Below are 60,948 nucleotides of genomic sequence, written 5' to 3' on the forward strand. Positions count from 1 at the left end.
TTTCTCCTGTCCTTGTTTATCTCCTGTCTGGCAGGTTACTTGATTGGATTGCCTGGGGAGCCTGGTCAGTCTTTTGTAATGATAAATACTTAGTTCATGGGCCAGGTCACAGGCTCACACCCTATTCAAACACAGACATATACCCTTAAGACAGGATTTGTGAAGGAAAAGACAATGGGGAGGCTTTTCCATTTTCCTTTGACCTTGCAGAGAAAACATTTGGTCAGTTTGGGACAGTTTGGGAATCAAAATGGTTCCAGGTCGGTCTTCCTGTGCTGATCTATGTATGTGCTTGGTTGGTACACTTACGAACATTTAACATTTATCTAAGACCTCAAAATTCCTATCACAGGACACACTGGCTGGGGCTGATGGGAGTTCCCGTCCAACAGTGTCTGGAGTTCCACAGGTTCCTCATACCTGCTGAATTCATATTCATGGAATTGTAGAGTTGGAAGGAACCCTGAGATCATCTTTCTACAGTTAAACCATGCTACATGATTGGGGTGGCGTGCCCTGGCGTGCTCTGGTCCATGGGGTCACGAAGAGTTGGACACGACTGAACGACTAAACAACAAACAACAACAACAAGCACATTGTGTGATGTCTACATGTGGCCTTTGTATATGTTAAGCCCAGTGTGCTTGAATCACTGAAGAAAATGTGTGCAGGGACGCTGTCCTTTAAGAAATCCCAAGAACATGGAAATGTAGCCTACCAGCCTCTTACCAGGCTAGTAACTTCTGAGTGTTATTTGCAAGGCTGTATAAGGCCAGTCCTTATTCCTTTCTATGCTAAAACTCATAGGCTAGAGATCATGGGGTTTGGGTGCCAGTGAAAACAAACGACGGCACTGTCTGCCACATAATACAGTTTTAAACAAGGACTTCTGAGAGATTAAAATCTATCACTGTGCTCCGAAAGAGATACCGTTTCCATGTGACTGCCAATATTTCCTGTTCCTAGCAGAAGAGCATTTCCTGTTTCTAATATCAGCCCAATGCAGAAGGCCCAGCGATACACAAAAAATAAGCCTGGCATTTTGGAAAGAAAGACAAGGTTGGAATGTGTGTTGTTCCCTGTAGTACAGGAAAAAGATGGTCAGTGTATTATTTTAATAGAACTGTTTCCATTATTCCAGAGGAGCTAATTCTAGCCATTAAACTGAGCTCTTGATGAGATTTATGAACCCTGGAATTATGCACGTAAACATCAACATTTCAGGCTTCCTTGAAAGCAAACAAATGTGTCATCATTGCGCAAGCAAAGATGTGTAATTACGGAATCTGTGCTTCAGGAATTCTTGAGGAATTCATTCTTTGCAAATTCCTAGACGGACCAGCCTGATCTGCAGCTCCAGGACTATTGAGTGCACTACATTCCTCCAGATATCCTCGTGACAGATATCTGCTCAAAAACTGTCCCCTTTTTTATTTTAAAAATCTGCATTTTGGCTAGAAATGCATAACGTGAGAGAAAATATATATTTGCAAATGCATATTTTTGCGAGAAAACGTGTATTTAAATATCATTTCTGTGCTTTTTTATTTTAAAAAATCACAAAGTAATGCAGAAACAGAATGACACAGACTTATGAATGAGCACGTGCGAAGCTGTTACAATCTGGAATTAGCTTTATCCATCCATTGCTATGAATAATTAGAGTACAATATGTGCGTTGAAAATTGCCTTCTGTCAGATCAGACTATTGCTGTCTACTCTGCCAATTGCTGTCTATTCTGAAAGGCAGGTGGGGGCCTTTCACAGCCCTTTTATCTGATATCCTTTTAATAGCAAATGCCAGGGAATGAATCTGGGACTTTGCACATTTAGCATAGTTACTCTGCCTCTGAGCTGCAAGTCTGTCTTCCTTCCTTCCTTCCTTCCTTCCTTCCTTCCTTCCTTCCTTCCTTCCTTCCTTTTTCTTGTACCACTGCTGGCAAGATCTGGCAGGAGGAGCTGTACAGCAAAAGTGTCAATACTGATACAGTCATACCTCGGGTTACAGACACTTCAGGTTGCGTGTTTTCGGGTTTCGCACCGCGCCAAACCCAGAAGTACCAGAACAGGTTACTTCCAGGTTTCTGCGCATGCGCAGAAGTGCCGAATCATGACTCGCATGTGAGCAGACGCGGAGCTGCTGGTTGCAAACGCTGCAGGTTGCCAACGTGCCTCCCGCATGGATCACGTTCGCAACCCAAGCGGCCACTGTAATGTAGTAGGGAACGAACGGCACTTTAACTGTGTGGGAGCGGTGTAGAGCAGTGGTCTTTAACCAGTGTGCTGTAGCACCCTGGGGTGCCTTGAATGATGGTCAGGGGTGCCACTGTCCCTCTTTCCTTCCCTCCCTCCTCTGATGCCCTCTCACATCTCTGCCTCCCAAAGGCTTGCACAGCTGTTTACTGCAGCAGCCCTGGCTACAAGCTCCCCAGGCGAATGGAGCCTCTGGGGCGGGCTAAGGGGTGCTGGCTACCAGGAGCTGAGGGGGGCCTCAGAGTAAGCAAGCAAGCAGACGAAGGAGCCCAGCCAGCCAGTCCACCAGCCCTTGCTGTCAGGAACAGACAGACAAGTCCCAGGCCCCTGTGGGGCAGTGTGAGAAGGCACAGTTCTTTGGGGCTGGGAGGCGGGGAGGGAAGCTCAGAGACCAGGACTCTGACGGAGAGGAGAGGGGAGAGGAGGCTGTGAGGGTGAAACTATGGCTCCCAGGATTCTTTGGGGGAATCGATGTGCCTTTAACGTGACTTAAGTGTATGGTGTGTGTGTTCAGCCTTTATTTGTTTCTAAAGAAAGAACTTCCTTCAGCTGCTAATTTGAAGGCTGGCAGCCGTCCTCTTCAGGGATTACTGGCCACACATAAGGGGATGTTTTGTGTTCCTGAGAGAGGCTTTGCCCTCCCATTGTTCCTTTCAGCCTCCTCACCTTGAGAATTCTGCTGAGCCTGATTCAGCAGAATCGCCCACTAATTCACATACCAGTCTGTCAGGTTCCACGGGAGAGGTCTCCTTCTCTACTGCTAGAAGCAAAGATCACAATAATGCAGGTGTGCCCAGTGACTGAGAGTTCAAATGTGAGGAATGGTGAGGAAATGTTGTGATTCGGGGAGTATCTGGCTCTGAAGCTGCTGCCCCAATTCATACATTCAGTATTCACCATGCAAATGAGACTCATCACCATAGTCCAGGGGTGAGGAACCTTTTGTGGCCAGCAAGCCAAATCCTTATCTCTTTTGCAAGCCCTTTTGCAAGCAGCCTCTCGTGCTGTCCATACAGGCGTCCGTACGGGCTGCCACTCGCATGGCGGCCGTACGGGATGCTGTGCATGTGCACACCGTATGGGATGCTGCACATGTGCAGTCTGTAGGGACATCGCACGTGCGTCACCGGGCCATTCGCCCTGCTCCTTGGCACCCTGCCCAGGTGCCGGAGAGGGTTCCTCTGCCACTGCCTGAGAGGTGCCAGAACTGAGTTCCGGCTGACAAAACAAGCCCTGATAAAACACTTAGAAACATTTAGGGCTGCCTTCAGATGTTTTCCAAAGGTTGTATAGTTGCTTATCTCCTTGGCTTGGGGATCACATAACTCCATAGCCTCCAACATTTCTCCGATGAAAATAGGGACGTCCTAAAAAAAAGTGGGACATTCCAGGATCAAATCAGATACAGTGGTACCTCTGGTTATGTACTTAATTCATTCCGGAGGTCTATTCTTAACCTGAAACTGTTCTTAACCTGAAGCACCACTTTAGCTAATGGGCCTCCCGCTGCTGCCTTGCGATTTCTGTTCTCATCCTGAAACAAAGTTCTTAACCTGAGGTACTATTTCTGGGTTAGCGGAGTCTGTAACCTGAAGCGTATGTAACCCGAGGTACCACTGTACTGGGGTGGCTTCTGTAAATCTGGGACTGTCCCTGGAAAATAGAGACACTTGGAGTGTCTGCAGAGCCAGAGGCAAATGTGAGCAGAGCAGTCAATGTGAAGGTACCATAGACATATCAATCCAAAGTACTTAAGATAAAACTCCTTCCTCTGGAAAGAACCTACATTCCCCAAGCCTAGGAAAGAACAAGGAAGTCTACAAGAGCCAGGTGTTGCAGGCCTTGCCACAGAGCAGGGAAAGCAGGGAGAAAGTGTTAGCAAACGGTTGGCAGATGACAAAATGCACACAGCAAAGAATCTTCTCCCCGGCTTGTGTTTTGATTTCTTTCGCTCTCGTCTCCTCCAAGAACTCAAGAGTAATTTCCAGTCATTGCAACTCCCTCCTGGCTGGGGTGGAGCTCTGGCTGTGCTCAACCAAGACGTCTCAGAGTGTAAATCATTCTCCTCTCCAAGCCTCTTTGCAGTGGCAAACTTCAGCTTCTGGAAGTAAGATGCCTTGCAGCCAGGAAGAGGCAAATGGCAGGCACAAAAATAGTAAGATGTCATGAAATAAAGACACCTTTATTTACGTTACCTAATCTGCTTGAATTGCAGTGTTGAGCTTGTTGCAGAATTGAAAGCCAGCTTTGGGTGACGATAGCTGAGAGACATGAAAATGCATGTACAGTATTGTATATTCCCAGTTACAGGTAGGTAGCCGTGTTGGTCTGCCGTAGTCAAAACAGAATAAAAAAAATATCCAGTAGCACTTTAGAGGCCAACTAAATTAGTATCTGAAGAAGTGTGCATGCACACGAAAGCTCATATTGATAACAAACTTAGCTGGTCTCTAAGGTGCTACTGCAAGGAATTTTTAAATTTTGTATATGCCCCCAAATATGCTCATTGGGGGCTTCTGCCAGCTTAGGCATTGCCAAACTTCTCAAACTTTATGAGTGTATTAAAGGCAGGGAATGCAAACCAGGTCTCAGGTTAAACTTCTGAAATCTCCAGGTAGGGTTGGGAATGTTCCCGGTCTAAAATCCTGGAGAGCAGTTGCCAGTCAGTGCAGACAGTCAGAAGAAGCTTGTCATGTTCATCTTAGGGGAGTCAATGTTTTTTCTGCTCCAAAGTGAAGTCGGAGACCACTAGCCCTGGGCGAGAACAAGCCCCAAAGCCACATTTATGCCAACAGGGCTTCTGCTAGAAGCCCAGAAGATACTATGAGCCACCTGCTGCGAAGCTGAAATTACATCAAGCCACCTTCACAGCCTGTCAGTAAGGAGGTAATAAAACACCCACTGTCTGCATTTCCTTGTTCTTTTGACAACAGAACAGCTTCTGTGAAATATTATTCACCTCCGGCTGAAAAAGCTCCCAGCAGTGGAATTCCAACAGGCCCACAAAGCTTGCTCTTCTGGCATTTCTTGATTTTTTTCATTTCTAAAAGCAGGTTGTACAAGTTTTTTAAAAGAACACTTTCACTGCGAAAAAACAGGAAAGCATCAGGGAAACAGCCCTGTCCTGTTATTTATGGACTCGCCTTTCCCCCGGACTGTGCTTTAGCCCAACACCTGTTTGAGCGGCATTCATGAGATGGGAACAACTAGGAGTGTTGTCAGCGTAGAGTTAAGCTGCATGGAGTTCAATTTGTCCCAGGGCATAGGCTCCAAAGAATCTGTTCTCAGCACTAGGACTTCGCCCTGGGGTGTGTGAAGTGCTGAAAAAGACGAGCACCTCTGAGAGTAAAATGAATTGATAGTAATCGACCACAAGCAAAATCAATCTCCCTGAGATGCTAGTTTGCCGCTATGCGTTATTCTATTTTCCACAGAGGGAATCATTTATATTTGGAAAGAGTTGCAGCCTGACAGCAACATGCTGAATGCACAAAAAGTCTCAGGCTCAATCCCTGGTGAAGACTCTGAATCTCAGCGTTGTGGGTTCGAGTCCTGCCTTGGGCCAAAGATTCCTGCCTGGCAGGGCGTTGGACTAGATGATCCGTGAGGTCCCTTCCAACTCAACCATTGTAGGGGCTGGCGTCGCCCCGGGCACAATCAAGGAACACACTCCCCCGCTGCCTTTAAATGCTTCTCCCTATTTTTTCTTTGGCTTCTCTATACTATGAATCCTTCGTGCTTTTCTAAAGAAAAGAGAGGGGGGAAGGCTTTTTAAAATGCCATTATCCAAGCTGACCTCAAAGCCAGGAGACCTCCAAGGTCAAAATGCTGACAAAACACAGTCCTGATAAAAGCCCTGTCCTCAGGAGCATTGTACATGCTGCAAACCTTTGGGAGGGGACAGAGGTTAATTTGTGAATAGAGGTTAGTGAGAAAACTGGGGACCAAGCAGCTAATGTCAACAAGGAGCTGTTGGTTTTTCCTGTGGATGAGACAATGCCTTTGGAAAGTTTTCTTTCAAAAACCGAAACTACAGTTAAAAACTGATCTCATGTTGCAGAATGTGTATCTAACGGGGAATGATTCCAGATGTAGAAATTGCTTAATCATGGTTTCTTAGATTTCACCGAATTAGGTCCTCGATCAGACATAGCCAGATGCTTTTTCTTTCTTTCTCGGAACTAGCAAACTTTTATTGTTTTCCTTGGATGTAGGATTGTTTAAAAGTAATATTTTCTGCATGCTGTAAAATGGTTTTAAGAACGTAAGAATTCCGTGGCAGAATGACAACAAAGTCCATATAGTCCAATATTGGCTGATGTGAATTATAGGCCAAAACATTGCATTATAGAATTGTAGAAGAAGAAGAAGAGGAGTTTGGATTTGATATCCCGCCTTTCACTCCCTTTAAGGAGTCTCAAAGCAGCTAACATTCTCCTTTCCCTTCCTCCCTCACAACAAACACTCTGTGAGGTGAGTGGGGCTGAGAGACTTCACAGAAGTGTGACTGGCCCAAGGTCACCCAGCAGCTGCATGTGGAGGAGCGGAGACGCGAACCCGGTTCCCCAGATTACAAGACTACCGCTCTTAACCACTACACCACACTGGCTCTCCAGTGAGTTGGAAGGGACCCTAAGGGTCATCTAGTCCAACCCCTTGCAATGCAGAAATCTCAGCTGAAGCATCCATGACAGATGGCCATCCTTCTAGAAGGGAAGGTTGCAATAAGGCAGTAAATTGGCTTCCTTTGAATACTCTACATCAGAGGTAGCAACGAGCTGCCCTTCAGATGCTACAGGACCAAATGTCACACCAACCTTGACGGCTGGTCAATCCAGCAGAGGCTGATGGGAGTTCGAGTCCCACAGCACTTGGTTATCTCATGATATTGTAGAGTGGGAAAAGGTTCAGAAAAAGGCAAGCCAACACGACCAAGCGGGTGGAGCAACTTCTCTACGAGGAAAGGTTGCAGTTTTGGGAACTTTCTGGTTTCGAGAAAAGGCAAGCAAGAAGGGGGCATGATAGACTTTGTAAAATCATTCATGACATGGACAAAGCGGATCGAGGAAGGATTTTCTCCCTCTCTCATAACACTTGAAGATTCAAATGTTAGAAGATTTGAGACAGATGAAAGAACTTCTTCACGCAGTGTGGAACTGAACTGTGGAACTCACTTCCGCAAGAGGCAGTCATGGTGGTCATCAACGCAAATGGCCCTGAAAGAGGACTGGACTGATTCATGGAGAATAATACTGTCAATGGCTATTAGCCGTGATGACTATGCTGTGCCTCCAGGATTGGAGTCAACAAAGCTTCTTCTTTTTTATAATAATATTGATTTTCCACATTTTTAACATCCTCACAATATTCATTTTTCGTCTCTGCTTTTTAGGTTCTTTTGAACCTTTGAACTTCCCTCCAACCCCTTCATGGGTTCTTTCTTTATCCCATAATTAACGGCATCTTTTACGTTTTCTAAATCATTATGACAACCATAAGTAGAATATAGTAGAATTTCACATTGCAAGTATCTTCACATTCCTGCCAGTGTCTTTAAATTTTTACAGTGATCTTTTAAATATAAGTACAAATCTGTTCCAGTCCTTTTCAAATTCTTGGTCTTCCTGGTTTCGGACCTTTCCCATCAGTTTCGCCATTTCCACCTGGTCCATCAGTTTTGCTTGCCACTCCTCTTTCGTTGGCACTTCATCTTGCTTCCATTTCTGGGCTAGTAATACTCAGGAGGCAGCAAAGCTTCTGAAATCACAAGAGGAAAGAGCGCTCTTGTGCTCAGATTCTGCTTCAGGAAAGCTCTAGCAGGCTTCCAGAGAACGTTGAGATTCCTGGGCACAGAGTTTGACAGCCACGTTTCTCCTAGGTTCTCGAATTATTATAAATAAACCCCTCTTTACCTCTTTTTAAAAATCTTAATTTAGTGGGCTGTCCCTTTCTTTACGTGGGTGGTGCTGTGGTCTAAACCACAGAGCCTAGGACTTGCCAATCAAAAGGTCGGCGGTTCGAATCCCCGCGACGGGGTGAGCTCCTGTTGCTCAGTCCCAGCTCCTGCCAACCTATCAGTTTGAGAGCACGTCAAAGTGCAAGTAGATAATTAGGTACCACTCCGGCGGGAAGGTAAACGGCGTTTCTGTGAGTTGCTCTGGTCCGCCAGAAGCTGCTTAGTCATGCTGGCCACATGACCCTCATTTCCCCTGATGAGCTGTACGCCGGCTCCCTCGGCCAATAAAGCGAGATGAGCACCGCAACCCCAGAGTCGTCCGTGACTGGACCTAATGGTCAGGGGTCCCTTTACCTTTACCCTTTCTTTTGGTCATTAAAAATAATAATAAATGTTCTCCTCTGTTTCTGCATTCTTCTCCTTTCGTTTTTAATGCTCATAAAGATTTGGTGCCCCAAAGGGTGTTTCCTTTCGCAGGCCTCCTTATATTGTTTCCTCGGTTCCCATTTTTCAGCCCTCGGAGACACAACGTTGCTCATAAACATGCTTTCGGCTGGTGGATTCATGTGTGGTTCTCTATAGCAACAAACAAAACCGTGAGTCAGAAACTGGCATAGAGCTATAAACACGTTGCCCGTCCCCACCCCCCTCCCCAGACATTGCCCAGCGTTTTCTTAATTTCTGTGGCATGCTGCTGAGTCCTGCTGTAGAAAATGAAGTTGCCCCTGATATCTACTCTGAGTTCCTAACAGAAGTACACCCCTTTTTATCGGCCCTCCATCCCCAAGGGGAGGGGGAAGCTGAGCCTGCCGAATTTCATGCTGTCATGCAATTGTTAAAGTTCTCCAGAGCCCCCCATCAGAAAATTTGCAGACACCATGTCAGCAACCTTTTAATTTTGTGTTGCACTTGAATGACTGAAAAACAGGTTCAGTTCTTCTTCCTCACCCCATCCCACCTCCTGCCCCCAACTCCTGGAAATTAGGAACAGAGGAGCCAGATGCAAAAGGGAACAGGATTCCTGCACCTTTAATAATTTACTTGCATGGCATCCAGCCAACCTAGGTAGGAAATTCACATAGGTACCTCCGGCTAGCCACTGGCCTGGTCCAGATGCAAAGTTCTAGATCCAACAGCTCACATGTCAGAGCACATCCTCCAACTGTCCCTATTTTCCAGGGACATCCCTGATTTAAAGAAGCCACCCCACTTTCTGATGTGATCCCAAAACGTCCCACTTTTCCTTAGGATGTCCCTATTTTCACTGGAGAAACGTTGGAGGTTATGGAGTTATCCGACCCCCAAGCCATCTGAAGGCAATCCTGTATAGGAAAGGGTTTTGGTTTTTTTAAAAATATATATATATATTTTAAATGATTTTATATATCGTATTTTTTGCTCTATAGGACGCACCGGACCATAGGAGGGGGAGAACATGGGAAAAAAATTCTCCCCCTCTCTGCTCAGCGCCCCTTCAGCGAAGCGGCAGGAGAAACAGAGCCCCTTCCATTTCTCCTCCCGCTTTGCTGAAGGAGCGCTGCGCAGAGAGGGAAAACTGTGCAGTGCCTCTCCAGCAAAGCGAAGCCTGGAGAGCAAGAGGGAGCGGTGTGCACCGAGCCCTCTCGCTCTCCAGGCTTCAGGCGGCTATCAGCAAGCCTTCGGAGTGCAATGAGAACTCCTGCTGCACTCCGAAGGCTTGCGGATAGCTGCCTGAAGCCCCCGGGGCGCAGCGGGAGTTCCCGCTGCGCTCTGGGGGCTTCAGGCGGCTTCAGCGAAAGTAATGCGAAGCCTCCGGAGCGCAGGGGGAGCTCTCCCTCTGCGCTTCAGAGGCTTCGCGTTGCTATCGCTGAAGCCAAGGAGCCTGCATTCGCCCCATTAGACGCACACACATTTCCCCTTAATTTTTGAAGGGGAAACAGTGCCTCTTATAGAGCGAAAAATACGGTATGTCAGAAGCAACCCAGTAAGATATGTGGGGTACAAATAGTAAAATTATCATTATGGAATGGGACGTCCCTATTTTCACTGGAGAAATGTTGGAGGATATGTTAGAGAAGGAACAAAATCAGGCTTCAAGAGCTCTATCTTTCCCCCTTTCCTGTGCCTGCAGCAAAATCACAGTTTTGTGGTTTGGATGTTGCGAGGAAAGCATGATTTAATAGGTAGCAACTCAATGTTTGGCAGATAGAGATCTCTGTAGTAGCAATTTATCTCTGGAACTCTCTGCCACAAGGAAGTGCATGTGGTCATCATACTTCCTTCACTGGCAAAGAACCCCATGCAAAATGACTGCTGCCTGTAAATAGTTTTAATTGGATTTTGGATAAATGTGCAATTAATTGTGGCTGTTTTGAATTCTATTGTGTAATTATCTTCCTTAGTGTGTCAGGCAAACCACTATTCTGAGTCATGCTTTTTTAAAGAGCAGGGTAGGGGGCATTGGGGGTGAATATATGCAACCAAGGGGGCAGCGGCTCCAAAAAGTTCAGAAAACACTGGTCTTGGGCAAATGTTAAATGTGTTTTCATCACTGATGAGATTATATCTCACAATCCCTAAATGTTCTTCTTGGTCACTTGAATATGATTAGTTCACTCTGGGCAACATGACTGACTTGTTGTTGAACATTTCTGGAACATAAATAATGTTGTTGTTTTTTGTTTGTTTTCCTGCATCACATGCTTAAGCAAAAGCACTTCTGGCCCAGCTTGCTTAGGAACATGCCTCGGAAAATGTCAAAACTCGCTTTCAGACATTCTGCCAATGTTTTGTGTAAATACAGTAGCCAAAACTCAGAATTCAATTGCAGACTATGAATGAGATTCATAAACTAAAATAAGAGCATGTGAAGAGCTCTGCTGGATCAGGCCATGGTCCCATCTAATCCAGCAGCATCTTCTTCATCATTGTTTATATTTCATTTATGATTTTAAGTTTTATACATTTCAATAATTTTATAATCATTTTAACATTTCAAAACTCGACTTCCTTCCCCCTCTTTCTGCAGTTCCTTAAATTTATTTTTAATTTTTTCTGCATATCCAAATGAGCTTAATTTGCTCATTTATTCATCTTCTTTAAATATATACTCTTATAAAACTGCAGGTTATTACAATAATCCTGCCAATGTTCTTATCTGTTTACAGTTTGTTTGTAAATAGTCTATAAACCATCTCCATTCTTTTATAAAAAGTTTGTTATCTTGATTTCTTATTTTTGGGGTAAGTTTCGCCATTTCTGCATATCCCATAAGTTTTTGTAACCATTCTTCTTTTGCTGGGACTTCTTGTTTCCCTTTTGGGGCAAGTAACATTCTTGCTGCTGTAGTTGCATATATGAATAAATTTCTATACTGTTTGGGTAGTTCTGTCCCTATAATTCCCAAAAGGAAAGCTTCTGGGTTGTTGTTGTTGTTTTACAAACTTTATTTTTAAACATCTTTTTCAATTCATTATATACCATTTCCCAGTAAGCTTTAACCTTAGTACAAGACCACCACATGTGATAAAAAGAACCTTCTTTCTTTTTACATTTCCAACACTTGTTTGGTTTTATACATTTTTGCCAATTCATTCAGTGTTAGGTACCATCGATATATCATTTTCATATAATTTTCTCTTAGACCGTAACATGCTGTAATTTTTATATCCATATTCCACAATCGTTCCCATGCCTCCATATCTATATTATGGCCAATATCTATTGCCCAGTGTATCATTGAGGATTTTACTTGCTCATCCTTTGTCTCCCATTCCAATAATATCTTATACATTTGAGACGACACTTTTACATTACATTCCAACAGGTCTCTCCCCAGTTGTGATATTTGTTCCCCCAACATCTTCTTCTTACAGTGCCCAGCCAGATGCCTGCGGGAAGCCCGCATTTAGAGCCTGAGGGCAACAGCACTCTGCCCACCTGCAATTCCCAATGGTTACAAGTTTTAAATTCACCATCTCGTTCTATTTGTTGCTCACTCTCACTCTTGCTCTCTCTGTTTCTCTCTCTTCTTGGGCACTCAAATGCCAACTCTTACAATACAAGAATACAGTGGTACCTTGGTTTACAAACTTAATCCATTTTGGAACTCCGTTCTTAAACCAAAGCATTCTTAAACTAAGGCATGCTTTCCCATAGCTGCGGGGGAACACACTCAACAGGAAGCGGAACATGTTCTGTTTCCAAGGCAAAGTTCACAAACCAAAACACCTACTTCCAGGTTTGCAGCATTCTTAATCCAAGTTGTTCATAAACTAAGCTGTTCTTAAACCAAGGTACCACTGTATTTAAAAGCTATTGGCTTCCCTCATTGAGAGTAAACGCTACTGCAGGGGTCAGCAACCTAAGGCCCATGGGCCACAAGGGACCCATGGGGTTCGTTTAACCGGCCCCCGAGCCGCCCCCGAACTGAGCCGCCCGCTCAGCGAGTCCCCGCATGCTGTGCTAAACCAACACAGCACAGTGCGGGGACTCACTTCCACGATGCCAAAAATCGTGTCTGCACAGACGCAGATGCTGGAAATTGCGGGCGGGCACGCTCACACACACACATGATCCAGCCCACGGAGGGATCTCCACTGGAGTGAACCGGCCCAGGCAAGGTAAACCTTGCTGATCCCTGCACTACTGGGCTAAATAGTAAATGCCCTGCAACATTCTTGGGACGCTCCTTTTTCGATCTCGTGTGTACAAGAGTGCCGGATCAAAAGACGCTCAACTTCAGACTCTCGTGAGAGTGCCAGACCAGAAAAGGAGCATCTTCTGATTCAGCTCTCTGGTCCAGCAGACTTGCACCATAGCGAGCACAGGGATGAGAAATGGGACATTCCGGGATCCCATCAAAATTGCCTCACGGGTTCCAGGATGCCCCACTTAAAACGGCTCAGTTCAGGCACATAGAGCCAGTGTGGTGTAGTGGTTAAGAGTGGTGGACTCGCAATCTGGGGAACCGGGTTTGCGTCTCCGCTCCTCCACATGCAGCTGCTGGGTGACCTTGGGCTAGTCATACTTCTCTGAAGTCTCTCAGCCCCACTCACCTCACAGAGTGTTTGTTGTGGGGGAGGAAGGGAAAAGGAGAATGTTAGCCGCTTTGAGACTCCTTCGGGTAGTGATAAAGCGGGATATCAAATCCAAATCCAAACTCTTAAACCAGCTTCCTGTGCTCCAGTTAAAAACAGCAGCTTGGGAAAGCAAGCTGAACATCCTGGGCAAATAGAAAGGTCTTCAACTGTTGCTGAAAGGATAGCAAACGTGATGCCAGGCGAATTTCCTTGAGAAGGGCATTCCACGTGTGGAGCAACACAGACGAAAACACCTACTTCAGAAGTTGAGGGGGCTCAAACAAAGGCCTCTGATAATACTATTGAGGCAGGGTCAGTGGAGAGAAAATAACCTTCTAGCCACCTGGTTCCCAAACTACAGTGGTGCCCCGCAAGACGAATGCCTCGCGAGACGGAAAACCCGCTAGACGAAAGGGTTTTCCGTTTTGGAGGTGCTTCGCAAAACGAATTTGCTATGGGCTTGCTTCGCAAGACGAAAATGTCTTGCGATTCCTGGGGTCCCCCCCCCTTTTTCCCAAGCCCCTAAGCCGCTTAACAGCTGTTCGCTAAGCCGCTTAACAGCTGATCGCTAAGCCACTTAACAGCTGATCTAAGCCGCTTATCAGCTGATCTAAGCCGCTAATAGCCTTTTAGCAGCTAATCCGCTAATCCCTTAAGCCTTTAATAGCCGCTAATAGCCTTTTAGCAGCTAATCCGCTAATCCCCTAAACCTTTAATAGCCGCTAATAGCCGCTAAACCACTAATAGCGCTAATCCGCTAATGGGCTTGCTTCGCAAGACGAAAAAAACCGCAAGACGAAGAGACTCGCGGAACGGATTCTGTATTTATTTTGCTAACGAGGCTTCCTCCACAACATTCAGACATGGGCCGCATCCACACCACACATTTGAAGCACTGTACCACTTTAAACAATCATGGCTTCCCCCCAATAATTCTGACAGGTGTTTGTTTGTCAAGGGTGCAGAGAATTGTTAGAAGACTCCATCTCCCAGAATGCTTTGCGGAAAGCCATGGTTGTTTAAAGTAGCATCACAGGTGCTTTAAATGTATGGTGTGAACATGGCCCTACATACGCAGCCCTGAAGTAGTTCTAGGATGCCAACTTCTTGACTGTCACCTGCTTCTGTATCTTTAAGGTAAAGGTAAAGGGACCCCTGACCATTAGGTCCAGTCGTGGGCGACTCTGGGGTTGCGGTGCTCATCTCGCTTTACTGGCCAAGGGAGCCGGCGTACAGCTTCCAGGTCATGTGGCCAGCATGACTAAGCCGCTTCTGGCAAACCAGAGCAGCACACGGAAACACTGTTTACCTTCCCGCCGGAGCGGTACCTATTTATCTACTTGCACTTTGACGTGCTTTCGAAGTGCTAGGTTGGCAGGAGCAGGGACTGAGCAACAGGAGCTCACCCCGTCATGGGGATTCGAACCGCCGACCTTCTGATCGTCAAGTCTTAGGCACTGTGGTTTAACCCACAGCGCCACCCAGCAGGACCTAAATCAGCAGGCCATGAGGGATGCAGCTGGAAGCACCTCTCCATGCAGTACAAAGCTTCCTCTTCATTTTCTGCAAGTCACAAGGCTAGGTCAAGGTGATTTTTTTCAGGTCAGCTTGCAACCCCATCTGCTCATGAGCAATTGCAAAGTATGCTTCTGTCAGCAGTGAGTCACTACAGAGAACACACACACACACACACACACACACACACACACAGCATCAGAGAGAAAGTTTTCCAGACAAATAGGACTTTTATTTCTATTCATGGACAGATTTGAACTCTGGTAGCTCCTTTTCTCTATAAATTAAAGGGCTGATTCTACCAATTGTCTAAACTCATGATTCCCATAAATACCTTGTCTCCAAGCTTCCTTATTAAATGCCTGGCTCTCATTGCCAAGCAAGTGTTAGGGTTTTCGTTTTGTTTTTTTGCAAGCAGTCATGCCATTTATGGTGATTTTTACACAGAGGCTAGATGTTTGTTCTCTAGAAACATCACCAATAAAACCAGCAGACTCGTGACAACTTCTAAACTTACAGAAGTATATAACTCCCCCAACTGCCTGATTTCTCTGATCTTGTCAGGGTTCCTCTCAGCGTCTGAAATTGTTGGTCTGGTCTAAAATAAAAGGCACCTCTTTAGGACAGGGAGGAATGGACGTGGGAGGGAGACCAAAGCCATAAGCTTTCATAAACACTGTTCCATGAAAATCTTGTGCCATAATAAGTTTGTTGCATCTTTAAAGTGCCAAAATACAGTTGAATGTGCAAAAATGCACAGAGCTATAATTTCCAGAGTGCTTTAACAATCCGTACTCCTTCTCAGGGAACTCTGAGAATTGTAGCTTTGTGAAGGGAATGTTGTTGTTGTTTAGTCGTTTAGTCATGTCCAACTCCTTGTGACACCATGGATCAGTGTACGCCAGGCACTCCTGTCTTCCACTGCCTCCCGCAGTTTGGTCAGACTCATGCTGGTAGCTTCGAGAACACTATCCAACCATCTCGTCCTCTGTCGTCCCCTTCTCCTTGTGCCCTCCATCTTTCCCAACATCAGGGTTTTTTCCAGGGAGTCTTCTCTTCTCACGAGGTGGCCAAAGTATTGGAGCCTCAGCTTCAGGATCTGTCCTTCCAGTGAGCACTCAGGGCTGATTTCCTTAAGAATGGATAGATTTGATCTTCTTGCAGTCCATGGGACTCTCAAGAGTTTTCTTGGCAGGGATACTGGAGTGGCTTGCCGGTTCCTGCTCCAGGTGGATCACGTTTGGTCAAAACTCTCCACTATGACCTGTCCATCTTGGGTGCCCTGCTCGGCATAGTTCATAGTTTCTCTGAGTTATTCAAGCCCCTTTGCCATGGCAAGGCAGTGATCCATGAAGGGGATGAAGGGAATATGGGTCTCCTAACAACACTCAAGAGACTACTCGGCCCTGAACACACTGACCAGATGTTTGGAAGCTGTGGCTGGATGGTTTCGTGGGAGCCGATTGAAACTAAATCCTTCAAAGACAGAGGTCCTATGGCTAGGTCGGGATGGCATGGGGATGAGGGACCAACCCCCTTCTCTTGCGGGGGCCCAATTAGCGCCATTGCCTTCTGTTAAGAGTTTGGGTGTAATCCTTGACGCCTCCCTTTCCATGGAGGCGCAAGTTACAGCAACAGCCAAGGCGACATTTTTCCACCTTCGCCGCATCAAGCAGTTGGTCCCTTACCTTTCCCGCCCCGACCTGGCCACAGTGATCCATGCGACGGTCATCTCCAGGCTTGACTACTGTAATTCACTCTACGCAGGGCTGCCCTTGAAGCTGTCCCAGAAACTCCAGTGGGTGCAGAATGCTGCAGCGAGGCTCCTCACGGGGTCTCTGCCATGGGAGCATATTCACCCAGTGCTTTTCAAGCTGCACTGGCTCCCGGTGGAGTACAGGGTCAGATTTAAGGTGCTGCTTTTGACCTTTAAAGCCCTTCGCGGCCTAGGACCCTCGTACCTACGGGACTACCTCTCCTGGTATGCCCCACGGAGAGCCTCAAGGTCCATAAATAACAACACCCTAGTAGTCCCAGGCCCTAAGGAAGTTAGATTGGCTTCAACCAGAGCCAGGGCCTTTTCAACTCTGGCTCCGGCCTGGTGGAACGCTCTGCCTCATGAGACCAGGGCCCTGCAGGATCTGATTTCTTTCCGCAGGGCCTGTAAGACAGAGTTGTTCCGCCTGGCCTTTGGCTTGGAGCCAATTTGATTCCCTCCCTCTCTTTCTTTTTTCTTTTCCTTCCCCTCCTCCGATGAGGCTACATTTTAATATTTTAATGTTCCATTATTTTAATGTTGTACTTTACTTTTGTTTTAAGTTGTAATGATTCATCTTGTTTTTATTATTGCTTGTAAGCCGCTCTGAGCCCGGCCTTGGCTGGGGAGGGCGGGGTATAAATAAAAAATTATTATTATTATTATTATTATTATTATTACAGTTCCCAGGATTCTTTGGGAGAACTGAATGGTTAAAGAGACATGATACTGCTTTAAATGTGCAGTGGCAGATGGGACCTTTGAGTGTGTTTACCCAGCTGTCCTTGAGCTGTAACAGTGTCTCTTGCTTGGATGAAGAGGGTGTGCACCTAGAAACCGCTGGCTTCTGTGTAGCTGGAATGTGGCCTCTTGCACAAGGGTAGCCCATTGGTTGCATCACACATTTTTACCTCTGGGAATTCCCACTGTGTTTTGGCCATGCTCACCATTCACATGTGGGCGCCCCTGAAGCTTGCCCCCAAGGAGATACTTTAGTCGGGCAGGAAAAGGCCCCACCTCCACCCCTGTACTAGACTCTAGTTGAAACAGAAGCATGAGGGCTGTCTTAAAGCGCTTCTCAAAAGTGCTGTTTGAAACAGCCACACACATCTTTCAAGTAAAGGAGAAAGGGGCAGATGCTTCAAACAGCACTTTTGCAAAAGGCTTTAAACTGCACATTTGGCAGGTGTGCACATCCCTGTCCACTTTTCAATCCTGTGATGACATAATGATGTCATGTGATTGGCAGGTTATTAAATATGGTCCACGGGGTTCGTCCCGAAACAATAAGGGTCCACCCACACCCATGCTAAAGGATAAGGAATAAAATGATCAACCACATCTAACTGGCGTATTTATTAGTCAGCAAACTCTTGTTTGGCCTTCAGAGATGGAATACATTGGCACAGAAATGATCATTCAACAGAACACCCATGAGTCATTTAAAAAGCACCCTTTTTTAGTGAGGATTTCATTTGACCAAGTGTGATATCAGTTCCCTCATGGGACAAATCCAGTCATAAGTAATTGTTTGACATTTCCCTGTTAACAATGGACACAAGTGTGCAGCTAATACATTGGGAATGTGGCAGGATGGAAAGAGGCGAAGCAAATTCTGAATAACAAATTACCAGCAACAGTTGCAAAGCTTCTAGAACAGGAGTTGGGAGTATTTTTGTAGCCTGGGGTCCACATTCCCCTCTTTTTGTGGGGCCAGAGGCAAACGTTTGTGGAACAATGGATGTGACTGTATCCCTTGTACAATAGACTGTGATTCAGCCACACAAAATTCAGAGGTTTCTACTCACATACACACTTCTCCATCCCCAACCCAAGCGTTATCCTTGCTCAAAGACAAATTCTAGTAAAATGTTTGAGAGGGCATGGATTGGGGCCAGTGAAGAGATGTGGCCTGGAAATAGGTGTGGCTGTGTGAGAGTCCCAGTGGCCAGATAGAGAGCATGGAAGATCACATTTGGTTCTGGGATTGAGGTTCCACACCCCTGTTCCTTGAGATACATATACAGTGGTATCTCGGGTTACATACGCTTCAGGTTACAGACTCCGCTAACCCAGAAATAGTGCTTCAGGTTAAGAACTTTGCTTCAGGATAAGAACAGAAATTGTGCTCCGGCAGCGTGGCGGCAGCAGGAGGCCCCATTAGCTAAAGTGGTGCTTCAGGTTAAGAACAGTTTCAGGTTAAGAACGGACCTCCGGAACGAATTAAGTACTTAACCTGAGGTACCACTGTATAGCAAAATGTGATCTATACAGGATGGGGGGGGACCTTGGCCCTCCAGATGTTTCTGGACTATCCCCTCAATGGTTGGCAATGATGGGAGTCTCATCTCAGTAACATCTGGAAAGCCAAATGTTCCCCACACCTGGAGTATGGCGACTGAGCCTCCAAAGTCAAGCTGATTTTCACTTTTGGTAAAATCGGGCAACAGCTAAGGGATGCAGAGAAGCCCCTCTGTGAAACTTTACTTGTCTTGCCAAAGCTCTTTTAAAAGGTAAAGGTACCCCTGCCCGTATGGGCCAGTCTTGACAGACTCTAGGGTTGTGCGCCCATCTCACTCAAGAGGCCGGAGGCCAGCGCTGTCCGGAAACACTTCCGGGTCACGTGGCCAGCGTGACATCGCTGCTCTGGCGAGCCAGAGCCACACACGGAAACACCGTTTACCTTCCCAATAGTAAGCGGTCCCTATTTATCTACTTGCACCCGGGAGTGCTTTCGAACTGCTAGGTTGGCAGGCGCTGGGACTGAACAACGGGAGCGCACCCCGCCGCGGGGATTCGAACCGCTGACCTTTCAATTGGCAAGCCCTAGGCACTGAGGCTTTTACCCACAGCGCCACCCGCGTCCCTTAAAGCTCTTTTGGGTACCCATTAAATTGCTTATGGCACAATCCTAGAGCTATCCACTCACAAGTAAGCCCTGTTGAGTTTATTGGAACTTTCCCCCAGGTAGGTAGGTAGGAAGGCAAGCATAAGATTGCAGCCTTAGATGTTTCATCCAGGTTCCACACACATGTCTAAACATCCTTGAGATTGGGAGACCAATTGTGGCCCCACCTCGATTTAACACAATTAGAAGTTGCCATATACCTGCCAATGGGAGAGGAAGGAGAAACAAACCGGTGCTGCTTCCCCACCACCACCACCCCACCCCCCGTCTTCCACAAATGGGGAGTGGAAGTGACCTGTGACCCAGCAGATGTTTCCATACTGCAGTTCCAACCATCCTTGACCATTAGCTATACTGGCCAAGGCTGATGGAATTTTGAGCCCAGAACATCTAAAGGGCCATAGACCACTTATAACACAGAACATCAATTTCCCCCCATTTTAATCGTATTTATGTATTTTTATTTGTATACCGCTCTTCTTCCAAAGATCCCAGGGAGGTTCACAGCATAAAAATAATACACAATAAAAACACAAAGGACATACCGTATTTTTCGCCCTATAAGATGCACTTTTCCCCCTCCAAAAATGAAGGGGAAATGTGTGTGCGTCTTATGGGGCGAATGCAGGCTCCTTGGGTTCAGCGATAGCAACGCGAAGCCTCAGAAGCCTGGAGAGTCTGCTCTTTGAGGCTGGCGGTGGGGAAAGCAGCGCTTCCCCCTTCGCCAGCCCCAGAGGATGGGGGGCAGCAGGATGGCCTTCCCGCTACTCCCCAACCCGGCTTCGAGGCTGGCGGGGGGGAAAGCAGCGCTTCCCCCTTCGCCAGCCCCAGAGGATGGGGGGCAGCGGGGAGGTGCGCGACGCCTTCCCGCTACTCTCTGACCCCGCTTTGAGGCTGGCGGGGGGGAAAGCAGCGCTTCCCCCTTCGCCAGCCCCAGAGGATGGGGGGCAGCAGGATGGCGCGCAACACCATCCCGCTACTCTCCAACTCTCCTGTGGGCTTTTGCGGGAGATGGGGGAATTCCCCCACCTCCCTAAAAGCAGGCAAAAGCCGTGCGCTCTTTAAAGGGGCTCCGCGGCTTCTGCTGGCTTTTCTAGGAGGTGGGGGAATTCCCCCACCTCGTAGAAAAGCCCGCAGGAGCCGCACCCTTTGAAGAGTGCGCCCCTCTTGGGGGCTTTTCCCCGAGGAGGGAGAAGGGACTGACTGGCCGTTTCAGTCCCTTTTCCCTCCTGGTCGAAAAGCCCATAGGAGTCGCGCACGGCTCCTGTGGGCTTTTGCGGGAGGTGGGGGAATTCCGCCACCTCCCGCAAAAGCAGGGAGAAGGTCTTGGAGTAGCGCACAGGCTGCGTGCAGCCTGTCCGCTGCTCCCAGAGCTGCGGGGGGGAAATCATATTTTTTTTCCTTGATTTCCCCCCCTGAAAACTAGGTGCGTCCTATGGGCCGGTGCGTCCAATAGGGCGAAAAATACGGTAATAAAAACAAGAACAAAACAAACCCATTACTACACCATCCCTTCCATGAACACATTTTAAAGGACATAGTCTGTTAATCAGCCAAAGGTCTGGTTGAAGGGGAATGTTTTTGTCTGGCTCCTAAAGATGTACCATGAAGGCACCAGACAAGCCTCCTTGGGGAGAGCATGCCACAAATGGGGAGCCACTGCAAAAAAGACTCGTTCTTATATCGTCACCATCTGGACCTGTCATGGAGGAAGGACACAGAAGGGCCTGAGGCTATGGTTGATGGGGAGAGGTGGTCATTGAAGTAGCTGCCAGACTATAAAATGCTTTTATTATAGTTTAGCATAAGCTGAATCACATGTTCTAAATGGTGTCTCTTGAACACTGTAGTTTCAGAAAGCAAGTCCATTGTGGTTTGCTTTGGTAACTGAAGATCTAAGAGCTCATGCAAATGTTGCATTTTGTGCTATTTTAATATAGCATTAGGTTGCTACTTCCATTTGTAACTGGAGCTGACGACCCTGAACTCTGGGGAAAGCAGAAGATATTAAAATAAATTGATGTTGATGACATCAAGTGAGAAAACTATTTTTGTGTTCTTCGTACCACAGAGACAGCACATTTAGCGGACAGAGAGCCAAAGATTGCTCATCCCAGATGATGCACTTGGGGAAAAGAAAGCAATTATATACATTCATACATCTCGCGCGCCATTCAGTTCTGCAAAGTGGCCCTGCAGATGTTGTTGGACTCCAGTTCCCATGAACCCCAGAAAACATTGTAAATTGTCAGAGATTATAGGATTTGCAGTCCAAAATAAAAAATCTGGAATGCTACAGGTTGCCCAACTCCAATCTAAATAAGAGATAACATTTAAATACTGCATATATACACGTCCCCTTTTGTCTTCTCTCTGTCTCTCTGGGTGGGTGGGTGGGTGTGCGTGTGTGATAGTCTTATGATATTTAAATGTTCTTCTGATCTGTCTTAACGCCTACAGACTTCTTTCAAAACTATTCCTTTGTTTTGAAAGCAGTCCAGTGGCTACTGGAAATAGTTACTACCACAAATTCCATCAATGCCTCTCAGAAGGAGGTTGACACAAAGCATCAATTGTCAGAGATTTATGTAAGGAGTGAAAACTCTGGAAATGTTTGCTGCGGTGAGAAGTGACTAACCAGAGTGAGAGTTTTTACGTGTAATTCTGTATATAGGAAAAGAAGTGAGATTTGCTCAATGTGCGGTTCGTTCGTTCTGATTTCCGGAAGCCTGTTTTTGAGCCCCTTGTGGTGTGAGGATGCTTAGTCACAGAACAGCACATCTGATAGAGAAAACCAATTCATATTCAGTCCTGCAAAGCCACTCACCAGGAAGAAAATGCCACAGATTCATCCATACCGTTCATTTCATTGTAAGATTCCCAGCTCTGTTGACCATATTACTTTCTCCTCCAAATCACTGCCTTCCCACATTTGCCCCTCTCTCAATCCATATTTTCTCATACCCTGTCCTTTTTATAGTATCTCTAGTATGAAAAAATCCAGAGGTCAGGAAGCTTACTATCCACGTTAAACAACAGTATGGCTGGGCCCTGAGTAGATAGCCCACGTGATGTTTCATCAATAGGTCAAATCCGTGCCATTTGTGATCCAGCCAGAGCACACCAGCCTTGTATCTTGAGCTACGGTGCAGACAGGGAACCGTTCTGGGCAACGTCCCAGGGGCCACATGCTGCTGGTGGAAGGGGCCAGAGGGAAAAGTGGGGCTGAGCAACAAAGGTGACTTTCACCTTTGGACAGCAGGCTAGTTTCTTCTTCACTCACATGCCTCTCTGACCTTCATCCCGGCAAGCAAAAAGCATCATCAGAGATCAAGGTCCTATAGTAGTACGGCTAAATCGCTCAAGGAGGGTTCAAACAGGGCTGTGGCTAGGAACAGATAGAGAGACATGTGGACCTAACCTTCCCCATCCCTGTCTTGCATAAAGGTAAGGGGACCCCTGACCATTAGGTCCAGTTGTGACCGACTCTGGGGTTGCAGTACTCATCTCGCTTTATTGGCCGAGGAAGCCGGTGTACAGCTTCCGGGTCATGTGGCCAGCATGACTAAGCCACTTCTGGTGAACCAGAGCAGCGCATGGAAATGCCGTTTACCTTCCCGCTGGAGTGGTACCTATTTATCTACTTGCACTTTGACGTGCTTTCGAACTGCTAGGTGGCAGGAGCAGGGACCGAGCAATGGGAGCTCACCCCATCGCAGGGATTCGAACCGCCGACTTTCTGATTGGCAAGCCCTAGGCTCTGTGGTTTAACCCACAGTGCCACCCGTGTCAAATCTCCTGATTTTGCAGTCCCAGGGAAACAGCAAAGAAGTTCAACATGTCCACGCTGGAGAGCTGCATTCCCTGAGGTGTGTAGGCTTGCTTCAGTCAGTGGTTCTCAGAGAGCATGTCAAGAGAACCCTGAATGGGCAGTGACTTCCATTTGTTTTCTCACTTTCCAACAAGTATATACCTTGAGTCTTCCAGAATGCAGCAGCCTAAACCATTGGTACAATACAGGAAGCTGTATGTGCCTTCGTTCCTTGCGTTGACTGTTGGCAAGAAGTCATTTGTTTCAGCCAACCTATCAGGAGCACATATAAACTAGTTACATAGATTTGTTTTTATTTTGTTAAATTTATTTGTATGTCACTGATAATTGTTTTATATCACTTTATGTAGATAGATAATTTATTATGGTCAAAGACCAGCTCACATAACATAACACAATAAAAACTGTGTTCATAAAGATAAAATACACAATCAGAGCAGATTGCAGCAATAGCTCATGAGTTAAAATTGAGATATATACATACACCCATACAACTGAGATTTGGGCTACTGTAAAAAATTGACCCTGAGGTGCCCCAAAGGGCAACTTCAGCATTTCCCTAGTAAGCTATTTTATTCTAGAGGATGATCTGTGCCTACAAATTTGGGCGCAGAATCTGGCTACCAGCCAGGTTGTCTTATGATCTTTGCCTAAGAGGAGAGAATTAAGTTTAGACTTGTCTGAAATATTGGTGAACCTCTTCAGCAAAGGATCAATGGTGTCTCTACGAATTTCAACACAAAAAGGGCATCTAAAAAATATATGTTATATCATTTTATGTACAACAGTTAGGGGTTTTTAAATTAAGTTTTTAATGAATTTTTTTTACAAAAACAACAAATTGACATAACCCTCTAAATTCTCCCAGGCTTTGCACTTCAGAGAAATCCTTATCTGTGGACCCGAATGACTCTGTTTGCTTTGAGATGTAAATCCCTGGAACTGGATTTAAAGTGAGCTCTTCCAGATGGGATGGCCTGTCATTTTTCTCCTCTGTTCGCACTTGACGCTGCCCAGGAGCACAGAAGTGTCCAATCTTGGGTTTATGTCTGGCCGGGTGTGAACAGGTTAACTACCTGAAAAGTCAACATTTCATTTTTTTTTAATTGTTCATTTAATTTTTAATTTAATTGAGCACTTACTGTTCCCAACCCTAACCCTGTGGAAAGCCATCTAATTAGACTTTAATTTGATTTTGACCTGTTTTTAGGAGGTAATTTAATTATTGATTTTATACCAATGTTATATATCTGATGTTAGCTGCCCTGAGCCCGACTTCAGCCGGGGAGGGCAGGATATAAATAGAAGACGATGATTATTTTATTTTAAAAAGCAGGCACCGTTGAGACAGAAAGCAGTGTTCACATGTTGCATTCAACGAGTGTATGATGGCCACCTGGTATTATACTTGAGTAGTTGCCCATGGTGCCCACAGGTGGATCAGGACCACGTTGCTTTGGTTTTGGGGCATATTTCAATTCCATATCTATTATGAGGTTAATAGCCTTTGTTTTTCACTCCTGTGGGTGGGACAATTGTTTGATAGCTTGTTTGATCATTCCAGCTTCGGGGAGACAACTCAGACCAGAAGACACTGAGGCTGACGGCGAGGCTGATGCAGAAGATGACTCTGTGAGTAACACCAAACAGTTTTGCAGCCACCACTGAGATTTCTCAGCATCTTTTCCTTTACGACAGGAGCCAAAAAGAACAAGAAGTCAAACTAAAGCCTGAGTTTAATTCACAAACCATACTGACTCCCTTTTACACCCTGAACTGGAATAGAATATGCAATTTTATTTGAAAGTCTCCAGTCCATATTAAAAGTAACCCAGAGCAGAAACCTAAACATTGGGATATGACTGCCTGGTACTTAAAAATAGTAAAGATAAAGGTAAAGGGACCCCTGACCATTAGGTCCAGTCGTGGCCGACTCTGGGGTTGCAGTGCTCATCTCGCTTTATTGGCCAAGGGAGCCGGCGTACAGCTTCCGGGTCATGTGGCCAGCATGACTAAGCCGCTTCTGGCAAACCAGAGCAGCGCACGGAAATGCCGTTTACCTTCCTGCTGGAGCAGTACCTATTTATCTACTTGCACTTTGAGGTGCTTTCAAACTGCTAGGTTGGTAGGAGCAGGGACAGAGCAACGGAAGCTCTCCCCGTTGCGGGGATTCAAACCGCCGACCTTCTGATCGGCAAGTCCTAGGCTCTGTGGTTTAACCCACAGCGCCACCCGTGTCCCTTTTTGTACTTAAAAAGACTCAGAGCTAAAGCCCATGGCGCATATTTGCCTCTGGGCAAATGAAGATGGCTGGTGGGATCTTACCTGCGCTGCATCATACAGCACACCTGTTTAAAAGTGCGAGGGGCTTGGGTTGAGCTGTGAAGGGATAGACACAGGATTGGATGAGGTGTAAAATAAAAGGTTTTTTGTAAAGGAGGAGTGGTGTGAGAAAAGTGTGGGGTTGGCAAAGGGATTGGTGAGTAGGCGAGGTTGGCGAATAGAGCCAGCAGCCCCAGTTATATGTAATAAATAATGGTTTGCATAGTCGATTTGAAAATTTTGGCTGTGGAAAAAGAAGAAGTTAGGTATGTCCGAAGAGTCCTGCTGGATCAGCTGAAAAATCCACCGTTATGTCAGTGGCTGAGCAAATGACTCTTAAAAACTCACAGCCCTGGTATGAAGGCATATGGCCTCTCCCACTGTTTGCCCCCAGGAAATGTCATTCACAGGCATACCACCTTTGATCCTGGTTTTACTGCCACTCCTTAGAAACGCATCTAACTCTTTTTTTAGTTTTGTCACATTTCGCTGGGGGGAAGGTGATTCAATGATTTCAAAGGATTCCCTTCCTCTGCTTAAATTAGGGATGAGGAACATTTTTTAAGCCAGTGGCCATATTCCATCAGGAAAAATGGGGGGGGGGGCAAATGGGGGGGGAGGGAGAGAGCTAAGGGTGGATAGAGCTGCAGCCAAAAGTGAACAGGGATACCTTAAGCTCTCTTTTTGCCACCTTTTCTCTGGAAATGTCTGGCTTCTGTGCTGGGCACCAAGAAAGAGGCTCGTCTTCCTCAGCACCCATTGCAATAACACAGTGGGCTGTCAGAGGAATAGAGTGACCTTGGGGGTAGAGGCTAGGAGGAGAAACCAGGACTGGGAAGGAAGGGATGCAGGCTAGACAAAAACCTGCCATGCACCAGATCCTTGGCCCTGATTTAAACTCTTCAAAGTGGAAGCATCCATTGTTCATCAAGTCATATTGAATAGGGGGTACCTGTCGATGGTGGAAGGGGCTCCCTTGAGACTGCCTCCCTTCATTGGGGGTTTTTAAGCAGAGGTTGGATGGCCATCTGTCATGGATGCTTCAGTTGAGATTCCTGCATTGGGTTCCTTTCCAACTCTACAATTCTGTGCCAAATTCTGTTGTTGTTCCACTCCTACAGGTCGACGAAGTGACAACTGAAAACATACGACCAAGACCACAAGGATCCTCTCCTGTTTATGAGTATTGCATAGAAGATGAATATTTTAACAAAAAGGCAAGACGTGACACAATGGGATTTTGTCTTTCACTGTTTTGCTAGTGTCAAATTCTCAGTTCTCTTGGACCATCGAGACAATGGCTTCCTTAGCCCTTTGAAGTTAAAGGCAAAACTGGCATCAGTTGGCCGTGGAGAGAACCACCTGTTCTTTCCCCAAAGAATGCCCCATGCAAGACACTACATAATGACATCATGTTGTCCCCAATCCTAGAGGGAAAGCCAATGGACCATTAAGGCAGCTAAGCCCTGCAAGGAAAGAGTGGTGGTAGTGTGACCTTAATCACCATGATTATAAAGATAAGCCATCCCTCACTTGGCCGAATACTTGGCTGAGTACTTTGGCCCTGCCCTAGATAAAACCATTGAAACCAAGCATATATGGCTAGCTGGAAAATCTGAGCAAATAAAAGTGTATTTGCCTGGTGACAAAATGGCCCTATAGTTTATTTGCATTTTATGTACTATTTATTTTTGACAATTCATATACTGCTTAATTACACCTTCATTGCATATCTTTAGGTATCATGTGCCTCTTCACCCACCCAAATCTTTGGCTAATTAAACAATGTAGGGCCTTTTAAACTAAACTTTCTGTTCTCTGTGCTATTATGTTATGTATTTTTGTGTTCTTATACTGTAAACCGCCCTATGATCCTTGAATGAAATGCAGTAGATAAATGTGAATAAATAGGGGTTTTTCCCTGGTCCCTGTGTTTGGGTATGTACACACACATACATATATACCTTTGAAGTCTGAAGAGAGGTGATAATGTGTGCAGATAACTGATTATCGCATATTTCAGAACCCTTGAAATGAATTGTCCAGCTATTGTCAACTGCAGTGCCACTCCCACCACCGAAAAATAGCTAGTGATACTACAGAATGACAGATGTGTGAGAAGTTTGGCATGATCTGTGCAAATCCATTTTAGCTTACTTAAAAATTACACCTCTGTTTGCAGCTTCAGCAAGATATAGAGAACAGACAAAGACGGGATTCTTCTATCAAAATGAGTGATTCACAGGTGAGCTTAAGGTGTCTGATAAACACCAGGTACGCCCTTCTGTACAGAAGAGCATTGTTTCGGAGCTCTTCAAACCGAATGATCTTCTCATTGATACCTGTCCCTGGAAGGGAATGCAGCCACAGATTTACAAATACAAGCTTTAACTGTTACTTGCCAAAGAATACTTCCCAAACTGGTTCCAGTCACAGAGGGCCAGTCCATGCAAGTCTTGGGTGTGTGTAAGTTGTATGTTTGGAAAATATGCATGTACAGATCCCCGCAGATAGTTACGCACTCACACAACTCGGTCTACACATGGTGTGGGTGTGTGCCTGAAATATGCATTCAAGCCTCACTGCCTGTGTGAACCAGCCTGTAGACCAAAGTCCCCACCCACAGATTCTCACTTGACACAGCGCTGAAGATTCTACGTATACATATCCAGGGCTCTGTTGTACTCCATGCTAAGAATAATAATTAAATATCTATGTCCAGGACATCCAAACAATGATGGAGTCTGCAACCAATATTTGCATTATTTATTCTACAATGTTTTCTTTTCTGCATAGTTTATTTTGGTGTTGCTTGCAATGGGATGGGAAGAGACATGGCCACTTTTCCCCTTGGAAGTCATCTGAAACTGGAAAACACTCTACCCAGAAAACCTTTTTATGTTGACTCTGAGTATGTGCAAATAAGCCCAGCAGTTCCACAGTTGACAGTGTAGTTTGCTGTTTTCTGGATGCCAAGAGTTTCAACTATTCAGTATAATGTCAGGCTGAAACCAAATTGTGTGGGAAGATCTCCACGTAGATTTTTCACAATCAATCAAACTGTTTACCCAAGTTACCTTGGGGTTCAATTAATTTGCTGTAGAGCAGCCACACCTGTGAAACAAAACAGGATATGCGAAGAATGATATTGAATATACCCATTGTACACCTAAGTGAACATTCGTTTTTCAAAAGGAGCCAAATTTAATAATATTCAGAACATTGCAATAGTCATGCTACTATCTCTGAATGAGAGACTACTTACTTGAGATGCAGTTAGAGTTCTGTTTTGGTTTAAAACCTGGATAAGGAAACTTTTTAGCCTTTCAGGGGCTAGAACATTCTAGAAGCTTTTGTAAATCTACACAATGTGCAGAAGTGCGCCTTCGATGCAACCACCCATCAGCTGATTTTAACCTATGTTATGACAGGAATGGGTTGAAGTCTTCAATGAAATGAGTTTTGATAATGTACTTTTTGGTCCAACTAGGAATCTATGGAGGTTACCTTACAAACGGAAGTCGAATCTGGTGCAAGTGGATTTAGTGTGGCTGGTGGAGGAACCGAAGGATTATTTGTGAAGCAAGTGCTCAAAGAATCCCCAGCATCGAAGTTATTCAGTCTGAGAGAAGGTACAGTATGGTCTAATGTCACATTTATTTTAGTAAAATTAGCTACGAAAGTGAAACCTGGCCAGATGGGTGGGGTATAAATTATTATTATTATTATTATTATTATTATTATTATTATTATTAAACCTAATAAAAAAGTTAATTAAAATGTTGGTCAAATTCATGCAAACTTTTTTTTAAAAGCACATTGGAAACTGTAGAGGAGGAGAAAGTGGGCTTTCTCTTTTTTAAACAAATGGCTGAACAAATAACAGTAGAAGAGCCGGGACTAACCTACTTACAGTGCAATCCTATAAATATCTACTTAGAAGTAAGCCATATTGAATTCAATAGGCCTTACTCCCAGGCAAGCTGGTATAGGACTGCAGTCTTAGTCAACTGGCTATGATCTAAAATTATCTTGACGGATAACCAGCTGTAGCTGGAGGGCTTAGAATCTGTAAAAAAACAACAACTGTACAAATAAAATCCTGCTCATGAATGCTCACACAACCTAAGGGACAATTCAAATGATCAGATACAGTAGTTTTGTACTCTGGGGTGATCCCCACACACACCTGAGACGACAACCTGTTTGATGGTCACTTGCAACGTGGTTTTGTGAATGCATGCATAAAGTGCCTGTGCTGCAGGAGTATCTGAAAATCTCTCTGAAAACCAGCTTGGCCACAATTCTGCACGCACAAGTTTGGGATGCTTGTTATTTCCATCATATGACCTGATTTCTTGCAGGAAGGAGAGCTCCGGTGTCCATGCAGAATTACTGTAACTGGAAATTCTATGCAAGATGTCAATACTAGCATTTAATTCTGGGAGATATTCTTTGTAAATATTTTCATGAGCAGGTTGTTGAATCAAGACACTAGAATATGTGTTTTTTAATGGTACAACAAGCTCCTTTTCAATGGATTTAGAAATGGCCACATCATAGCTGTCAACGTTTCCCTTTTTTAAATGGTAATTCCCTTATTCTGAATAGGATTCCTTGCAAGAAAAGGGAAAAGCTATGGCCCACGTGGGTGGGGTGTTTGCTATTGTTGATAGATGTCTTTGCATAAACAAGGCATCTAATTAATGAGCCCGATATTTTGACACCCAATTAGTTTCTGCTGCCTCTTTTCACAGGTGATCAGCTTCTAAGTGCCACGATCTTTTTCGATAATATCAAATATGAAGATGCACTCAAGATTCTGCAGTATTCCGAGCCGTACAAAGTACAGTTCAACCTCAAAAGAAAGCTCGCCAGGAAGGAAGATCTTGAAACAATGCATTTTGCAACGCAATCCAAAAAAGAAAAAATGAGTCAGGTAATGCACAGCTGTAAAATTACACTTCAGATCAAGGCATGGATCTTGGGGGAGGTAGTAAACTGACCATCGCTTGTGTAATTTTAGGACAGTGGTCTAGATCCGGCGATATATTGGGCAAACAGAAAGGCATTTCTGCTAGACCAAGGTAGCCCTGTCAAATTATCACAATTTTTTCAACCCCACTGCTGCACCTCTCCACTCCATTTCTGCGCCACACATTTCTCCAACAGTGAGCCAATAAACCTCCATCATGCAAACTAACACCCACTCATCTGTCTCTGGATCCAACCTTCAGGGGTGTTTTTTTTTTTTTAGTGGAAGTGAAATTTGAGGAGATGCGGCCTTTGAGGCATTGAATTGTTTGGGGTTTTTTTTAATAATTTTTATTAATTTACAACAAAAACAAAACAAAACATACATTGTTTTCACATTCATATTTTCCAAATCTTTCTTTTTTGAACTTCCTTCAGCTTTTCCGCAAATCTTTCGTAGTTATTATTGATTTACGCATTTCCTTTGTTTATATTGTCTTTTTCTTCTATTCCCTTTTAACAATACCTCTCACGTTTTCACAGTGCTCTTTTAAAACCCTCTAGCGTTATTAGACCCTCACTTATACTCTCCAGATATTCAGCAAATTTTCCCCAGTCTTCTGTAAACTTTTGGTCTCTTAAATATCTAATCTTCCCGGTCATCTTATCCAATTCGGCATAGTCTAACAACTTCGATCTCCAATCTTCTATTGTCGGGCATTGAATTGTTGAAGCCCTTTTTGTGTGTTTTCTTCAGTTTCTGTAAGAATGCAGAAAGTCTGTCAGAATAGGGTGCAATCTCTCTCTCTCTCTCTCTCTCTCTCTCTGTGTGTGTGTGTGTGTGTACAAACACACACACACACACACACACATTGGGTTGTTGGGCGTCTTTTTATTATAATTTATTGAATTTTATACCGTCCTATACCGGGGGGGGGGGGGGTTCTCAGGGCGGTTCGCAGAATAAAATCAAGATATAAAACCACAAAATACATAGTAAAAATAAAAACAACCCAATATCCCCCCCTCCACGCACAAAAAAAAAACACATTTTAAAAAGACATAGGATGTGTCAGATGAACCAAAGGCCTAGTTAATGTCTTGAAGACTTTTTCATACCAATAGGCCCATGCAGCTGTTTACATGTTTCTCGAGCAGCCAGTCGTTTAAATGTTTTTTTGGGGGTGAGGATTACTACTTTTTAAAATGTGTTTATATTGCTGTACACTGACCTGATGTTTCATGGGAGGGTAGTATGTAAATACTTTTATAAATAAAACAGATACATAAAGGGGGTATTTTTAAGCCCAAGGACAACTTTCCTTCATGGACAACTTCCTGAGGGACACAGGCCAGCAGTAGACAGGGCCTGAGGTAAATGTGGGGGCAGCCATAGACATACTTTGATGAGGAACATGGCTCTTTGTATAGCAGGCTACATTTTTATCCAAAGTATTAAGTGTGGTGACAATAATAAAACAAAACAACACCACAAACTGGCTTATAAGTATAAAACCAAATTTACTAGAATAATAGCTAGAATAGAGATAGACTTGTAACCATTCAAGCAACAAACATATTACGGTGCCAAGACAAAGCCTGGAGACACTGTAAACCTTTGAGTGGATAAATGTACAATTCTATCTTAACAATGTAAACGTTATACAGACTGGATAAATGAACCGTTCAACAAGTAACGCAAGTCCAATCACAGAATGGCAACCTCGTGCCGCCGCAACAGCAAGGGTAGCACACTGGGAGAATATGAAAAAGTTTCAAAATACAGTCTGTATAATGTTTGCTGCACATGTAATTTGTTAAAATAGAGTTGGTGGCTGCGTTTCTGGAACCAATGAGAGGAAATAAATTGCAGTAAACTCTGCAATAGTTGCTACGTTGAAATTGCAGAGGAATATTGTAACCGGAGGGCAAGAATGATGCCGAAAGCCAGGTGGAATCTGCACACGTATTTAAAAAATGCTGTGAAAACGTTTGTTGTTGGTTTTTTTAAAAAAGGTTTTGGAAAAAAAATAATACATTGAATTTGCCATAGCTCGCTATCGCCATCTAGTGTCACATTTGTATAGTGCACTTAAAATGTTTTATTTGCAGCTGTGTAGCTGAGTCCCCAGTCTAGCATCAACCTTTTGCTGATGCATGCGAGTAAAGGCATTTCAGCCACACCAACTCGCATCATCCAATGTCTTAGCCTTTTGCACCAAAGTGGAGTGGAGCCCTGGCCTCATCAGTGCTGCTGACAGCATTTTGTTTTCTGAGGAGACAGAGCCTACTCCTGTTCTGTTTGTGTGTGGTCAGCTGCTGTAATGCTAGGCCTGATCCCCAGGTTAAGGGGTTGAGAAACAGGCCTCCTGTCAGCAGCTTCACGTTTCAGGTGAATCACAGCACTTGACAAGCTGAAGACAACTGGCATATTAGTATGGTGCCTAAGGACACTTTCTTGGAGCAGAAGTATCCCCCCCCCCCCCGAATTGATCACTTCCTATGAAGCAGCTCAAAGCAATTTCACGATACGATAAAAGCCACAAACAGAACAGCTGGTTACGTAAAGACAGTTGGAACAAGTGCTTATATAAAAGCAATTTAAACAATTGCACATAGAAAGCGATTCCAAATAAATTCAAATACCAATTGGAATGAAAACCTCCACTTAAAAGGCTTGCGGAAAGAGGAAATCCTTCAGCTGGCACAAAAAAGGACAATAAGAACCAGACCTGTCTGATAACTGGAGGAAGTAGTGCTGCCACACTAAGGGCATATTTCTGACATTATGCAGAGCAGACATCCTAATATGATTGTGTTAGAAACATTGAATTGTAGAGCTGGAAGGGACCCCCCGGGTTATCTAGTCCAACCCCCTGCAATGCAGGAATATGCAGATGGCCTATATATATATAATAATATATAATAGTAATATTTTTATTTATACCCCACCTCAGGTTGCCTCAGGTGGCTTCCAACACACAAATAAATAATAATAAAACATCAAGCGTTAATAGTAACAATCAGATTCTATAGTACATAAAAAAGTCACAATAACTTTAAAATAAGAAATTTATATCAGACAAAGCACTATTCAATAATCCAATAGTAAATGGTAAAATTAAACGTCAGCAGATAATAATTTAACGGTTTACACTTATCAATTCCAATAAAGAATTACTAATCTATAATCAATAAAGTAACAGCAAATGCATAAAATAACAGCAAACGCACAAAACCATGTAAAAGGGTCAAACTGAGAAACAAGGACACACAACTTAGTTTTTAAAAAACTATCCCTGAACTCCTCTCTTCCCAGCTGCTTCTGCTGTCATGGTCTGGGAAAGGCTCTTGGGGATGGAGGTTGCAACAAGGCAGGTGGAAAAGCCATTGCCTGCAGAAAGTCTCTCCCCACTCAGTTCTTCCTCTGGAGCAGAGCAGGTCTCCTATAAATATAGGTTGTGGTGACCTATGGAACACAATGCACACTCCAGTTAGATGCAAGGATGCAAGACAAAGGTCCTCTTACAAAGGGTAGGCTTATTATACACCCTTGCGCAAATTAATTGAAACAAACAATGTAGTTTATTGTACAAAACTCACATATACATGTAGAAAACTCACATTAGTAATGGATATGACCTCCACTATTTTTAAGCAGCATTTGAACACAGTTTGGCATGGAGTTTACTAGTTTCGAACAGTCACTATTGATTTTCGGATCCCTGTACCACACTTGAATCAGCGCCTGAATGAGCTTCTCCATAGTTGTACAGTCTACAGCACAGAGGCGACTTTTGCATATAGCCCACAAGTTCTCAATGGGATTTATGTCCGGGGAATTCCCTGGCCAATAAAGTACCTGTATCATCACTTTCAATGTGTGACAGGGGGCTAAGTCCTGCTGCAATATCCCAGTACCATCGGGATACGTTTTTTTCCAGCTCTGCAATAACTCTCTTTCGTAGAACCTCAGTATATTGTGGCGAGCACATTATTCCTTCTATTGGCTGCAGGCTTCCGACACCATTATGACCAACTCATTTTTCGTGTTTGTTTTGAGTACAGGATTACGAGTAAGATGGAAAACATGCTTTGTTTCAATTATTTTTCACAAGGGAGTACACATTCTCTTATTAACAGCTTCACACTATGTCGTAGCGGCTAGGAACATTGCATCTAGGTTTCAGGAGGGGTACATCACTGGGGAACGGGAAAAGACTGCAAAATTGAGTAAGTTGTATTATCTACATGATATTTTTCAGCAAGTGTTTGTCACCTTGAATTGCTAGAGGGACCTAATGGTCAGGGGTCCCTTTACCTTTTTACATTCCCGGAAGCATGAGGCTTTTATGGAATGTGAATCAGTTGTTTTGGAGACTCGTGTTTGCTCTGCTTCCAGTGAGCTCCCAGCACTGGTTTGTGAAGCCGTGCATGCACAACGTTGGCTGCAAGTCACATCTATCCTGTAGTTCCCTGAGAAATACTGCATTTTTATGTGTTTTCTCCCTAACCAGCTTCAGTCTGATTTGAAAATGTAAGCCATATGATGACATCCATGCCCCTCTCCACCCACTGATGTGGACAGGCAATGGGAGACTTGGAAAAACATCCAACCTTTTATCTCATTGTATTATGAAAAAAAGGGACGCGAGTGGCGCGGTGGGTTAAACCACAGAGCCTAGGACTCGCCGATCAGAAGGTCGGTGGTTCGAATCCCCGCCACGGGGTGACCTTCCGTTGCTCGGTCCCAGCTCCTACCAACCTAGCAGTTCGAAAGCACGTCAAAAGTGCAAGTATATAAATAGGAACTGCTCTGGCGGGAAGGTAAACGGTGTTTCCGTGTGCTGCTCTGGTTCACCAGAAGCGGCTTAGTCATGCTGGCCACATGACCCGGAAGCTGTACGCCGGCTCCCTCGGCCAATAAAGCGAGATGAGTGCCGCAACCCCAGAGTCGGTCACGATTGGACCTAATGGTCAGGGGTCCCATTATCTTTTACCTTTATTATGAAAAAGCTTTAATAAAAATTATTATTATTATTATTAAAGGGAAATACACCCAACCCTGCTGATGTGTGCGATGATGTCCAAATGTGATTTGAAATGAAGCAGAGGGAAATTATCCCACTGTGTTTTAAGCTGGTAAAGTCTCTCTGTTAATTTAGTCTGTTTTAACGTTTTGGGGGTTCTTGTTGCTATTTATTCATTTAAACATTCTGATGTACATTGCTTTCAACAATTTTGAAGATGCAAAGGGGTGGGGATTAAATACATACGTAATAAGTACTACAACCATTTATTTTGGAAATTCTATTTCTCAGGGGAAGGAAGCACTGGAAACATCAGAAAAGACATTCACAGAAGAAGATAAAGCAGACTTAATTGTAAAACAAAGAGTTGGAAGACCAAAAAGATCCAAAAAGGACAGACTTTCCTGGCCAAAATTCCAGTCGTTAAAAGGTAAAAAGATACTGGGGCAAAGGAGATCTCGTAGCACATCAGATGCATACGAACATGCGATTCCGGATATTTCCCCAACAAGCACAGACACAGAATCACAATTTCAGCCAGAAGAAATTCATGCAAAAGTTAAAAGAGGAAGTCAAAAGAAACTAAGATTCCCCAGTATTGGATTCAAGATGCACAGAACTAAACAAGAACCAGAGGAGAGGACAAAATACGAAGTCAAACCTCTCACAGACTATGAAAATGATACTGCGCAGGAAATCCCAGAATTAATAACAGTGCAATATTCTACTTCACGGGCTAAAGAGAAAAAACTGGAGGAAATACAGGAACCCAGAAAAGATGTTAAGGAAACAAAATTTGAACTGCCATACCATACAGGTAAATACCCTGAAGTTGAATTAACAATTAAAAAAACAAAAGAAAAGAAATCAAAATCCAAAGCCATCACAAAAAAATCAGAAACGACAGTGATAACAACACAAATAACAAAACCTATATTGCAAACAGGTGAAATACAAGATATACAAATAAAACAGTTAACACCACCAAAACAACGAAAAAAGAAGCAAAAGGGATCCACAGAAAAAATGTATACAAAATTACAAATGGACAATGAACAAACAGAAAAAGAAAAAAAAGAAATGGATGGCATCAAAGGAGTAATTAATCAAAATGAAGAAGATTCAAACGTCATGATAGCAACAACTGACATACGTATGCCGACAGCCAAAGCTTCTTTGGAACTTAAAACTCCACACATACAACTAGAGACACCATCAACTGATATGTCTCTCGGTGCTGCTGAGATTAAGAAAGAGAGCATGGACACTACGTTTAAAATGCCAAAATTCCAAATGCCCAAATCTGGAACAGAACTGAAGGCTCCAGACCTAAAGGTTGAGGCACCATCGGCTGATATTGCAGTAGGTGGCATTGAAGCTAAGCTAGAGGGCACAGACAGTAAATTTAAGATGCCAAAACTCCAAATGCCCAAGTTTGGAATGTCACTTCCCACGGATAAACTGGCTGCAAAGGGAGAAATCACCTTACCTTCTGTGGACGTGGAAATCTCCAAACCAGAACTGAAAGGGGAAGTTACCCTGCCCTCTGTGGGCATTGAGACTGATGTGAAATTGCCCGGAGCTGAAATGAAGGCACCTAGTGTGGAGTTGGAGGTTGCTGAGAAGGGCAAAATCAAAATACCTGATGTCAAAATGCCAAGCGTCAAGGTCCCCAAAATAAAGACTCCTCAAGTGGGAGTCTCACTGCCCAAGGTTGAAGCAGACATCTCTGCTCCCAAAGCAAAAGTGGAAATTCCAGAGGCAGAGGTCTCTGTTAAGGTGCCTGATGCAGAAGGCAGCATTGAGGGTGGCGGAATGAAAATACACATGCCAAAGTTCAAGATGCCCAGCATGGGTTTCACCAAACCAGAAATCAAAGGTCCCAAAGTCGATGTGGAGGTCAGCGCACCCAAAGTTGACATTGCTCTTCCGGATGTCAGTGTAACCAAGCCTGAGATCAAAGCAGGTGACATTTCAGCAGACATGAAGTTCGCAGCACCTGACGTACAGTTTCCAAAGGGGGAGGCTTCCTTGGAACTGAAGGCTCCAGACCTAAAGCTTGAGGCACCATCGGCTGATATTGATGTAGGTGGCATTGAAGCGAAGCTGGAAGGTACGGACAGTAAATTTAAGATGCCCAAATTTCATATGCCCAAATTTGGAATGTCACTTCCCAAGGGGAAAGCCACTGCAGAGGGAGAAATCACCTTACCCTCTGTGGAAGTCGATGTTTCCAAACCAGAACTGAGAGGGGAAGTGACCCTGCCCTCTGTGGGCATCGAGACTGACGTGAAATTGCCCGGAGCTGAAATGAAGGCACCTAGTGTGGAGTTGGAGGTCACTGAGAAGGGCAAGATCAAAAAGCCTGACGTCAAAATGCCAAGCGTCAAGGTCCCAAAAATAAAGACTCCTCAAGTGGGAGTCTCACTGCCCAAGGTTGAAGCAGACATCTCTGCTCCCAAAGCAAAAATTGAAATTCCAGAGGCAGAGGTCTCTGTTAAGGTGCCTGAAGGAGAAGGCAGCATCGAGGGTGGCGGAATGAAAATACACATGCCAAAGTTCAAGATGCCCAGCATGGGATTCTCCAAACCAGAGATCAAAGGTCCCAAATTCGATGTGGACATCAGCACACCCAAGGTTGACATTGCTCTTCCAGACGTCAGTGTAACCAAGCCTGAGATCAAAGCAGGCGACATTTCAACAGACATGAAGTTCACAGCACCTGACGTAAAGATTCCAACGGGGGAAGCTTCCTTGGAACTGAAGGCTCCGGATTTTAAGGTTGAGGCACAATCGGCGGATGTCGCTCTAGGTGGAGTTGAAGCGAAGCTGGATACTGCGGACAGTAAATTTAAGATGCCAAAACTACAGATGCCCAAATTTGGAATGTCACTTCCCAAGGTGAAAGCCACTGCAGAGGGAGAAATCACCTTACCTTCTGTGGATGTGGATATCTCCAAACCAGAACTGAAAGGGGAAGTGACCTTTCCCTCTGTGGGCATCGATACTGACGTGAAATTGCCCGGAGCTGAAATGAAGGCTCCAAGGGTGGAGTTGGAGGTCGCTGAGAAGGGCAAAATCAAAATGCCTGATGTCAAAATGCCAAGCGTCAAGGTTCCCAAGCTGAAGACTCCTCAAGTGGGAGTATCGCTGTCAAACGTTGAGGGAGACATCTCTGTTCCCAAAGCAAAAGTGGAAATTCCAGAAGCAGAGGTTTCTGTTAAGGTGCCTGATGCAGAAGGAAGCATCGAGGGTGAAGGGATGAAAATACACATGCCAAAGTTCAAGATGCCCAGTATGGGTTTCTCCAAACCAGAAATCAAAGGTCCCAAAGTCGATATGGACATCAGCGCACCCAAGGTTGACATTGCTCTTCCAGACGTCAGTGTAACCAAGCCTGAGATCAAAGCAGGTGACATTTCAGCAGATATCAAGTTCACAGCACCCGACGTGAAGATTCCAAAGGGAGAAGCTTCCTTGGAACTGAAGGCTCCAGACTTCAAGGTTGAGGCACCATCAGCTGATATTGATGTAGGTGGCATTGAAGCGAAGGTGGAGGGCAAGGACAGTAAATTTAAGATGCCCAAATTCCAATTGCCCAAGTTTGGAATGTCGCCTTCCACAGGGAAGGAAACTGCAGAGGGAGAAATTACCTTACCTTCTGTGGAAGTGGATGTTTCCAAACCAGACCTGAAAGGGGAAGTGACCCTGCCCTCTGTGGGCATCAAGACCGACGTGAAATTGCCCGGAGCTGAAATGAAGGCACCTAGTGTGGAGTTAGAGGTCACTGAGAAGGGCAAATTCAAAGTGCCTGATGTCAAAATGCCAAGCGTCAAGGTTCCCAAAATGAAGACTCCTCAAGTGGGAGTCTCACTGCCCAAGGTTGAAGCAGACATCTCTGTTCCCAAAGGAAAAATGGAAATTCCAGAGGCAGAGGTCTCCGTTAAGGTGCCTGATGCAGAAGGAAGCATCGAGGGTGAAGGGATGAAAATACACATGCCAAAGTTCAAGATGCCCAGTATGGGTTTCTCCAAACCAGAAATCAAAGGTCCCAAAGTCGATATGGACATCAGCGCACCCAAAGTTGACATTGCTCTTCCAGACGTCAGTGTAACCAAGCCTGAGATCAAAGCAGGTGACATTTCAGCAGATATCAAGTTCACAGCACCCGACGTGAAGATTCCAAAGGGAGAAGCTTCCTTGGAACTGAAGGCTCCAGACTTGAAGGTTGAGGCACCATCGGCTGATATTGATGTAGGTGGCATTGAAGCTAAGCTGGAGGGTACGGACAGTAAATTTAAGATGCCAAAACTCCAAATGCCCAAATTTGGAATGTCACTTCCGACAGGGAAAGCCGCTACAGAGGGAGAAATCACCTTACCTTCTGTGGATGTGGATATCTCCAAACCAGAACTGAAAGGGGAAGTGACCCTGCCCTCTGTGGGCATCGAGACTGATGTGAAATTGCCCGGAGCTGAAATGAAGGCACCTAGTGTGGAGTTGGAGGTTGTTGAGAAGGGCAAAATCAAAATACTTGATGTCAAAATGCCAAGCGTCAAGGTTCCAAAAATAAAAACTCCTCCAGTGGGAGTCTCGCTGCCAAAGGTTGAGGGAGACATCTCTGTTCCCAAAGCAAAAGTGGAAATTCCAGAGGCAGAGGTCTCTGTTAAAGTGCCTGATGCAGAAGGCAGCATTGAGGGTGGCGGAATGAAAATACACATGCCAAAGTTCAAGATGCCCAGCATGGCTTTCACCAAACCAGAAATCAAAGGTCCCAAAGTCGATGTGGATGTCAGCGCACCCAAGGTTGACATTGCTGTTCCGGACATCAGTATAACCAAGTCTGAGATCAAAGCAGGTGACATTTCAGCAGATATCAAGTTCACAGCACCCGACGTGAAGATTCCAAAGGGAGAAGCTTCCTTGGAACTGAAGGCTCCAGACTTCAAGGTTGAGGCACCATCGGCTGATATTGATGTAGGTGGCATTGAAGCGAAGGTGGAGAGCAAGGACAGTAAATTTAAGATGCCAAAACTCCAAATGCCCAAATTTGGAATGTCAATTCCTAAGGGGAAAGTCACTGCAGACGGAGAAATCACCTTACCTTCTGTGGAAGTGGATATCTCCAAACCAGAACTGAAAGGGGAAGTGACCCTGCCCTCTGTGGGCATCGAGACTGACGTGAAATTGCCCGGAGCTGAAATGAAGGCACCTAGTGTGGAGTTAGAGGTCACTGAGAAGGGCAAATTCAAAGTGCCTGATGTCAAAATGCCAAGCGTCAAGGTTCCCAAAATGAAGACTCCTCAAGTGGGAGTCTCACTGCCCAAGGTTGAAGCAGACATCTCTGTTCCCAAAGGAAAAGTGGAAATTCCAGAAGCAGAGGTCTCTGTTAAGGTGCCTGATGCAGAAGGCAGCATCGAGGGTGGCGGAATGAAAATGCACATGCCAAAGTTCAAGATGCCCAGCATGGGTTTTTCCAAACCAGAGATCAAAGGTCCCAAAGTTGATGTGGACATCAGCACACCCAAGGTTGACATTGCTCTTCCAGACGTCAGTGTAACCAAGCCTGAGATCAAAGCAGGTGACATTTCAGCAGACATGAAGTTCACAGCACCTGACGTACAGTTTCCAAAGGGGGAAGCTTCCTTGGAACTGAAGGCTCCAGACTTTAAGGTTGAGGCACCATCGGCGGATGTCGCTCTAGGTGGAGTTGAAGCGAAACTGGAGGGTACGGACGGTAAATTTAAGATGCCAAAACTCCAAATGCCCAAATTTGGAATGTCACTTCCCACAGGGAAAGCCGCTGCAGAGGGAGAAATCACCTTACCTTCTGTGGATGTGGATATCTCCAAACCAGACCTGAAAGGGGAAGTGACCCTGCCCTCTGTGGGCATCGAGACTGATGTGAAATTGCCCGCAGCTGAAATGAAGGCACCTAGTGTGGAGTTGGAGGTTGCTGAGAAGGGCAAAATCAAAATACCTGATGTCAAAATGCCAAGCGTCAAGGTCCCAAAAATAAAAACTCCTCCAGTGGGAGTCTCGCTGCCAAAGGTTGAGGGAGACATCTCTGTTCCCAAAGCAAAAGTGGAAATTCCAGAGGCAGAGGCCTCTGTTAAGGTGCCTGAAGCAGAAGGCAGCATTGAGGGTGGCGGAATGAAAATACACATGCCAAAGTTCAAGATGCCCAGCATGGGTTTCTCCAAACCAGAAATCAAAGGTCCCAAAGTCGATGTGGACCTCAGCGCACCCAAGGTTGACATTGCTGTTCCGGACGTCAGTGTAACCAAGCCTGAGATCAAAGCAGGCTACATTTCAGCAGACACCAGCCTCTCAGCACCCGACTTGAAGATTCCAAAGGGAGAAGCTTCTTTGGAACTGAAGGCTCCAGACTTCAAGGTTGAGGCACCATCGACTGATATTGATGAAGGTGGCATTGAAGTTAAGCTGGAGGGTACGGACAGTAAATTTAAGATGCCCAAATTCCAAATGCCCAAGTTTGGAATGTCACCTCCCACAGGGAAAGCCGCTGCAGAGGGAGAAATCACCTTACCTTCTGTGGAAGTGGATATCTCCAAACCAGAACTGAAAGGGGAAGTGACCCTGCCCTCTGTGGGCATCGAGACTGATGTGAAATTGCCCGGAGCTGAAATGAAGGCACCTAGTGTGGAGTTGGAGGTCGCTGAGAAGGGCAAAATCAAAATGCCTGATGTCAAAATGCCCAAAATGAAGACTCCTCAAGTGGGAGTCTCACTGCCCAAGTTTGAGGGAGACATCTCTGTTCCCAAAGCAAAAGTGAAAATTCCAGAAGCAGAGGTCTCTGTTAAGGTGCCTGATGCAGAAGGGAGCATCGAGGGTGGCGGAATGAAAATACACATGCCAAAGTTCAAGATGCCCAGCATGGGTTTCTCCAAACCAGAGATCAAAGGTCCCAAAGTCGATGTGGACATCAGCGCACCCAAAGTTGACATTGATCTTCCAGACGTCAGTGTAACCAAACCTGAGATCAAAGCAGGTAACATTTCAGCAGACATGAAGTTCACAGCACCTGACGTACAGTTTCCAAAGGGAGAATCGTCCTTGGAATTGAAGGCTACAGACCTAAAGCTTGAGGCACCATCGGCTGATATTGATGTAGGTGGCATTGAAGCGAAGCTGGAGGGTACGGACAGTAAATTTAAGATGCCCAAATTTCATATGCCCAAGTTTGGAATGTCACTTCCCAAGGGGAAAGCCACTGCAGAGGGAGAAATCACCTTACCTTCTGTGGATGTGGATATCTCTAAACCAGAACTGAAAGGGGAAGTGACCCTGCCCTCTGTGGGCATCGAGACTGACGTGAAATTGCCAGGAGCTGAAATGAAGGCACCTAGTGTGGAGTTGGAGGTCGCTGAGAAGGGCAAAATCAAAATGCCTGATGTCAAAATGCCCAAAATGAAGACTCCTCAAGTGGGAGTCTCACTGCCCAAGGTTGAGGGAGACATCTCTGTTCCCAAAGCAAAAGTGGAAATTCCAGAAGCAGAGGTCTCTGTTGAGGTGCCTGATGCAGAAGGGAGCATCGAGGGTGGCGGAATGAAAATACACATGCCAAAGTTCAAGATGCCCAGCATGGGTTTCTCCAAACCAGAGATCAAAGGTCCCAAAGTCGATGTGGACGTCAGCGCACCCAAGGTTGACATTGGCCTTCCAGACGTCAATGTAACCAAACCTGAGATCAAAGCAGGTAACATTTCAGCAGACATGAAGTTCACAGCACCTGACGTACAGTTTCCAAAGGGAGAATCTTCCTTGGAATTGAAGGCTCCAGACCTAAAGCTGGAGGCACCATCGGCGGATGTCGCTCTAGGTGGAGTTGAGGCGAAGCTGGAGGGTACGGACAGTAAATTTAAGATGCCCAAATTTCATATGCCCAAGTTTGGAATGTCACTTCCCAAGGGGAAAGCCACTGCAGAGGGAGAAATCACCTTACCTTCTGTGGATGTGGATATCTCCAAACCAGAACTGAAAGGGGAAGTGACCCTGCCCTCTGTGGGCATCGAGACTGACGTGAAATTGCCAGGAGCTGAAATGAAGGCACCTAGTGTGGAGTTGGAGGTCGCTGAGAAGGGCAAGATCAAAATGCCTGACGTCAAAATGCCAAGTATGAAGGTCCCTGATCTGAAGACTCCTCAGGTGGGAGTCGCGCTGCCAAAGGTTGAGACAGACATCTCTGTTCACAAAGCAAAAGTGGAAATTCCAGAGGCAGAGGTCTCTGTTAAAGTGCCTGATGCAGAAGGGAGCATCGAGGGTGGCGGGATGAAAATACACATGCCAAAGTTCAAGATGCCCAGCATAGGTTTCTCCAAACCAGAAATCAAATTTCCGAAAGTCGATGTGGACATCAGCGCACCCAAAGTTGACATTGATCTTCCAGACGTCAGTGTAACCAAGCCTGAGATCAAAGCAGGTGACATTTCAGCAGACATGAAGTTCACAGCACCTGACGTACAGTTTCCAAAGGGGGAGTCTTCCTTGGAACTGAAGGCACCAGACCTAAACGTTGAGGCACCATCAGCAGATGTCACTCTAGGCGGAGTTGAAGCGAAGCTGGAGGGCACCGACACTAAATTTAAGATGCCAAAATTCCAAATGCCCAAGTTCGGAATGTCACTTCCCAAGGGGAAAGCCGCTGCAGAGGGAGAAATCACCTTACCCTCTGTGGAAGTCGATGTTTCCAAACCAGAACTGAAAGGGGAAGTGACCCAGCCCTCTGTGGGCATCGAGACTGATGTGAAATTGCCCGGAGCTGAAATGAAGGCACCTAGTGTGGAGTTGGAGGTCGCTGAGAAGGGCAAGATCAAAATGCCAAGCGTCAAGGTTCCCAAAATGAAGACTCCTCAAGTGGGAGTCTCACTGCCCAAGGTTGAGGCAGACATCTCTGTTCCCAAAGCAAAAGTGGACATTCCAGAAGCAGAGGTCTCTGTTAAGGTGCCTGATGCAGAAGGCAGCATTGAGGGGGGAGGGATGAAAATACACATGCCAAAGTTCAAGATGCCCAGCATGGGTTTCTCCAAACCAGAGATCAAAGGTCCCAAAGTCGATGTGGACGTCAGCGCACCCAAGGTTGACATTGCTCTTCCGGATGTCAGTGTAACCAAGCCTGAGATCAAAGCAGGTGACATTTCAGCAGACATGAAGTTCACAGCACCTGAAATAAAGATTCCAAAGGGGGAGGCTTCCTTGGAACTGAAGGCACCAGACCTAAACGTTGAGGCACCATCGGCGGATGTCGCTCTAGGTGGAGTTGAGGCGAAGCTGGAGGGTACGGACAGTAAATTTAAGATGCCCAAATTTCATATGCCCAAGTTTGGAATGTCACTTCCCAAGGGGAAAGCCACTGCAGAGGGAGAAATCACCTTACCTTCTGTGGAAGTGGATATCTCCAAACCAGAACTGAAAGGGGAAGTGACCCTGCCCTCTGTGGGCATTGAGACTGACGTGAAATTGCCCGGAGCTGAAATGAAGGCACCTAGTGTGGAGTTGGAGGTCGCTGAGAAGGGCAAAATCAAAATGCCTGACGTCAAAATGCCAAGTATGAAGGTCCCTGATCTGAAGACTCCTCAGGTGGGAGTCGCGCTGCCAAAGGTTGAGACAGACATCTCTGTTCACAAAGCAAAAGTGGAGATTCCAGAGGCAGAGGTCTCTGTTAAAGTGCCTGATGCAGAAGGGAGCATCGAGGGTGGCGGAATGAAAATACACATGCCAAAGTTCAAGATGCCCAGCATAGGTTTCTCCAAACCAGAAATCAAATTTCCGAAAGTCGATGTGGACATCAGCGCACCCAAAGTTGACATTGATCTTCCAGACGTCAGTGTAACCAAGCCTGAGATCAAAGCAGGTGACATTTCAGCAGACATGAAGTTCACAGCACCTGACGTACAGTTTCCAAAGGGGGAGTCTTCCTTGGAACTGAAGGCACCAGACCTAAACGTTGAGGCACCATCAGCAGATGTCACTCTAGGCGGAGTTGAAGCGAAGCTGGAGGGCACCGACACTAAATTTAAGATGCCAAAATTCCAAATGCCCAAGTTCGGAATGTCACTTCCCAAGGGGAAAGCCGCTGCAGAGGGAGAAATCACCTTACCTTCTGTGGAAGTGGATGTTTCCAAACCAGAACTGAAAGGGGAAGTGACCCTGCCCTCTGTGGGCATCGAGACAGACGTGAAATTGCCCGGAGCTGAAATGAAGGCACCTAGTGTGGAGTTGGAGGTTGCTGAGAAGGGCAAAATCAAAATGCCTGATGTCAAAATGCCAAGCGTCAAGGTTCCCAAAATGAAGACTCCTCAAGTGGGAGTCTCACTGCCCAAGGTTGAGGCAGACATCTCTGTTCCCAAAGCAAAAGTGGAAATTCCAGAGGCAGAGGTCTCTGTTAAGGTGCCTGATGCAGAAGGCAGCATTGAGGGTGGAGGGATGAAAATACACATACCAAAGTTCAAGGTGCCCAGCATGGATTTTTCCAAACCAGAAGTCAAAGGTCCCAAAGTCGATGTGGACATCAGCGCACCCAAGGTTGACATTGCTCTTCCGGATGTCAGTGTAACCAAGCCTGAGATCAAAGCAGGCGACATTTCAGCAGACATCAGCCTTTCAGCACCTGACATGAAGTTTCCAAAAGGAGAGGCTTCCTTGGAACTGAAGGCTCCAGACCTAAACGTTGAGGCACCATCGGCAGATGTCACTCTAGGCGGAGTTGAAGCGAAGCTGGAGGGTACGGACAGTAAATTTAAGATGCCCAAATTTCATATGCCCAAATTTGGAATGTCACTTCCCAAGGGGAAAGCCACTGCAGAGGGAGAAATCACCTTACCTTCTGTGGAAGTGGATGTTTCCAAACCAGAACTGAAAGGGGAAGTAACCCTGCCCTCTGTGGGCATCGAGACTGATGTGAAATTGCCCGGAGCTGAAATGAAGGCACCTAGTGTGGAGTTGGAGGTCGCTGAGAAGGGCAAAATCAAAATGCCTGACGTCAAAATGCCCAAAATGAAGACTCCTCAAGTGGGAGTCTCACTGCCCAAGGTTGAGGGAGACATCTCTGTTCCCAAAGCAAAAGTGGAAATTCCAGAAGCAGAGGTCTCTGTTAAAGTGCCTGAAGCAGAAGGCAGCATTGAGGGTGGCGGAATGAAAATACACATGCCAAAGTTCAAGATGCCCAGCATGGGTTTCTCCAAACCAGTAATCAAAGGTCCCAAAGTCGATGTGGACGTCAGCGCACCCAAGGTTGACATTGCTCTTCCAGACGTCAGTATAACCAAGCCTGAAATCAAAGCAGGCGACATTTCAGCAGACATCAGCCTCTCAGCACCCGACATAAAGATTCCAAAGGGAGAATCTTCCTTGGAATTGAAGGCTCCAGACTTCAAGGTTGAGGCACCATCGGCGGATGTCGCTCTAGGTGGAGTTGAGGCGAAGCTGGAGGGTACGGACAGTAAATTTAAGATGCCCAAATTTCATATGCCCAAGTTTGGAATGTCACTTCCCAAGGGGAAAGCCACTGCAGAGGGAGAAATCACCTTACCTTCTGTGGATGTGGATATCTCCAAACCAGAACTGAAAGGGGAAGTGACCCTGCCCTCTGTGGGCATCGAGACTGACGTGAAATTGCCCGCAGCTGAAATGAAGGCACCTAGTGTGGAGTTGGAGGTCGCTGAGAAGGGCAAGATCAAAATGCCTGACGTCAAAATGCCAAGTATGAAGGTCCCTGATCTGAAGACTCCTCAGGTGGGTGTCGCGCTGCCAAAGGTTGAGGCAGACATCTCTGTTCCCAAAGCAAAAGTGGAAATTCCAGAGGCAGAGGTCTCTGTTAAAGTGCCTGATGCAGAAGGGAGCATCGAGGGTGGCGGAATGAAAATACACATGCCAAAGTTCAAGATGCCCAGCATAGGTTTCTCCAAACCAGAAATCAAATTTCCGAAAGTCGATGTGGACATCAGCGCACCCAAAGTTGACATTGATCTTCCAGACGTCAGTGTAACCAAGCCTGAGATCAAAGCAGGTGACATTTCAGCAGACATGAAGTTCACAGCACCTGACGTACAGTTTCCAAAGGGGGAGGCTTCCTTGGAACTGAAGGCACCAGACCTAAACGTTGAGGCACCATCGGCAGATGTCACTCTAGGCGGAGTTGAAGCGAAGCTGGAGGGCACCGACACTAAATTTAAGATGCCAAAATTCCAAATGCCCAAGTTCGGAATGTCACTTCCCAAGGGGAAAGCCGCTGCAGAGGGAGAAATCACCTTACCTTCTGTGGAAGTCGATGTTTCCAAACCAGAACTGAAAGGGGAAGTGACCCTGCCCTCTGTGGGCATCGAGACAGACGTGAAATTGCCCGGAGCTGAAATGAAGGCACCTAGTGTGGAGTTGGAGGTTGCTGAGAAGGGCAAAATCAAAATGCCTGATGTCAAAATGCCAAGCGTCAAGGTTCCCAAAATGAAGACTCCTCAAGTGGGAGTCTCACTGCCCAAGGTTGAGGCAGACATCTCTGTTCCCAAAGCAAAAGTGGAAATTCCAGAGGCAGAGGTCTCTGTTAAGGTGCCTGATGCAGAAGGCAGCATTGAGGGTGGAGGGATGAAAATACACATGCCAAAGTTCAAGATGCCCAGCATGGGTTTTTCCAAACCAGAAATCAAAGGTCCGAAAGTCGATGTGAACATCAGCGCACCCAAGGTTGACATTGCTCTTCCGGATGTCAGTGTAACCAAGCCTGAGATCAAAGCAGGCGACATTACAGCAGACACCAGCCTTTCAGCACCTGACATGAAGTTTCCAAAAGGAGAGGCTTCCTTGGACATGGAGGCTCCAGACCTAAACGTTGAGGCACCATCGGCAGATGTCACTCTAGGCGGAGTTGAAGCGAAGCTGGAGGGTACGGACAGTAAATTTAAGATGCCCAAATTTCATATGCCCAAGTTTGGAATGTCACTTCCCAAGGGGAAAGCCACTGCAGAGGGAGAAATCACCTTACCTTCTGTGGAAGTGGATGTTTCCAAACCAGAACTGAAAGGGGAAGTGACCCTGCCCTCTGTGGGCATCGAGACAGACGTGAAATTGCCCGGAGCTGAAATGAAGGCACCTAGTGTGGAGTTGGAGGTCGCTGAGAAGGGCAAAATCAAAATGCCTGATGTCAAAATGCCCAATATGAAGACTCCTCAAGTGGGAGTCTCACTGCCCAAGGTTGAGGGAGACATCTCGGTTCCCAAAGCAAAAATGGAAATTCCAGAGGCGGAAGTCTCTGTTAAGGTGCCTGATGCAGAAGGGAGCATCGAGGGTGGTGGAATGAAAATACACATGCCAAAGTTCAAGATGCCCAGCATGGGATTCTCCAAACCAGAGATCAAAGGTCCCAAAGTCGATGTGGACGTCAGCGCACCCAAGGTTGACATTGCTCTTCCAGACGTCAGTGTAACTAAGCCTCAGATCAAAGGAGGTGACATTTCAGCAGACATGAAGTTCACAGCACCTGACGTACAGTTTCCAAAGGGGGAGGCTTCCTTGGAACTGAAGGCTCCAGACGTAAAGGTTGAGGCGCCACTAGTCGATGTTGATTTGGGAGGTGTTGAGACAAAGGTGGAAGGCATGGACAGTAAATTTAAAAGGCCTAAATTCCAAATGCCCAAGGTTGGAATTTCATTTCCCAAAGGTAAAGCCAGTGTAGATGGCATGGGTACCCTACCTTCTGTGGAAGTAGATGTCTCCACAGCAGAACAGAAAGGCGAAGTCATATTGCCCTCTATGAGCATCGAGACAGATTTGAAATTGCAAGGAGCTGAAATACGGGCACCTAGTGTGGAATTGGAGGTCTCTGAGAAAGGAAAAATCAAAGTGCCCGATGTCAAAATGCCTAGCGTCAAGGTCCCCAAAATGAGGACTCCTCAGGTGGGAGTCTCACTGCCAAAAGTCCAAGCAGACATCTCTGTTCCCACAGCAGCAATGGAGAATCCAGAGGCTTCCGCATCTGTCAATGTGCCTCATGCAGAAAGTAGCATTAAGAGTGGCGGGATGAAAATACACATGCCAAAGTTCAAGATGCCCAGCATGGGTTTTTCCAAACCAGAAATCAAAGGTCCCAAAGTCGATGTGGACATCAGCGCACCCAAAGTTGACATTGATCTTCCTGATGTCAGTGTAACCAAGCCTGAAATCAAAGCAGGTGACCTTTCAGCAGACATGAAGTTCACAGCACCTGACATAAAGATTCCAAAGGGGGAAGCTTCCTTGGAACTGAAGGCTCCAGACCTAAACATTGAGGCACCATCGGCAGATGTCGCTCTAGGTGGAGTTGAAGCGAAGCTGGAGGGTACGGACAGTAAATTTAAGATGCCCAAATTTCATATGCCCAAGTTTGGAATGTCACTTCCCAAGGGGAAAGCCACTGCAGAGGGAGAAATCACCTTACCTTCTGTGGATGTGGATATCTCCAAACCAGAACTGAAAGGGGAAGTGACCCTGCCCTCCTTGGGCATCGAGACTGACGTGAAATTGCCAGGAGCTGAAATGAAGGCACCTAGTGTGGAGTTGGAGGTCGCTGAGAAGGGCAAGATCAAAATGCCTGATGTCAAAATGCCAAGCGTCAAGGTTCCCAAAATGAAGACTCCTCAAGTGGGAGTCTCACTGCCCAAGGTTGAGGCAGACATCTCTGTTCCCAAAGCAAAAGTGGAAATTCCAGAGGCAGAGGTCTCTGTTAAGCTGCCTGATGCAGAAGCCAGCATTGAGGGTGGAGGCATGAAAATACACATGCCAAAGTTCAAGATGCCCAGCATGGGTTTTTCCAAACCAGAGATCAAAGGTCCCAAAGTCGATGTGGACATCAGCGGACCCAAGGTTGACATTTATCTTCCGGATGTCAGTGTAACCAAGCCTGAGATGAAGGCAGGGGACATTTCAGCAGACACCAGCCTTTCAGCACCTGACATGAAGTTTCCAAAGGGGGAAGCTTCCTTGGAACTGAAGGCTCCAGACCTAAACGTCGAGGCACCATCGGCAGATGTCACTCTAGGTGGAGTTGAAGCGAAGCTGGAGGGCACGGACAGTAAATTTAAGATGCCAAAATTCCAAATGCCGAAGTTCGGAATGTCACTTCCCAAGGGGAAAGCCACTGTAGAGGGAGAACTCACCTTACCTTCTGTGGAAGTGGATATCTCCAAACCAGAACTGAAAGGGGAAGTGACCCTGCCCTCTGTGGGCATCGAGACTGACGTGAAATTGCCCGGATCTGAAATGAAGGCACCTAGTGTGGAGTTGGAGGTCGCTGAGAAGGGCAAAATTCAAATGCCTGATGTCAAAATGCCAAGCGGCAAAGTTCCCAAAATGAAGACTCCTCAAGTGGGAGTCTCGCTGCCAAAGGTTGAAGCAGACATCTCCCTTCCCAAAGCAAAAGTGGAAGTTCCAGAGGCAGAGGTCTCTGTTAAGGTGCCTGATGCAGAAGGCAGCATTGAGGGTGGTGGGATGAAAATACACATGCCAAAGTTCAAGATGCCCAGCATGGGTTTCTCCAAACCAGAAATCAAAGGTCCCAAAGTCGATGTGGACATCAGCGCACCCAAGGTAGACATTGCTCTTCCGGATGTCAGTGTAACCAAGCCTGAGATGAAGGCAGGGGACATTTCAGCAGATATCAAGTTCTCCGCACCTGATGTGAATATTCCAAAGGGGGAGACTTCCTTGGAACTGAGAGCTGCAGACCTACAAATAGAGGTACCTTCTGCTGAGATTACTCTGGATGGTGCTGAGGCAAAGATGGAGGGCCTAGACAGTAAATTTAAGATGCCAAAGCTCCAAGCGCCCAAATTTGGAATTTCGCTTCCCAAAGCGAAAGGTGCAGACGAGGAGATCACTTTTCCATCTGTGGATATTTCTGTTCCAAAATCAGATGCTGACATCCAAGGACCAGATTCAGAAGGCAAAAATATTAAACGTGAAAGCTATGAAAAAGAAATTGTTGAAAAAGAAAGCAAATTTAAAATGCCAAAATTCAAGCTTCCATCATTTAGCTGGTCTCCAAAGAAAGAAGCAAGTGTTTCTACTGATATTTATCCAAATTTAGAAGATCCCTCAGTTCCAGTTCCAACAGGTGATATTGAATCTGAATTAACACTCACTGTAGAGGAAGGTGAAGTCCACATTGAAGACCTAGAGGGACATATATCTTTTGATAAAGACAGCGAGAAAACCAAAATCAGAAGGCCTCATTTTAGCATGCCAAAGATATCCCTTCCAAAAATGAAAAGTCATAAAGCAGAAATATCTGTACCACAGTTGCATGCTGACATGACAGTATCTACGGTAGAGGATGAAGGAAAGATGTCACTACAAATGCGGGATACAGATATCAGTGGTAGTGATTCTAGAAAAGGCATTAAAATGCCCGAAGTTAAACTTCCAAGCCTAGAACTTTCCAAACCAGAACTTAAAGTTCCAAAAATGGACATGGAAATCAGCTTACCTGAAAGTGATGTCAAACTTTCTATACCTGATGCCAGTCTTTCAGAAGCAGAATTAAAATCACTTGATGTTGGTGATAATGTTAGTAAAACAATGGCAGAAATTAAAGTCCCTGTGGTGAAAGGCCTAGAAGTAGGAGTTGAAGGACTGTCCACTGATATCTCTGTAGATGGAACAGAGATAAAAACTGAAGGAATGGATGGGAAGATGAAAAGGCCTAAATTCCAAAGGCCTAAGTTTGGAATCTCATTTTCTAAAGGAAAAACTCCAGACACCGAGATTAGTTTACCATCTGAAGATGCAAAAGTTCCTCAGTTGAAAACGACTGCAGATATTGCAGATATTGCAGTAGAGGCTCCAACACTTGAAGGAGAAGGTGACTTAGCTGGTTCAGGAAAAACCGGCCCCGAAGGGAAAATTAAAATGCCCCCAATCCCTAGAGCCGACATGAAGATTCCAGCAATAGACATAAAATTACCATCAGTGGGTCTTTCTGTGGCACAGCCAGAGACGGAGGCTCAAGATTTAGTTGCTGCAGCAAAAGATGCTAAATTTGAGGGAGATATAAAGACTGGAAGTATAGATGCAGAAGAAAAAGAAGGGCATTTCAAAATGCCAAAATTCAAATTGCCATCATTTAATTGGTCACCTAAAAAGGAAGCAAGTCTTAAGACTACTGCAAAGGAACCTCTGGAAGAACCTAAATTGACTATCTTATCAGATGATACAGATGCAGAACTAACAGCAGTTCTGTCAGAAGATCAAGAAGTCCACATGGAGCTAGATGCTGAAATAGCTACAAAAAAAGGTCAGATGAAAAGGCCACATTTTAATATGCCCAAAATCTCCCTTCACAGGCCAAAGCTACCAAAATCGCAGGGTAGCCTGCCAAAAGTGGAGGCAGATATTACTGTGGAAAGAGAAGGGGCTTTGGTACACATACCTGATATAGAGAGCAGTTTTACCACACAGAAAGAAGAAGAAACCGAAATATGCATAAAAATGCCAAAGGGCACATCAAAAGTGGAAATCAAAGCTCCCCAAGTAGATACCGATATTAAAGTTGATATTAAGGAGCCCACCATAGATAGTTCAGTTGAACTGAAAAGTGCAGAAACAGGATCTGAAGGTGAAATCAATGTGGATAGTGGAAGTATGAAAACTGATGTTACGGAGGGCACAATTAGAATGCTAAAACTCCAAATGCCAAAGTTTGGAATTTCAATTCCAGAAGGAAAATTGCCAGAGACTGGGGTCACCTTACCCGAAATGGAAACTGAAGTTTCTTATCTACAAGCAACAAAAGACTTCGAGGGACTTTGCGGCGAAGCTCCAACCTTGGAAGTAAAAGCTGAACTCGCTGATGCAGAAATAAAGGTATCAGCTGGAGAAATACAAATGCCCAGAGTTGACATTGAAGTATCTGACATATCTGTTCGCAGCCCTGCTGAGCAGGATGCAAAAGAACAAGGAGAACATGAAGCAAAGTCTGGAGAGGGTCAAACTGAGGAGTCTCCGGGTTGGTTTAAAATGCCAAAGTTTAGGATGCCTTCATTTGGCCGATCATCTTCAAAGGGGAAAAAAGGTGATGCTGAAGGAGATGGCAGTACAGGAAAAGGAAAAGCTCCTCTTGCTGAAGTAGAAATAAAAGCTCCTGAAATGGCAACCCAGTCTCCCCATGTGGTTAGTGAATTGTATTCTGGACAGGACATTTTAGAAGGCAAAGTCATGTTTCCTCAGGAGGACATTACAAAAGATGGAGTTTCAATACAGAAGGAAAAGGACTTCAGAACTGGCCTATTAATGGGGGAAGGCAGTTTTTCACAGGCCTCAGGAAAAGCTGACGATAAAATAAGTCCCCTGGGATCTAAAACATATGCTGATGTAGTTAAGCTTGGTGCTGAAGAACAGATTGTACAGATACATAAAACTTCATCCACTGTCCCCACATCAGAAATCAGTGTACCAGATGTGGATATTGACATGACAGTGGCTGAGACACATGCCACTAAAATTACTGTGGCTGGAACAGAGGAAAAAGTTGGTGCTATCATTACAGAGGCAAACGTCGCTGAGCAAAGCCCTGATGCAAAGGCTGAAAAGGAGAGCCAAATAAAATCACCCAAAAAGGATATTCAAGGGAAAGAAAGCATATTCAAAATGCCAAAGTTCAGTGTGCCTTCTTTTGGATGGTCAACCACAAAAACCACCAAGAAAGTTGATGATGCTACATCTGACTTGCAAGAGCCTGATGTTAGACCACCAGAAGTTAGAATGGATGTTTCAGTCACTGATGAAGACTTTGAAATAATAGAGTACCCAATAGAAGGCTTTGAAAAAGATATGCCTGTGGAAGGAGAAGTGAAAGCAGAAGGGACAGATGGCTCAAGTAAAACAAAACCATCAAAATTCAAGATGCCAAAGTTTGGCAGTTTACGTACCAAATCACGAAGTGCAGAAGTTGATGCTGACCCACCAAAAACAGAGGCTGAGGTGTCACTAGATAAAACTGAAGGACAGATATTTGGAATCCAGGCTCAAAAAGCAGAAGAGTTTGTTGACATGAAAAGTAGAAAACTCGACCTTGCGGAGAAACCAGGAGACACCACGGGCAAACAAGATTTTGACGATTCAGAGATAAATTTCCATATTCACAAACTTAAAATACCCAAGTTCACATACAGCACATCTGTAGCTGAAGGACAAGTGTTGAGTTCAGAAGATACAACACACATGAAATGTGCTGCTACTGATACAGATGGTGATGGTGCCCCTCAACAAGAATTCAGAACTACATTCTTTGATAAGAAGGTAGAAGACATTGGTTGTAATATCCAGAAATCAACAGTCAGAATTACAACATTGTCTGACATCCAAAGAACACAAGTGGAAAGTAAACTGCCATCTACAGATCCTTCTTTTGAGGAGACAACAACACTCATACAGAGGCCAATGGAATTCAACATTAAATTTCCTACAGAAAAAATAGACACCATGAATGGTAAAATCCAAAAATCAGTAGCTAAAATTACAACACTGACGGAACCAGATATTCAGACAACACAACTTGAGTGTAAACTCCCATCTACTGAGACATTTATTCAAAGTTCATCACTGCACATTGAAGGACCATACTTTGAAGGAAATGAAAAAAAGCTACAAGGTAAATCTGCATTTGACTCCTGTGATTCTGAAAGTCAGGAATCTTTCTCAACTCAGATAGTGAGAGAATCAGAGATTCCTCCATCAGAAGTTCAAACTGCCACCTATGGGTTTTCTCTTTTAAAAGTGAAAATTCAGGAATCACTTGTGAACTTGGATACGCCAGTCAAACTGTCTTCTACAGAATATACGAGTGAAATGTTTGAGAGTAAAGATCACCAACCTTCAGGTGAAAAGGCAAGAGAAACAACACAAAAGACCAGCTTTGCTGAACTGAAAGTATCAGACAAAGGCCAAGAACTTACTGAAGAAGCATCTTCTACTACTAAGCTGACAAAGCTGAAAGCATTTGCAGTTGAAGTACAATCTTCTGATGAGTTTGCAGACAGTTCAATGATTTCTGAATCTGCTGTAGAAATTACCGAAGAAACTGAAGTTGCAAGGGCTGAAGAAGAGTCAACAACAGATCCGAAGGAAAAATCTGATAGTAAGAGATCTTCTGGCAGGTTTAAATTTTGGCTTCCAAGTCTTGGGTTTTCTTCCTCTGTTGATGACACAGGCACAGATTCCAAACCTGAAGTTCAAAAACCATTTCAAGAAGAGACACAAGTCGATGTCCCATCCACATCAGACAGTGACACTGCCAAACAAACTGAAAAAGCTGGGTGGTTTAGATTCCCTAAGTTAGGTTTTTCATCTCCAACAAAAAAGGGAAGGGAAACTGATAAAGTAGAAGAGACAGATCCAAAAGAAGAAAAACCTCAGGATGAGGAAAGTCCAACAGAAAAATCAGAAACTTTTTTTGATGCACAAGAATCCTTGCCACCTAATGAAACAGTCGCAGAGAGTGAAACCTCAGAGACTACACCCATTGTTTCATCTTCTGCAAGGACTGAATTGATACTGCTAGAGAAAGGGAAAGCTCCAACCCAAAGCGTTCCTGAAGAGGCATAAAATTAAGACGGTTTCTTTTCCTTCAAAATTCAAGCATACATAAAAATGTGATGAAACACTTTTCTAGGCGGGGAGAATTAGAAAACACATTGCCTTCTTTCCAGCAAAAGAAAATAAAACATTAAAAGGATCGAAGAAATGTTTTGATTAAAATTACAGTACTGTTTTCAAGCTCATTGAAATATAGAAAAATAGTTCTTAACAAAAACACTTGTTGCATGGGACCTAAGGAAACAACTTAGACAAAGGAAGCTACTAACAAGAGACATCCGTAGTTCTAATGAAACCAACAAAGACCCTTTCTATTAATTTCCACAAGTGTTCCTTCTTCAGACCTACTTAGAGGAATAAAGACTGGACAAAAGTTTAAATATAATCATTTGAGAATCAAATCACAGCAATGATTTTGTTCTAGATTATTTGCAGAGTATTAGGAAGCTAGTGCTGGGAGAATTAGGAGACATATTTTCTTTTTTAGATTTTATTTTTTTAACTGTATTTCTGCTGCTATCTTATGAAAAGTATATATAAATATATTTTCATTATCTTTGAGCAATAGGCATATTTCAGGATCGTTTTGAAACATAGACCAAATGGAAATAATACTGTAAATGTTACAATGCTTATTCTTCCTTTCCAGTCACAAAGCATCTTGCCAGTTTTCAAGACTATCAGTTAAACTGAAGTATCGGCACCTAAAAGACATATCAGTCCTAAACATTTTGCAGAACAGCATATATAAATGTTACTTCTGAAATCTCTTTTTAATGACAAAAAATCTTAGCACCAGTGTCTTAAGATATGTGTTAGCGTGCCTTTTGAAGTTTTATATATGTAAAATATCGGGACTAGCCAACATCTGGTCACCTGGGTGAAAAGAAGAGAAGAGGAAGAAGAGTTTGGATTTGATATCCCGCCTTTCACTCCCTTTAAGGAGTCTCAAAGTGGCTAACATTCTCCTTTCCCTTCCTCCCCCACAACAAACACTCTGTGAGGTGAGTGGGGCTGAGAGACTTCAGAGAAGTGTGACTAGCCCAAGGTCACCCAGCAGCTGCATGTGGAGGAGTAGAGATGCGAACCCGGTTACCCAGATTACGTGCCTACTGCTCTTAACCACTACATCACACTGGCTATAAGAAAAATATTATTAAAAAGTAGCTATAAGAAAAATATTGCTTGCCTTCATGCTTGTCCTGTGGCAAGTTGGGTAAATGCATTTGCCACTGTACAGAAGAAGCAGTTTTAACTATGCCCCTGCAAATATTTTTTCAAACCTTTGCACTGGGGAGTCAAAAGTTGAACCTGGTTGAACATGATGCACACAGCCAGTTTCCTACCGACTGGAGGCCAACACACACAAAATTCCTGTGGCTACCATGCCTGTATGGTACCTGATTACCTGAGCAGATACAGGCTGTATGCCTGTATGGTGGATACAGGATGGATACAAATGACTTACTATGTGAAAACTTGCCACGGTGCATATTTAATTGGTGTCTGTTTTGTCCTGCCAAGCGGCGAGAGTTTGACCCACACCTCCTCACATTTCTAATCAGGTAGAGAAATGCGGCAGAATTCCTCGTGCAATTTTGCAAGACAAAACAAGCCTCTTCTGTTGTTCTTCCCTCATTATTGTGTGATGGGGGAGAGCCAGCTCAAGACATGCTACCTGGGGTGAAAGACAAGATGCCCCCCCCTTCCCCTATTCCTCATACAGAAGCCAAGCAGACTGCCGACTGAACCTTACTGCCACACTGCCAGCAGGTAGAACAGTGCATCTGAGGGCAGAGGGCTCACCTACAGGGGACACAGGGCAATATTGTGGCACACACAGCTCTGTCCTCCAACACCTTGCTTCTTGTCTCCACCACCTAGTATCTGAGGCAATCGCTCCACTCTGCCTAATGGCAGAGCCAACCTTAGGGACCTTCCTGTACACATTTAGGCTGCCCGTGTGATTCAGAGCATCGGATTCACCAGTGTTCTAAATTGTGCAAGGGATTCAGAAGGATCCCTGGCGCTGAAGTATTTTTCTAAACGTGGAGGACAATGGTGTCAGTTGCCAGGTCATGGCAGACTGGGTAGGGTAAGGTCCATGGGGTCATCCCCACTTCAGCCATATGAGGCATGAAGGGGGTTACAGTTGACGTGAAAATGCCTACATCATAAATTATGACTTGTCAACCATAATCTGTATTCATTTGTTGACACTCATTCACCCCAGGGTGACTCATTCACCCCAGTGTTGTTTTGTACCCTTCTGCTGAGCAGTAAAAACAAACCTCCACAGGCCAGGTACAGATATGTAACCACATGATCACCAGTAATCTCTCTCAGTCCAAAGACATGTGTTGGGTAGACCAAAGCCGTCACATTCATTAATCCATCTAACCATTCAAAAGCGGCATTTGTTGACTCCAATCTTAAGACAAGGGTCATAAGATCCAACTGTCTTGATAAAGAGGACCTTCTGACCACAACAGTTCCCCTACAGAATGGGGGCTGAAGTGGCTTAAGGTGTGTACTTCAGTGTGACTGGGTTGTAAACTGGCGTTCAAGTGACTTCAGAAATAAAACTTAATAGTCAGGAGTTTAGTGCTTGGATAAGATGGAAGGGAGCATATGTAAGTGGCTTTGACTTTCCTAAGGATATAGGTTGTAAATAGTTATTGTTTGCCTTTTGGATTATATGAATGCTTGCTACACGTATGCAGCCAACAAGATGGTACACACATGCCTGTGAAACATTGTGCTTATGTACGGCAATAATGTTGATTGTATCCTGGCTATGCTCCTCCCGATACAGAAATAAAAGTAGTACCATTAGTATTGTGATCGTCATTCTGATTCTGAAGAAATACTATCCATGCTAACATGCCGATGTGGCTATCTAAAATGTCTGGGAAAGTTGGGGATTGGGGAATCTCTGGTTGTTAGGACTAGGATTCTGAGTTCATTTGCAAAAACAAACAAAACAAAACCCTGGAATGTCCCTGAGAGACTTTTGAATTGGAACTCCGTCCCTTCCATCTGCAGATTTGGGAATTATCTGCAAATCTGGAAATTATCTTCTCTTGCATTCAACTTTAGCAGTCTGACAATGACCGTTAAGCCTGTACTGTAGATAAAGTCTGCAGGGGGACCTGGGACAATTTCCAAAGTAGTAGGTGAAACTACTACTGTGCCATGTGAACTGCAGATGTCAGAAAATACCTGAGAACAACAAAACCTGGGTTTGGTGGGTAATTTGTCAGTCCTCTATACTCTTGCCAGTTACAGCCCATTTACTTTGTGCCATAAATTTTAATGATAACTGCTTTGAGGTTATTTATGTGTTTGTTACAATCAAGCCACATGTAAATCTTGTGACGTAAATAAGCGAATGATCGCTAGCCATCAGTGCTAGATTGCAGGGTCATTTTCCGGGTTTAGAGAGTCCATGGCAATATGTCAAATTTTTACTCCACAAAAGGCAGTGTGGCACTGAGAAGCTAGAGGGAGTCAAATTGCCCTGCCCACAGGGGTGGGCAAGTGACAGGGGTGGTTGTTGTTGCTGCACCGTGGAAGCTCATGCCATTGGTGAACTCCCCCACGAAATTAGGGCCTTAGTAATTTAATTATATGCCAACCTTCTGACTGGGTTGCCCTGTGGCAGGGGTTGGCAAAAATTTTAGCCACGGTCCGGTCCACTGTCCCTCAGACCTTGTGGCAGGCTGGAGAAGCGGCACCGGGGGGGGGGGCTGCAAGAATAGGCAAGGGGGGCAAGTAGTCCTCCTCCCCAGCCCCAGCCGCTGTGCTTACCTTCCCAGGGGCTGCCGCCACTGCTGCTTCTCGTGGGTAGGCAGAGGGAGCTTGTTCGCTCTGCTCTCTGGTCCACAGGAGCACCAGGGCAGCGGCGGCAGCGGAGGGAAGAGGGGCTGCTTAAAATGGCGCTCAGCCAGCCAGTTTGTGAGAAGCAGAGGGGGGAATGGAATGGTGCGGGGGGGGGGGAATGGCACAGCCTGAACAAACAGAAGCCCCATGCCAATCCACGGAGAGTCCGCCAGACAGATCCTGAAGGCAATTGGGCCTGATCCGGCCCCCGGGCCTTCGTTTGCTGACCCCTGCCCTGTGGTGTTGATGGACATGAAAGCATGTAACCAATTATGTATTCAAAATGGTTCCACCCTGGCTTTTGGCCCCCGCAGGGTCCTCAAGGCAGCCTCCAAATTAAAAACACAGATATCTAATTTTTAAAAAAGTAATGCAATCCGTGCAACAATTTTTGTTGTTGTTTTTTTAAAAAAGCCTTTAAAACCACAAAAGTAGAAAGTGTAAAAGCAAGTCAGTTTAAAATAATATAATGCCACACCAGGAGGTTAGTCAAAGCAGGTTTTTTAAAAAAAGGACTTGAGCGTTCGGCTTTTCAGCTACACTGGCCTCTAGTTCATTTCCAGATAACATTCAAAGTAATTATCAAAACTGTGCAAAATAATGACTTGGGACTAGATTATTTGAAGGAGCTTCTCTGATTTCAACTGGTCCCATCCACACATTTTACTCCTGGAAAAAGTTGCCCCAGGCCTAGTAGAAGCAGTATATTGTCACTTTTTTATATATAAAGCTATGCCTACTGCTTCCCGGCTAAGAATTACAGAGAGACAGAAGCGGGTCTAGTTCAACTTTCCTTATCAGTTGTATCCTTCCTCCATTTTTTAAATAAATGCCCATTAATTTAGCACAAATGTCCACACCAACTCTGCAAGCACAGTTA

General features: G+C 45.1%; 1 protein-coding gene across 1 annotated transcript; it reads left to right on the forward strand.

Annotated features, from left to right (window-relative positions):
* Positions 1 to 24,848: 24,848 nt before the first annotated feature.
* AHNAK2 (AHNAK nucleoprotein 2) lies at positions 24,849 to 56,489 on the forward strand. The gene is made up of 7 exons (XM_083442553.1): positions 24,849 to 24,912; positions 26,724 to 26,819; positions 27,785 to 27,847; positions 29,093 to 29,234; positions 30,360 to 30,541; positions 35,898 to 41,883; positions 42,619 to 56,489. Exons 3-7 carry the CDS (start codon positions 27,833 to 27,835, stop codon positions 56,193 to 56,195), a joined length of 19,902 nt encoding a protein of 6,633 aa, XP_083298679.1. The 5' UTR covers positions 24,849 to 24,912; positions 26,724 to 26,819; positions 27,785 to 27,832; the 3' UTR covers positions 56,196 to 56,489.
* Positions 56,490 to 60,948: the final 4,459 nt, after the last annotated feature.

This window comes from Podarcis tiliguerta (assembly GCF_965153285.1).
Source record: "Podarcis tiliguerta genome assembly, chromosome: 1".
NCBI lineage: Eukaryota > Metazoa > Chordata > Lepidosauria > Squamata > Lacertidae > Podarcis > Podarcis tiliguerta.

Coding starts and splice junctions, on each gene's coding strand:
- AHNAK2 (XM_083442553.1), top strand. Junction 29,235..30,359: donor GTTATTCAGTCTGAGAGAAG/GTACAGTATGGT, acceptor CTCTTTTCACAG/GTGATCAGCTTCTAAGTGCC. Junction 41,884..42,618: donor CATTGCTGTTCCGGACGTCA/GTGTAACCAAGC, acceptor AGATCAAAGCAG/GTAACATTTCAGCAGACATG.